This window comes from Erpetoichthys calabaricus, chromosome 17, assembly GCF_900747795.2.
Source record: "Erpetoichthys calabaricus chromosome 17, fErpCal1.3, whole genome shotgun sequence".
NCBI lineage: Eukaryota > Metazoa > Chordata > Cladistia > Polypteriformes > Polypteridae > Erpetoichthys > Erpetoichthys calabaricus.
The window spans coordinates 61,427,903-61,485,632 of record NC_041410.2 but is presented as its reverse complement, the minus strand read 5'-3'; the positions used below and the strand labels follow the sequence as shown (position 1 = coordinate 61,485,632).

Sequence of the window (57,730 nt, the reverse complement as noted above, 5' to 3'; positions counted from 1 at the left end):
TAGCGGAGCTCTGCTTCAGACGTCCATCTCCTATAAACGGACGAAACCAAAATGTATACAACTATTTTAAACACAAGATGAAGCCCAAGTCTAGGGGGAGAGCACTCTTAATGTCTCTTTACCTTTCAATATCAGTATGTGGTCTGACAGCTTAATATTTTAACTGTGGTTATATAGCTATTCTGGAAAAGTTTTTTTTGTGTTTTTCTCTATTTCCTTGATTACCATTTATCTTCACCTTTGTTAAGTAGTTACTAACCATATCCTGAGATTTTCAAACTGTTTACTGCTCAGACAGACAGTAACCTCCTACATGTAAAAGTGACTACTAAGGAGGTACTTAGTGATTTGGAAATTGTAGAGGGAGAAGTGCTGCTTTGATTAAATAGGCTGAAATCTAACAAATCGCCAGCATCAGATAATATTTAATCTAAAGTGCTTAAGGAGGTTAGTGGGTACATATATAAACTCTTGGCACATATTTTTTCAAAAATCTCTGCACACTGTGGCAGCTCCTAAAGACTGGAGACTAACAAATACACATAAAATGGTGATTGCGCTGATCCAAGCCAGTAAGCTAAATGTGCATCACAGGTAAATTAATAAAAAGGATTATTGTAATGGATACGTTGATGTCCACGTCACAGAGGACCTGACCTAGTCCAAACACATCAACACCTTGGTGAACAAAGCACAATGTCTTTACCACCTCCGATGCCTCTGGGAGTTCGGGCTATTCCCTTGATTACTGGAGAACTTTTACACATCCACCATCTAAAGTATTCTGACAAGAAGTATTACTGTCTGGTTTGGGAATAGCACACAGCAGGAACACGAGGCTCTGTAGACCGTAGTGAGGTCAGCTGAGCGCATCACTGGGTGTGCAGTCGAAAACCTCCATAACATCTACACCAGTTGATGTTGGACCAAGGCAATGAGAAATATCAGTGACAACAAACATTCCAACAATGGCCTCTAGGCTGTGGTCAGGAAAGCTACCGCTGCCCGAAGACCAGCTCAGAGAGACTGTGGAGGTGCTTTTTACCCACAGTCTATCTGCATCTTAAATGAGGAAAGTATCTAGAATTATGTGGAGCCCTATTGATAACTCCTTTGCATTAAATTATTTATTTTATTTAGTTATTACATTTTATAATTTACTTACAATGCATACTATTGCACTCATTTGACAATGATTTTTATTTTTTACTAGCTAACATAGCTGAAATACCTGACGTTGCCCCGGAGGAAAATAGTGGGTTTTTTTTTTTTTTTTTTTTTAATTCTTTAAGAAAAATATAATTAAAAAAAAAAAACACAACTTTAAAAATAAATTAACAATGAAGACTCACTAATGTGCTTGTCCTGCAGTCTTGTATGTATGTAATCCAGTTGCTACGTGATACTGGACAACTCTACAGTATTTAATTTCAAAAGCAACAGGGGCGCGGTGGTGCTCAAACATAAAGATTGCTGGCAGTCACCTCCAGTTCGCCCTCTGGTGGTCGTTCCGAGTGTCAACTGGATTATAACATGCATACAAGACTGCAAGATCACCCCCACCCTACCCAGAAGGGTGTGGGTTATGGGTGATTTCACTCTACAGTATTTTTAGTCGACCAATGAGAAACGTGTACCAAGTTTCATGAAAATCACTCCAGCCGTTCAGAAGTGATGCTGGAACATACATACATACACACATACATTGACTTTATATATACAGTATATAGATAAAGTAATCTGTATGTCATTGTTCTTTATGTTATACTTAAATTTGACTTTTTAAGGAAAAGACTGAGCATCACATATCTAGAACAGGAATTTTATGGAATAGTAGGCATTAATTGAAATGTGGAACCTAATCTTTCCACTATTTAAGGAAGCAGGAAATAAGATCAAAGGGGGTACATATGATATCATAAATCTTCTGAAAATCAAGATAATTAATTAGGTACCACATGAAAGGTTTGTGATAAAACTAAAATGTGAGAATTCAGTGAACAGTCTTCAGTTCTGTAAAAATTTGGCACAAACACAGGAAGCAAAGTGTAATGGAGAGGAGAACTTTTCAATATTAGCTGATGTTAAAAGTTGTGATCCTCAGAGGTCAGTGCTGGGGCCTCTGGTCTTTTTAACATACATAAATGATCTGGACAAGAACATAATGAATATGCTGGTTCAATTTGAAGGGTGGGGGGGCAGATAATGTCGAGTCAGCCAAATTGTCAACAGAGGGGTTTGGATAGCATGCAGGCTTGGGCATATTTGTGACAAATGAATTTTAATGTAAGTACTGTAAATGTAAAGTATTACATATAGGATGCAGAAATACTAAATTTGAATACAAAATAGGAGGTTTGAAATTAAACCTTAGAAGAAAGATTGAGGAGTCGTAGTGAACTCATCTCTATCTAAGTCCAGACAATATATAGAAGTGATCAGGAAAGCCAGTATAATGTTAGGTCATACAAGTATATCTGGTGCTGTGGAGTTTAGCAAGGGAGGTTATGCTTAACCTGTGTAACACATTAGTGAGACTTCACCTCGAGTACTGTGTTCGGTTTTGGTCTCCGTATTAGAGAAAGTCTGAAGAGAGCGACTAGGCTGATTCCTGGGCTAGGAAGTAAGATCGAAGGAGCTGAACCGTATCGGTTTAAGAACATACAGATTAAGAGGTCACATTATTGAAATGTTTAAAATTATGAAAAGAATTAGCATAGTGAATCCTTGCTGTTATTTTAAAATAAATTCTGCAACAAGGACAGTTAGAAACTTGTTAAGGGCATATTTTGTACAAATGTTAGAAAGTTTTTCTTTACGCAAAGAGCCATGGACCCATGGAATAAATTATCAGATAGTGTGGCATAGTGTAAGATTTTAGGTACCTTCAAATCTAAAGTTTGTTATTTTGGACAATAAGATGCATGAGATTGTTGGGCTGAATGGCTTGTACTTGTCACAATTTTTCTAATGTTCAAAAATCCTTTTCAACTATATTTCTTTGTAGCTTCCCAAATGTGTATTTGTCAGTTTTGAGATTTTGCATAAAGTCTAAGAAAAGAGCTTGCACTAACTCAGATTGGCCCATTGTGTATTCAGGATGCTAATACCTTCATACTGTACTTCTCCAACCTTCATTTATTGCTTTTGTTTTAAAGTCATGTCTGTCTTTTCCTTCTGGCCAGCTAGTACCTTTATTTTGTGTTTGTAAAAATTACAGGTCTTGAATTTTACATTTTATATAGTATGCAAATTATGGTTAATATTTAAAATATTGTTGAAATTCTGCATACATTTGTTCCATCCATCCGTCATCCACCGCTTATGCAAGGTCGGGTCGCGGGGGCAGCAGCCTAAGCAGGGAAGCCCAGACCTCCCTCTCCTCGGCCGCCTCCTCCAGCTCCTCTGAGAGGACCCCGAGGTGTTCCCAGGCCAGCCGAGAGATATAATCCCTCCAGTGTGTCCTGGGTCTGCCCCGTGGCCTTCTCCCAGTGTGACATGCCTGGAACACCCCCCCAGGGAGGTATCCAGGGGCATCCTGACCACATGCCTGAACCACCTCAACAGACTCGTCTCAATGCGGAGGAGCAGCAACTCTACTCCGAGTCTCTCCCAGATAACTGAACTCCTCACCCATATCTAAGGGTGATCTTGCTCTTTCGGTCACTACCCAAAGCTCGTGGCCATAGGTGAGGGGAGGAACGTAGATCGACTGGTAAATCGACAGCCTCGCTTTTTGTCTCAGCTCTCTCTTCACCACGACGGACCGTTGCAGAGCCTACATTACTGCGGATGCCGCACTAGTCCGTTTGTCGACCTCCCGCTCCATTCTTCCCTCACTTATGAACAAGACCCCGAGATACTTGAACTCCTCCACTTGAGGCAGTAATGTGTTCCCAACCTGGACAGAGCATTCCACCCTTTTCCGGCTGAGAACCATGGCCTCGGATTTAGAGGTGCTGACTCTCATCCCCGCTGCTTCACACTTGGGGGCGAACTGCTCCAGCAAGAGGTCACTGTCCGATGAAGCCAACAGAACCACGTCATTCGCAAATAGCAGAGATGAGATTCTGAGGTCACCGAACCATACCCCCTCCGCTCCTTGGCTGCGCCTAGAAATTCTGTCCATACAACTTATGAACAGAATCAGTGACAAAGGGCAGCCATGGCGGAGTCTGACTTATTACCGGCAATGTGGACGATGCGGGTTCTCTCCATGCTCCCATCGTCCGTCCGGGAGCCCTGAACCCAACACCGTTGGTAATGTCACAGAGATCAGCTGACAAATGAGGACAAATCTCGCATGATACCAGGGGATATATCCAAAAAGTGCATAAGTGCTTTTATTAAAACAACAAACAGTGTCCCAACAAAAGTGCAGTGCCCCAGTTTCTTCAATAAATAAATTCATCAAAACAAGTGTCCAGGGGGATAAAAAATCATCAATAAATAAATCCTTTAAAATCTGTGGTAAAAATGCAGCAGTTACAATGCAATGTTCTTTACTGTCCGGCCCACCTTCATCTCTCTTTCTCCCTGGCTCACCCATTGCTGCATCAGCTGGCGGAGACCCCACAGCCACGCGCTCCTTCTGCCAACCTCCATCTTGGCATCCTTATGGATGTCACTGCCAGATTGTCCGAGGTCGGCTCTCCTCCCTTCATCTTTCACGCTCGCGCAGTCGCTCCTCAGATCCCTCGAACTCCCCCATTCACTTGAACTTTCAGTGGGGCGAACTAGCCCCTGGAGTGCAACAACCTAACGCTCCTTTTTCTTTATCCAGGTGTCGACCCGTGTGTATATATACACCCTCCCACGCATCTCTGTGGATGCAGCACTGCAGGAAGCCAATGAGGCAATCAAGAACAACTGCACCCACACATGCAGGTGTGACTCGCTCCCACTACCCCATTAACTCCCCACGGTCGTGCAATCGTGCCCACGGAGAACAGCACGGCTATACGGATTTAAAACCTGGCATTTTTTATTGGATGCCGCAGACCCGCTATTCCACACAGGGACTGAATGGCTCGTAACAACAAGCCTTGCACCCCATACTCTCAGAGCACACCCCAGAGGATGCTTCGAGGGACACGGTCGAATGCCTTCTCCAAATCCACAAAGCACATGTGGACTGGTTGGGCAAACTCCCATGCCCCCTCCATGATCCTGGCCAGGGTGTAGAGCTGGTCCAATGTTCCACAGCCGGGACAGAATCCGCATTGTTCCTCTTGAATCCGAGATTCGACCATCGATCGAACTCTTTTCTCCCGCACCCCTGAATAGACCTTACCGGAGAGGCTAAGGAGTGTGATCTCCCTATAGTTGGAGCACATCCTCCGGTCACCCTTCTTAAAAAGGGGGACCACCACCCCGGTTTGCCAATCCAGAGGCACTGCCCCCGATGTCCATGTGATGTTGCAGAGACGTGTCAACCAGGACAGCCCCACAACATCCAGAGCCTTGAGAAACCCAGGCTTCCCCAAACTCCTCCCATGCCCGGGTTTTTGCCTCAGCAACAGCCGATGCTGCCACACGCTTGGCCCGCCCGGACCAATCAGCTGCCTCTGGAGTCCCACTGGTCAACCAGACCCGGTAGGACTCTTTCTTCAACTTCACGGCCTCACGAACCTTAGGTGTCCACCACAGGGTTCATAGATTGCCGCCATGAGACGCACCAACAACCTTGCAGCCACAACTCCGTTCTGCTGCTTCGACAATGGAGGCTCGGAACATGGCCCATTCAGACTCAATGTCCTTCGCCTCCCTTGGAATAAGGTTGAAGCTCCTCCGGAGGTGGCAGTTAAAGATCTTTCTAACCGGTTCCTCTGCCAGATGTTCCCAGCAGACCCTCATTATACATTTGGGTCTGCCTGGCCTGTCTGGCAGCCTCTCCTGCCATCTGATCCAACTTACCACCAGGTGGTGATCAGTTGACAGCTCAGCCTCTCTCTTCACCCGAGTGCCCAAGACATAAGGTCGCAGATCCGATGACACGATTATAAAGTCGATCATCGAGCTGCGACCTTGGGTATCCTGGCGCCAAGTGCACTTATGGACACCCTTATGCTCGAACATGATGATCGTTATGGACAGTCCATGGCCAGCACAGAAGTTCAACAACTGAACACCGCTCGAGTTTAGATCAGGGAGGCTGTTCCTCCCATTCACACCTCTCCAGGTTTCACTGTCGTTGCCGACGTGAGCGTTAAAGTCACCCAGCAGGATGATAGAGTCCCCAGGAGCTGTACCTTGCAGTGCTTCTTCCAGAGTACTCTGAACTGTCGTTCGGCGCATAAGCGCAAACAACAGTCAGAGTCCTTCCCTCAACTCGAAGGCACAGGGAAGCAACCCTCTCGTCCAACGGGGAAAACCCCAATGTACAGGCCTTGAGCCGGGGGGCCATAAGCAAGCCCACCCCTGCCCGCCGCCTTTCACCCACAGCAACTCCAGAGTGGAACAAAGTCCAGCCTCTCTCAAGAGGAATGGTTCCAGAGCCCAGACCGTGCGTAAGGGTGAGCCCGACTATATCAAGCCGGCACCTCTCAACCTCACGCACCAGTTTGGGCTCCTTCCCCACCAGAGAGGTAACATTCCATGTCTCAAGAGCTAGTTTTGGCAACCGAGGGTCGGAACGCCAGAGTTCCCGCCTTCGGCCACCACCCATATCGCATTGCACCCGACCCCTATGGCCTCTCTTGCAGGTGGTGGGCCCACACGAGAGAGGAACCACGTTGCTCCTTCGGGCTGAGCCCGGCTGGACCCCATGGTCGAAGGTCCAGCCACTAGGTGCTCACCAACGAGCCCCTCCCCCAGGCCTGGCTCCAGAGTGAGGCCCCGGGAACCCTTTCCAGTGTTCTAAAATGTAATTGGGTCTTCATCAAAGTCATACAAATAGAAAGAGAGACCACAGTGAAATCACACACAGATTACGAAACACAGAATGAGATGTTACTATCCTTGTGCAAGCACGTACAATAGGTTCAGTTACGCTTGTCGGTGAATGGTGAATGGTAGACATGGAGATGTTTGTAGAATATTGGGACGCATCATCAGTAGTGTTCCTCTGGCTCATGGGGTGTTTCGGCCTTTCACACTATACACCCTCACCAGAGGCGGCCAGCTATAGGGTGATCAGCCCTAAGCTTGCGTCCCATGCCCAATTAGTCACGAGAGTCGCTTTGGTGTCAAATGACTGACATTTCATGAACCTGTGTATGGCAGCCTAAGCTTGTTACTTGGGGGCCCAGCAGGGGTAATTCCTCTTCATCCAAAGCCACTGGCTACTTCTCTCTGCTGCCTCTGATGCAGCTTTGATGGCTGCACGCTGGCTCTGGCCCCTAATTCCCAGGTCTCTCAGCAGTTTGATGGTAGATGTTGCCACAAACCCTCTGCATCCAACTTCCACTGGGCGAACTTCCATGGTCCAGCCGCGATGTTGCGCTTTAGCAGCTAACTCAGCATAACGTAGATATTTCCGCTCGTATGCCTCATCCACAGAATCCTCCCAGGGTACGGTGAGCTCGATAATGTAATCCTTCTTTAAGGAAGGGGACCAGAGCACCATGTCAGGTCTCAAGGTAGTAGTGGCAATCTCCGGAGGAAACACCAACTGTTGGCCAATATCTACCAGCAGTTTCCAGTCGTGTGCTAAGCACAGCTGGCCTCTCTCCGATGGTGTGGAGTTGCTCCTGGTAACTGTAGCACCTTCTTGGACAAAGGCTGTCGTCCATGGGTGATTAGGTATTGGTGGTGAAAAGGCATTAATGAGAGATCGTTTTTCCTCCATTGTGGACGCAAGGCTCTTTAGGACCTGGTTGTGGCGCCAAGTCTATCGCCCTTGGGTGAGACTGGTCTTACACCCTGTGAGTATATGCCGGAGGGAGGCTGGCCTGGAGCAAAGGGCACACCCTGGATCTTCACCAATCCACTGATGGAGATTGGTTGGTGTTGGCAGGACGTCATAAGTGGCTCTGATGGTAAAGCTCAAGACTCCTTGCCTCCATGGCCCACACATCGTTCCAGCTAAGCTTCCTCCTTTCGACACTGTCCCACCATGTCCACTGCCACTGTTTGCCAAGGGAGACTGCCTTGGCCCACCTTGCAGCCTCCTCCTGATGACATATTTCCTCCACCACCATCCTCTTCTGTGCTTGAGCAGTGGCATTATTCCAGGCTGTGCAGTTAGTTGTAAGGCCAAGGCCTCCTCTTCCATGCTGAACATTCCCCACGATGTCAGCATATCTGAGAGCTGATATTGCCTCCTTCACCGCTGTTGCTGGTCTCCATTTTCGCCCAGTAGCCAAGGTTGGTGCGTTGCTCCTCAACACTTTGTCCTGAGAATCATTCAATGTCATCTGCAGTCGTGTTTTAGTGCACTTGTACTCCTCTGTGAGGGTGGTGAGGGGCAGCTTGAGGACACCGTCTCCATAGAGGCCTATGGTGATGAGGCTCCGCAGAACTCCGAGCCACTTTTTAATGTAGGCTGTGACTCCTCTTTCCAGCTTCTCTACTATTGAGATGGGGACCTCATAAACTGAAAGGGGCCACAATGCCCGGGGTAGGAGACCAAACTGGAAGCACCAGGTCTTTAATTTCCCGGGTAGCTGGATGTTGTCAATGGACCGTAGGCCAGCATTAATGTCCTTGTGCAGTTGTTTCACCTGCTCTCTGTCTTTCAGGCTTGCATTGTAGCACCTTCTGAGGCTCTTTACAGGCTGTTCCAATACTGTGGGGATTGGCTCATCTCTGATGAAGAACCTCTGGTCAGCAAGCACTCCCTTCACCACTGAGATGCTGCGCGACTTAGATGGCTTTACCTTCATCTGGGCCCAACTGATATTCTCCTCCAGTTTTCTGAGCAATCTCCTGGCACATGGGACGGTGGTAGTTAAGGTGGTAATGTCATCCATGTAGGCTTGAGGGGAGGGAGGCGCAGACAAGAGTTAACTCGTTGCCCCCCCTATGACCCATTTTGGGGCTCGAATGATGATTTCCATTGCCATGGTAAATGCTAAGGGAGAGACTGTGCATCCAGCCATGATGCCTACCTCCAAGCACTGCCATGAAGTTGTAAATTCTGGAGTTGGAAAGCAGAACTGCAAGTCCTGAAAGTAGGCTTTAACCAAAGTTGTGATGGTGTCTGGGATGTTGAAGAAGCTGAACGTAGACCAAAGGAGCTCGTGGGGCACAGAGCCAAAGGCATTAGCGAGGTCCAAAAAGATTACATGTAGGTCCCTTTTCTCCAGCTTTGCCATTTGGATCTGGTGCCAGATCATGCTAGCATGTTCTAGACATCCGGAGAAGCCCGATATCCCCGCCTTCTGTACAGATGTGTCAATGTATTCATTTCTGCACAGATACTCAGCCATCCTCCGTGCAATGACACTGAAGAAGACTTTACCCTCCACATTAAGCAGGGAGATTGGACGGAACTGGCTGATGTTCATTGTGTCCTTTTCCTTTGTAATCAAGACTCCACCTGCCCTATGCCACATTCTGGGTATGGTTCTCTTCTGCCATACTGTTCTCATGAACCTCCAAAGAAACCTACAAACATCTGGTGCATTCTTGTACACTTTGTATGGGACTCCATTTGGCCCAGCGGCTGATGCTGTTCTCGCCCGATGGACTGTCTTCTGCACCTCTTTCCATATTGAAGGGCCAATCTCAAATTGATGTACTCGATCGAGTCGATTGGTGAAATGTCTGAGGGGATGGCCAGGTGTTCATAGCGCCTTGGATCAGAGTGTGTTGTTCTCAAGTGCTCCTCCAGGTTGTTCTTTGTTGTTTTTAGAACTCCACTTTTTTCCTTGGTGAAGACAGTCTTTAGGAATTTGAAGGGATCTTTGTAGAACTGACTTCTTGTTTGTTCTTTCTTCCTTCTTCGTTTCCGTAGATTCTCTGCTCTACGGAGGGATGCCAGACGGATTTTAATGTCAGCTTGGAGAGTGCTTATGCCCTACTTTTCCACTCCAGAGGCCTTCTTCCAAAGTTTCTTAAGTCGTCTCCTTTCTTGAACAAGACGCTTAATTTCCTGTTGCCTCCTGGAAACTGGTGGGGTTGGGGCCTGCTTAGCGCCTTTTGGTTCTTGTATTCTGAAGCATTCTACCCCGTACTGATAAATAATGTCTCCCATTCTCTCCAACTTCTTATCCACTGTGCCTCGAAGTTGCTCGAGGGTCAAGGTTAGGTCAGAATTCACCGTCTGCCACAGCTTTTTCTCCCCAGCACCGGGCCACTTCACATGCAGCCTGTGCCCTGGAAGTTTCCGCTCGACTGCAGGTCTGGCAGTTTGGGTGGAATTCACCGCTGATGTTTGTTCCACCGTTAATTCTGTGCTTGAGTTTACATCCTCCATGACAGCGGTGTTGATGCACTGCAAGCAATGGTTTGCATCCAGCTGCTGCGCTTAAGAATGTTATACAGTGGTGCGAAAAACTATTTGCCCCCTTCCTGATTTCTTATTCTTTTGCATGTTTGTCACACAAAATGTTTCTGATCATCAAACACATTTAACCATTAGTCAAATATAACACAAGTAAACACAAAATGCAGTTTTTAAATGATGGTTTTTATTATTTAGGGAGAAAAAAAATCCAAACCTACATGGCCCTGTGTGAAAAAGTAATTGCCCCCTTGTTAAAAAATAACCTAAACTGTGGTGTATCACACCTGAGTTCAATTTCCGTAGCCACCCCCAGGCCTGATTACTGCCACACCTGTTTCAATCAAGAAATCACTTAAATAGGAGCTGCCTGACACAGAGAAGTAGACCAAAAAGCACCTCAAAAGCTAGACATCATGCAAGATCCAAAGAAATTCAGGAACAAATGAGAACAGAAGTAATTGAGATCTATCAGTCTGGTAAAGGTTATAAAGCCATTTCTAAAGCTTTGGGGCTCCAGCGAACCACAGTGAGAGCCATTATCCACAAATGGCAAAAACATGGAACAGTGGTGAACCTTCCCCGGAGTGGCCGGCCGCCCAAAATTACCCCAAGAGCGCAGAGACGACTCATCCGAGAGGTCACAAAAGACCCCAGGACAACGTCTAAAGAACTGCAGGCCTCACTTGCCTCAATTAAGGTCAGTGTTCACGACTCCACCATAAGAAAGAGACTGGGCAAAAACGGCCTGCATGGCAGATGTCCAAGACGGAAACCACTGTTAAGCAAAAAGAACATTAGGGCTCGTCTCAATTTTGCTAAGAAACATCTCAATGATTGCCAAGACTTTTGGGAAAATACCTTGTGGACTGATGAGACAAAAGTTGAACTTTTTGGAAGGCAAATGTCCCGTTACATCTGGCATAAAAGGAACACAGCATTTCAGAAAAAGAACATCATACCAACAGTAAAATATGGTGGTGGTAGTTTGATGGTCTGGGGTTGTTTTGCTGCTTCAGGACCTGGAAGGCTTGCTGTGATAGATGGAACCATGAATTCTACTGTCTACCAAAAAATCCTGAAGGAGAATGTCCGGCCATCTGTTCGTCAACTCAAGCTGAAGCGATCTTGGGTGCTGCAACAGGACAATGACCCAAAACACACCAGCAAATCCACCTCTGAATGGCTGAAGAAAAACAAAATGAAGACTTTGGAGTGGCCTAGTCAAAGTCCTGACCTGAATCCAATTGAGATGCTATGGCATGACCTTAAAAAGGCGGTTCATGCTAGAAAACCCTCAAATAAAGCTGAATTACACCAATTTTGCAAAGATGAGTGGGCCAAAATTCCTCCAGAGCGCTGTAAAAGACTCATTGCAAGTTATCGCAAATGCTTGATTGCAGTTATTGCTGCTAAGGGTGGCCCAACCAGTTATTAGGTTCAGGGGGCAATTACTTTTTCATACAGGGCCATGTAGGTTTGGATTTTTTTTTCTCCCTGAATAATAAAAACCACCATTTACAAACTGCATTTTGTGTTTACTTGTGTTATCTTTGACTAATGGTTAAATGTGTTTGATGATCAGAAACATTTTTGTGTGACAAACATGCAAAAGAATAAGAAATCAGGAAGGGGGCAAATAGTTTTTCACACCACTGTACGTTTTAATTAACTGATAAAAATGAGCCAGCATTAAATGTCTTTATCGGAAAAACTATAGTAAAGCATTTGACTCCTGTGAGCAGCAGTGATTATTGGTCAGTTCCACACATTGGCTTGGTGGCTATTGTTGCATGAACTCCCCAATTCACGTCCTCACACAAGACTTCTGTTGGATTAAGATGTGGACTCTGACTTGGGCTTTCCAAAATGTGAAGTACCTTTTGCTTTGACTATCCCTTGGGTAGACAGACTTTTGCATTAAGGAACAGTTTCTTTATGTAAGATTCACTTTCCGTTCTGCGCCTGTTAATGGTTGGATACCTTGACATTCTTGTGTAGAACTTGTGCAATCCATGATTCATAACTCCATCAATGATTTGCAATCTGTCCTTGTCATATGGCAGCAGAACAGGCCTAATCCATCATACTGCCACTACTGTCTTTCAAGGTTGGGATGTGTTTCTTAAGATGAAAGGTAGTGTTTGATTTTCACAAAATAAGTTTGATTTTAGCTAGAAAGTTCTATTATCAACTCCTCAGCCCACAGACCATTCTTCCAGTAGTCATCTGGTTCATCTAGGTGGTTGTTAGCAAACTTTAATGAGGCAATAATGATCTTGGAATAGTAGTAGCTTTTTGTGGACTCATGAAAGCTGAAATTACTTGGTGCATGAGAAGCCTAATCCATGAGATGCTTAGTTGTTCTTTGTGGTCTCCAAGACTATTACAGGCCTTACTCTTTGAAGACCACTTTTGGGGAGAGTAATAGTGATGTTGCACTTTGTCCTCCTGTATATTGTCTGCCAGGCAGTGTACTGGTGAGGCCCAAAGTATTAAGAAATTGTTTTGTAAACTTTTGCAGTCGAATGAGCATCAGCTACCCATTTTCTCCTGGGGTTCTCAGAAATCTTCTTTAACTGAGGCAAGGCACACGGTGAAGGTCTGAGTTTGGAAGTGAAGACTATATATACAGTATATATATATTTTTTAATTGGGTACAAATGCCAAGACTTGCCCCACTGGTTGACACTCCTGACTCTGACTGTAGCTATCACCCTACACAACGCTTTTCTCTTTACCACTGACTTTTTTGTTATGTGGATAGAAAATGTATATACATTTCCATTTGTTTTAAATCAGATTGCTGTTTCTGACCCATTTCAAATGTGTCCCGTGTAATTCATCAGCAGCATGTTTACACTCCCATCATCTGATCATGATGCACATCAATGCAGGTGTAAACAGATGTTTTAACTATAAATTTTCTTGTGTCTCCTCTCTTTATTTGCAGAGTTTTTTTTTTTTGACTCAATGCTGATTTCAGTCCAAAGGTTGCTGGTAGCTTCCCTAACATGCTGCAATGTCCAATCAAAGAAAATTGATTGAAACGGAAAACAGTAGAAGAGAGCCGAAAGACAGAATACACGATTGTGATGAGCAGTGGGGCACCTCACCGGTTTGTCTTGTTAGTAAAGTAAATGTGCCAGTCGCTACTGATTTATTGTGGCCTGCATTGAGTATATAAAGTGTTGTTTTGGGGCCTCCCTGCCTTAAAAGGCCTGATATTCCAAGATCGGCACATACTTTTTCAGACAAAGGTATTTAATTCTGGATCAGTGCATAATAAAGTAATATTTTGTGCTTTGTATCTTTTAGTGCATTTTCTTTCTCTATTTTTATGGCTTGGATAAGGATGTTACACACTTTAAGATAAATTTAAGCAGAAATTAAAAAAAATTCTCCCAGTATCACTGTAGACCATTGCCAAAATTTGTGCCAAATAGTTTGCAAATGCACAGACTAGGATTAGTCAACGGTTAATCTGACTTGTTGGTGTGTGAATCTGATCAGCATACTTGCAAAATGATTCACAGAGGTCTTCAAGCATTGAATACATAACTATTTGTGCACACACAAGAGGATACAGAAATGTGGAGTTCCAATCCAGACATTCTCAGATGTAACCAAATCCACAACTGAGATGTGCAAATGTGCGTCATTTCCTATTACTTGTCTATTATCCTTTAACAATATTTGTTATGGACAATCCAAGCTCCCTCATTCATCGGATTATCACGCCATGTTGGTGAAAGCAAACTGACTTTTCATGCATTGAATGGAACCACAAACATATCTATGAAAATTACTGTGCAATCATACTCGCTAATGTTTATAATGAGCATTTCCTTTTTAGTGGCAGATGCTCAATAATAAATCATTTTGTATTTTTAATGTATTAATGGTGTTGACAAGTTGCAATAGCCAGGTATGAGTGGCATTCCATGATGTCAATGAGCAGATTCAGAGCCAGCAGCAGGGAAGCCTATAAAAATATCAAGCCTGTAAAATCATAAACAGAATGCCAACTATAGCAGCAATGACAAGCAGTCTTTTTCAGGCTAGTGAACCACCAAAAAGAGCCATGTAGGAAAGCAAAGGATCCATTTTGGCGCTTGGTGCCAGTTGTACCTTGACATAAACGACATGGATTATAAATGTCATATATTAGTAATTCTTAGCATGTACAGCCTAAACTATACATTAAAATATTTTACAATTTTGTAATGAACATCCATCCATTATCCAACCCACTATATCCTAACCACAGGGTTACGGGGGTCTACAAAAGTAATTTAAACAAGAACCTAGCAACATAAGATAGGCTTAAAAAAATGTCCTCAGAACCTCTCTCTGGGATTTTGTTTCTAATCAATCGTGAATTTCATGCACTCTTAATCCACAACACAACACTAAGCTTCATCTTTAGGCTGGAACCCTGATGCGTTGTCACCACAGTGACCAAGTATGACTTGCCCCAATTTTCTTTGGTGGCACTGAAACCAGCCCTGTAAGCCCAGCTTCTCGATTTAATCAAGGCTTCCTTGGCAAGTGTGCTTTGTGGAACACTCCCCTGGGTGTGGAGTTAGTGTTACAAATGCAGGTCATAATTAGACATGCTGGGATAGGCTCCTGTTTCACCCAGACTCTGCTCTGGATAAGTGGGTGTAGAAAACAGATGGACGGACTAAACCAGTGATTTTCTAGTTTTAAAATTTGTTTCTTTTTTTTTTTTTACAGTCTTTCATCCTATTTTTTTTTATTTTCACAATTTTCTGAATTTAGTTTTTATTTAAATTTAGCTTTTCATCAATTAACTTTGTTTTTTTGCACATTTTATTATTTTTGTACTATTAACCAAAAACATCCACACAATATTCTACAAGTTTAAAAACAAAGATTTTTTATAGTTGACAAACTGTGTATTAGTCAACTTGCATATGGCTCAACATGGCACATGAAATATATGACATGACTGCCTGTGACAGACATCAATGGCCTCCTGATAATGAGACAGTTCAAGGCCTGCAGTGTAATCAAAAAATGCAAGCCTGCAATCCATCATCTGAGAGGCTACTGAATATTATCATTTTAACATTAAACCATGAACACTGGTGTACAGTTTAATGGCTCTATTATTTTTTTATTATTTGTGGCACACAGAATTCCACATCCAAATTATTTCCTTTTTTATTCTTCGCTGAGATAAAAAAAAACTACATAAGATTTCTAATGCTACACACAATGTAAGGCAAAACGTGAACTGAATATTGTATAAAGGATACAGAAAAAGAAATTGCATATCTTTTGACAAATCGATTTAATTCCCATAAACTATTATAATATCTCAATCACAAAACAATTTAAAAAACACAATACAACCTGACTTATAAATACAAAAAATAAAAAGGGTTGAAAAGCAAAAGAAGAATTTGTTCTAAGGACAAAAGCTTCAATTCGAAAAGCTTATTTTCTTCAACTTGTCCTGTTCGGTCTTAACTTGATGAACTAATCTTGAATCTACCAATTTCTCCCTATGTTATCCACAGTTGTTTTAAATGTAAAGCACTAAAGGTTAGGAAGTTATACCATGGTGAATCAAGTAAAGTTCAGTGATGCTAGTGAGATGCACCATCACTAAATCAATAATTATTAAATATTTCTCAGGTTTTTCTTTTCTTCACAGAAGGTCTCTCAAATACATCTCTCACTCCTCCTGCTTTTTGTTTGAAGAATTTACTGTTCTGTGCAGTTTCTTGAGCCCAGGCAGAGTCAAAGGAAGTAGTGTCCTGATCCACCAGATGAGTGTACTTTGTGCGGCCAGATCGCCCAAAGTTCTTGACCTAAAAAAAAAAAAAAAAAATAGAAAAGAAATTAAATTTAGATCTGTTATTCCAAGCAAACTGACTAAATCATAACAGTTCATGTTTATGTTATAGTAAATATATGGCAAGTATTCCACAGATTTAAACATAATGAATGCTCCTGTTTAACACATACAGTAACAAAAATATCTTCAAATTGCCCCAATCAATGTACCACACTTGTATCAAAATAGCTTACCCTTTCATCTTTCTAGTCTCTCTAACTCATGCTCACTTTTCGATTGCATACTCAGTGGGCTAATAGCTTCAAAGAAGTTTTAACCGTCAACTTGGAAATACGTCAAGTACCGAGTCAGTCTCCCGGCAGGTCCTTCTGGCAATTACAGGTATTCCTATATCTCCAGGCCCCAACACCTGTTTTAAGGTACTCTAAGTGTGCTTGGCCTTGTCTTGGTGTTGCTATCTAGCAGGAATTTTCCCAGTCGACATTGCCATGTACTGATCAAAGGTCTTGGAATTCCCTATGTCTGCTGAGTTACCTGTTCACTAGTGTCCTGGGGAAGTACTGCATACTCGCCATGAGGCTACACACTTCTCTTTTACAAGTAGCTTTGCTTTAAACCTGAATTTCATTGAATTTTCTGTATACAGGCAGAAGAAAATTATTGACAATTTTAATCTTATACCTACAAATAAATTTCATCTATAGGTTTGGAATAAGACTTTAATTTTATGCACAAGGACAACATTTTCTGTTATCTATTTTGGCATTACGGAAACCTGACTAAATAAAATACACTTGTTACTTTTTGAACCAGATTTAAATAGCCAGTCTCTATTGTGCTTTAATGTAACCAGTATGCACGTTAGGACAAGGAGCTCAGTGAATTTCCTCGGTTGTAATTTACTGATGGATTCATAACGGTGTGAGCATGAGCAAGTCACATGACCCACCTGTGCTCCAATTGGAAAACCAAAAGAAATGTAACCAGCTGTATCATAAATGTTGTAAGTTGCCTTGGATAAAGGTGTCAGACAAATAAATGTTAATGCATAATTTTTAGTATTTTATTTTAACTGTGATTGCACATGTTTAGAGTGGCGCAGACTTTTAAATGCAAGTGTGCTTTACAAGAATAAACAGAACTTAAAATTTTTAATATGATTACATTTTGCAAATAAAGATTGAATACTGTATGTTAGAGATATAACAAAGTAACAGAAATGGAAACAATACAAAAAAAAACCCTAGACTTTCTTGTATACTCAGATATGGAGATGGATATTTGAGAAGTAAACCGCAAGACAATGATGATATTTTTAAATTATGTACATTAAAAAACCATCAACAACAAATCAAATCAAATTAATATATTGAACAACTATTATAAAAGTAAAGTTGACTAAATCGGACTCTGCAGCTGCATGAATAAAAGGTAAAGTACCACTTCCAGTTAGCGGAAACTGCCCAAAAGTTGATCTACATTTTGTACCTAATACTTGTGTGCAAAATTTGGTTGACCTAAGTGAAAGCGTACTCGTGTTTAAATACACACACAATTCCAAAAATGGTATTTTTGGACTCAAAAAAACGTTGAGATTTATCAAAATCTCAAAATGGAATTTTTGGAGGACTCCAATACTTTCCATATACTTCATATATGTGAAGGTCAGTGAGGTCTCAAAAGTCAAGATTCATCAAAATCTTGACATCGAATTTTTGGACGATTACAATACTTTCTCTATAACTTTTTATATGAGAAAGTAAAAAAAAAAACCTCCTAAGTATTACTAAATAGAAAAAATGTATTTAAGTAAAACTAAGTGAATTAAAACCAACGTGGAAACTATTCAAGTAAAAGTGAAAAAGTATCCTTGGAAAAATACTCAAGTAAAAGTATAACTGAGTTACTTTAGAACAATAAATTAAATTAGTAAATATCTATGCTGTGCATTGGAAAGTATACGCAGAATATACAGACCAAAAAATTGGGGATTAAAAGGAAAGATGATGTTTAATTCCAGCACAACACAGCAGCCACAATGGTTTCAAACTGCAATATCGTATACTTCTAGCACAATGGGCCCTTCATGAACTGCAAAGTGCTTTGTGTTGACTTATGAAAACATTTTTATTAATGGATGTGCACTACGCTAATTACAATTCAAAAATCAATAAAAAGTCTGCCATATTAGACTGTTATTAAAAAGTCTCTCATCCTATCCATATTACTAACCGAGAATGCTAAACCGGATGGACGCAGGGACATCCGGCCATGGGCTGTAGCCGCAAAAAGACGTACTGCTCAGGCGCCCCAAGAAATGAGGGGCCGCGAGAGGCGGACAAGACCACAGAAAAAAAGGAGTGAGCACAGAAAAAAGGAGTCAAAGAAATGAGGCGGCGCGAGCACAGAAAAAAGGAAAAGGCACAGAAAAAAGTAGTCAAACGCAGGTAAAGCACGAAACCCATTGCACACGAAACTAGCACACAAAAAAAAAGAAGACACTCGCGCACAACAGCAAGGCACCCCCCCCCACCCCTACAGGCACCGGATGGGACACACACCAAGAGGGGGATTTAACAAGCCCATGGAACACAAAAAAAAAAGAACACAAAACCACCCCACACACCCTACAAGCAACAGATGGGACACACAAAGAGGGGGATTCAACAAGCCCCTGGAACACAAAAAGAAAGAAGACGCTCGAGCAACAACAATCCTCACCCCCCCCCCCCCCCCCCCCCCACACATCAATAAGAAGTGACACCCAAAGCCACATATCTAAAGGAAACGTCCATATTAAACATACGTCATCTCAACACCTTCACACTAGGCAGCATAGGTGGATCTCCTTACAATAAAGCACTATTAACCGTTCAACTGCAGAAAAGGCTCCATATTAACAGTGAGTGCGATCCTCCTTATTACTTAACCATATTTCGCACGCTGAGGAACAAACAAGTCCTGAATACACGGTCACGGGTACAAAACGATTCGGATCGGATAACGGGACCAAACACACGAACACGAATGAAACAACAAAATACACGGGGGCGCATACAACGTGCTTCGGAAACTCCGGGAGAAAAAATGTCTCGGATCAAAAAACGCAACGCTCAAGTAACCCCGTTACAGAGACGTGCCCAAATGGACAGACACAATGAACGTAGACGCATACAGCGCGCGTCTCAAAGTGCTGCATCAAAACAAGCACGATTTCAAAAGAAAGAGCTCGCGTCTCAGACATACAAAAAAGGGAGCGAATAGACAGAATAAATGAACGAAAACGTGTACAATGCGCATATAACCTGCCAGAAAACAAGCAAGCAAGACTCCAAAAGCAGAAAGCTCAACTGACCGACATACAAAAACGGACAAGGCTCAATACAAACAATGCACGACGTAGACTGAAACGGACTTTTGGCAAAGCGGAGGCGAATCAATTAAAACTACAAAATAGCGCGTCACAAATAATGGACATGCAACAACGCGGCACTCAAACGCCACAAGCAAAACATGCCCGTCGCGGACATCAACGCCAGACAACGCATTCAATAATGAGTCCACTATTGAGGAAAATTCATTGGGATTAATGAATGTCATTTGCAATCATTGTCATTCACTTAACTTCCCAGAAGAAACAACTGGCAATACAAATAATGAATTTACACGTTGTTGTCAAAAGGGGCAGATTAGACTGCCTCCTTTACATTCATATCCTGAATATCTACAGAAGCTTCTAACTAACGATGTGCCTGAAAGTAAAAACTTTATGAACTGCATTAGATCCTACAATAGTTCATTTGCTTTTGCATCTACCGGAGTACATATTAGGCCACCAAAAGGCAATGGCCCATACTGCTTTCGCATATGTGGTTAACAAAACGCACTATATTATGTCCAAAAAATAGGCATCATCCAAACCTGCACACTATTCTATATCTAATTCATACATCTCACTCTTTGTCATGCCCCAACGCCAAGGGTTGGCGAGCGAAGCGAGCAGGGGGCGGAGCCCCCTAGTTACACTAATAATTCATATCACTATAGCAACCTGGATATTTCAAATACTAAACATTGCAAAAAAATTACACTATGACAACAAATGTGGGATAAGCAAGTAATCATCTCAAATATCAACTGACAGCATATTCTGTAGTTATCATTAAAAATTGAGACAGCAAAGACTTCAGTAGACAGAAAAGCTTACAGTTTTGCAAATAAAGTACATTAGCATTACATGTTAACTATAGGCATAGAACTAGCATATAGAAGCTAATTTAGAAAAAAAGTGAGAATTGAAAACAATTAGCCATGTCAGACCTGTCGGTTGCAACTAATGATCATAGATGGATGGATAGATAGATACTTTGTTGATCCCAAGAGAAATTTAAGAAACAGCAGCCAAGAATTATACCAAGTTAAATACATACATTTAATTACACACAGTACAAATAACAAATACTATACAAATAATGCAGTCACAAGCTGGTGCAAACAATATTCCCAAAGCAACGGGAATTGTGCAAATAATACTATGCTACCAAAGTGACAGGTGGTGCATAATATTAATGTGACAGATACTAAAGTGACAGTAAAGTAAAATAAAATAAAACAAAGTGACATGGTTTAAGCTGACAGGGTAACATGTTTAAAGTGACATTGCTCTGCAAAGCTTTACACAGTAGTGACCAAAAAGTGAGATGTCAGATGTACATACATAGCTAAAACGGCTAATATAGTTATAAGCAGAGAAGCAGCATCATGCCCAGAACTCAACCACCCCCTGCACCTGTTGGGAAGGGTTAGGCTACATTTATACTTCATATGATGACCTGCGGACGCTACTGCTATGCAAGAAGTGTACCGTTTATACTTGCGTGCATACTTTATGTAAATCTGGAGGATTCCACCAGGTGGCTTCACTGTGTTGCAAATTGCCCGAAACATCCAATAAATTCCCAGGACACGTGAGGCAGAAACAATCCCTGGACAGAGCATCAGCTCAATGCAAGGTGAATATAAGCACACACATAAACTAGTGTCATTTTAGCATCACCAAATCCCTGCATGTCCTTGGAAGGAAACTGGAGCACAATGTGGAAACCCACCAGGAATGTGGGTTGCCATCTCAGCAGCACATGCCCTTGGAAGTCTTCTGCACACCTTACGTGGGCTAGCTGCCTTCCTAGGACAAAGCACCCTCAGTTCTCCTCGAACAATGTCAGCAGTGGCGGTGTGAGAAACGGGGCAGAGAGGCAGGGGAGCTGTTAGCACTTTAACATGCTGCTATGTTGGTGAGGTGGATGAGCAGCTATAATGGCGGGGGTGATGGCCAGTGAGTTAGCAGCAGTTAAGGCAGAAGCAGGGCAGTCAAACCAGTTGTAAAAGAGATTCAACTCATTTTCTCTTTCCACCTGGTCCTTTGCTTGTAGCCTGTGATGGTCTTCATACCATCCCACACCTCCCTGATGTTATTTTGCTGCAGCTTGTACTCTACCTTCTTCCTGTAGGACTCCTTAGCCTCTCTTATTCAAACCTTAAGCTTCTTCTGTATACTCCTCACCTGTGCCTGTTCCTTGTTTTTGAAAGCTCTCTTCTTCTTGTTGTTAAAAAGGCCTTGAACATCACTGGTAATTCAGGGCTTATTATTAGCAAAGCAGCACACAGTTATAACAGGAACAACAGTGTCTGTACAGAAGTTTATAATCCCCTCAATATCCTCTCCATGTGGTTCCTGCAGAACACTCCAGTCACTTGACTCAAAACTGTCCATAAGAGCATTTTCAGCTTCAGAAGACCATTTCCTGAACGGACACGTAGTTATGGGTTATCGTTGGTAAACAAGATTATAGCCAGATTTACCCAGTTGGGGGAGGGGAGTTTCTTGGTAAGCATCCATCACATTTGCATACAGAAGGTCAATCCTTCCTGGTAGGACAATCAACATACCGAATGAAGGAAGTCAGAGTCGAGTCCAGTGTAATGTGATTGAAGTCGGCAGAAATGGGAATGAAAGCCTCTGGGTGTTGCATCTGGAGCCTCGAGATGGTTGCGACTATGATGTCACATACTATCCTTGCAATCCTTGCATGGTTGGTTACCCATGGAGGAAAGTAAACAACAACTACAAAATTCCATGCAGGTAGTATGGACAGACACCCACCACCCAGTTCAATGTCTTGACAGCAGATTGTTTCCTTAAATGTTACATGCTCCGGGTTACGCCATCTGATGTTAATAAACAGTACAAGTCCTGCACCTTTGCTTTTTCCACAGCATTTAGCATCCCTTTTGACTCTTACGATTGTGAACCCCAGAATGTCCAGGCTAGCATCGGGAAAGTTATTGGTTAGCCACATCTCAGTCAGACACAACAAACTGCACTCCTGATAGACCTGATGGGTTTTAACAAGTGCTTCAAGCTCATCTGTCTTGTTGACCAGTGAGTTTACATTCCCCATTACCATCGATGGAATAGATGGTTTATATTTCCTGCGTTTGATCTCAAATTTTGCCTACATTAGCACCAGCCCGATATCTGTGCCTCAGTTCTTCCAGAATGAGATGCAACCAGCACAACTTCGGAGTGCGAGTAGCTCTTCTTTCATGTAAACAAAGTTCCTGCCTCTCACTTGCATTGTAAAAAAAGATATATCCTTATTTTATTTCACTTGTGTCCATCTGTGCTCGATATAAACAACGGCTGCCACAACTACTATATCCCTCCACAACAGCAGCAAGGAATCAGTGCTCCTGCCAGAGTTTTGGTCTTAGGCTTATCTTCAAGTCTTCAATTTTTCAATGTGACCAATTATCAACTGTGGTATTTGACTGTTTATTCGGTGTATACTTTGCTACTGACAGAAACTGCATTATGACAATACCATTTTACACTTCCTTTTTCATTCACTTCAACGTAAGCCTCCCAGTAAAATGAAAAGGCCCATACAGCCTAGCTGCGACCGACAGAAATGTTCTCTCTGGCCTACATATTCAGACTGACGCACAGAAGCAGAAACATCTACACCACGCCAGACCAACCAGCACAGGCAAGATGCCTTAGAACAACAAAGACAACATATGACAAACCACTGAGCAACATTATCCGATGATGATCAGCAGCAAGTCTTGCACCTAGACAGTGAACGAAAAACAAAATATACACACAACCTTTCTGAAGAGCAGCGGCAAACTGCCAGACAACAAAAAACATTACAACAGAAAAACTACAGGGATTCCATAACACTGATGACTCAAAACAAGATATCCCCTTTATATTATGGCATTGGCAATTATCTGTTCATTTAGCATATTGTATGACTATCACCAAGTCACAAGAATAAACGTTTCATAACATTGGAGTTTACTTGCCAGGCACCGTTTTTACCCATGGCCAGAGATACATCAAAACTCGGGTTAAACATACAGGTATTTGAGGGTTACACACAGGGGAATATTTTCGCTGACAATAACATTTATGCAACAAATTGCATTTTCCGATAATTATTATAGGCGTCGGTATACTACATTACCTGAAGGTCACACTTCATACATACTTACATGTGCCCTGAATTTCCCGTCTTATCCAATATGTTCTGTTAACCTGTTCATGTTACACTTTGTAGTGTAAATATTCATGCTGTTGTGACTATAATAACATCCCATACTAATATGTGACTATTGTAATACTGAGTCTTCTCACAAGTCTCTACTTATTAAAATAATCTCCTTTCTTACTATAACGTGATGTTCTTCTCTTCCTCATCATCATTTCATTAACGCTTTTATTCTCGTGAAATTTTCACAAGCACAATTTGCTAAAATCCATAGTAAACTTAAACAAAAGCACTCCACACGTAGTAGACAAATGGTCAAGTAGAAACTATATGCTATAAGAAAAGAAAGAAAAACGTTCGTAATGTAGACAGAACTAGTGGGTAGGCTGCCCCTCGCGTAAGCGCATAAAAGTTGAGGGACAGTAGTCATTTATAGCTCATGTTAGCAAAGCGTTGAGGACATCAAAGATGTGCTTGATACAAACTATAGCAGAGGAATTCTTCTTACATAAAACATTAAATGAGTGATTTTCCTATTGAACAAAACATAAAAGTGTTCAAAGAGAAACATTCCCTAATAAATGTCAACTAATTTCTGAGTAATACTATTTAAATTTCTATATTAATTTTGGTGCTTAAGAATATAATGTTGAATTAAGTTCCTTCTGCTATAAATGACATAATGCTTAACAGGTGGCAGGTACTATCATGGTTATTCAACCTACCTGCATAACTTTAGGTAGGATTGTCTTGTTGAAATGGTCTTCCAATGTTGGTGCACTGAAGTCTCTTTTGTAGACATCTTGCTCTTCATCCTAAAATTAAAATTATACAGAATTCATTGAACTGTTGCATTAATAAAAATGCAAAAGTCAAACATATTTCTTACTCTGTTTCACTCTGACAAGAAATACTAAATGTTATTCTTTAAATTTTAGGGCATGAGGAATACACAATCATACTTAAATACCTATTTGTAAACCTGAGCTCAAACAATTACTACTTCAGAACTTTTTTCGTTTAAAGTATTATATTAATTAGGGCCCATAACTGCAAATACTATTAGTTTGCATAAAGACCTCTCTGAAAGTGGATTTGTACAATGTGCTGTGCTATTTTATGTTAATTCTTTTCCATTTTTCATATCATGATCTCAAGTAATGAGCAGTTGCAACATTGTACATTTCAAAATTGAGTTGCATGTCTTTATAGCTTATTCTTGAGAAAGGTCCAAACAATGCAAGGCATTTTTCATTCAGAAAGCAAACTGCACTCTGCAGAGAAGGCAAGAATGCCAAAAGCAGTATTGCATTTTGCACAACTCAAAGTTGAAAGTGACCAGGAGTGACTAACAGATTCCTACCAGGAGGGCATCTTACTGGTCATGTGACAAAGGACGGAGATATCAGCAAGCCTGATACCTAAAAATCTGGCTACATCCATGTTTATTAAAACATATTTTAAACAGGATCACACACTTTTGTTTTGTATTAGGACAACATTCAAGAAGAAGTGTACAAGTATCAATGAAACAGTAATTAAAACCTTTCTTTGATCTGAATATAGTAATACTACTACTGAAAAAATGCTTCGAACCTGTAACTTCTTGTGGGGCTTTATGGTTATTACTATCGTTTGTACAGATTACAGATACATTAACTTTGTGATAGGAGTAACTGGCTATTAAGAAGTCTAGCTTATATGTTTAAAAAAAGGATAATAATGTTTGACTGATTTTGAAAAAAACAGAAGAGATAAAATATTTATTTCTTAATAAAATTACACCATTGTTAGTTCTTCTTACTCAGATTCATATAAATGAAAATTCTGTTGGATGCTTTAATTGCTTACCATGAAGAATGCCCCTCTGTGGTAGTACTTCTGTAGAAATTTATATTTCCCCTTTGTAGCTTTGTTGCTGATGACTTTACCATTGGATCTTAGCTCAGCTCTGCGTTCTTCCTCAGTTAGATTATGGAACCTTTCAATCTCTGCCTTCTCACGCTCCATCCTATAGGTAATTGGTAAGAACAATATTAACAAAACAAGCATCACAACTGTGGCCGTAAAATTCAGCAGTAACTGCGACAATGTATCTGACAAAACTTACATTTCTCGAGTTTCACGATCCCTTTTAATACGTTTCAGCTCACGAACCTTCCAAGCTTCATACTCCTCTTCTTCATTTTCTCCATCAGTGTCAAGCGCTTCAAGTGCAGCTAATGTACGGCGGTTCTCCTCAAACTCCTTTTTGGCTTCTTCCTCAACTATTTTCAATGTATACCGTCTACGTTCCTCTGCCTGCTTCTTTGCTTCTGCCTCCAGCTCCTTCTTCCGTTGTTCTTGTGCTTCCCGCTCTGCAACAGTTACACGATCCTTCCTGCAAGATGAATGCGAGCTTGAATTAACGGCAGGTCTGAATAGCCTACCCAAGGCCTAACTCATGTCCAACAATACTAAGTAAATCTAGCATTGCATAAATAATCTATTGCCAGTAGAGGTACCTGGATTTTTTCTCAGACTGTGCTGAGCAGAACCTGGACTACTATATGGAAATACAGAACTTTTACAATAAAGGTATAGAAAAAATATTTTTTGTCAAGTATTCCTTATCAATTACTTAACCTTGTGCAGGATTTTAATCTTTTCAACCGATGGTCACTATTCAACATGTGTTTCTATTCAATAATTTCATGGCGAACTGAGATAAAAAAAAAAAAAACCCTGGTACAATGAGCATGAACAGGAACCAACACAAAACAGCAGTCATCATTATCAACACCTGCATAAAAATATATTCACAGATTAATCTCTTTAAGTCTTCCTCTGCCTATGCCATTATCACAAGAACATCAGCCATAACTATTCTCAGAATTCACCCCTCAGGTAGTGTCACTAAAAACATCTACCAACAGGACAAAGAAGAAAGGGTTAACAAGCCAACCCTTTATGTAAATCTACTGAGACACACAAATGTTTAAATATTGTAGTTTGCACTCTTTACAGATTATACATCATTTCTACCAATCATAACAACTTTTCTTGACCTTTCCACTTCCTTAGACACCAGGGGCCTCATGTATAAAATGGTGCGTACGCACAAAAATGTTGTGTACGAACGTTTCCACGCTCAAATCGCGATGTATAAAACCAAAACATGGCGTAAAGCCACGCACATTTTCACGGTAGCTCCAACCCTGGAGTACGCAAGTTTTCTGCTCGATTTTGCAAACTGGTGGCACCCAGCATCAAAGCAATGTTACTGTTCCAGTGTGGTTATCCTTTCTTAGATCCACATCCCTGATGCGGCTTTATCATATACACTGAAACTAAATGCATATTGTTTATTAGTTTAAGGCATCTGATTGTAATTAACCTGTAACAATATAATGGTCCAGGGAATAGCCAAAGTATTCCAAATAACATAGCTGCTTTAGCATTGTTACTCTCACTGCACCTTTTGTTTCTTCTTTCAGCTGCTCATGTTAGGGGTTGCCACAGCGGATCATCTTTTTCCATATTACTCTCACTGCACCACTTGGAGTATTTATATCACTATATCTGGGTGGGGAATCACAGATCTACAGCAGCTGATCAGAAAGAGAATTATCGGTATACAGCATCAAGCACACGTTGCCTCAGCCATGCGGTCTATTGAACAGCTCTCACACGGCAAACACTTCAAAGCCTTTCCTGTATGGACCTCGCGGTTCAGAAACAGTTTCATCCCAAGAACTATAAACGCACTCGATCAGTCCATCAAGTGCTCCTTGTAGAACTGTTTGTACTTATAAGCACATATATATGTTTATTATATTATACAGATAAAACTAACTTCATTTACATAATCTATATTGTTAATAATTAAACGTGAGGACACGGTGCCGTAGTGATAGCGAGGAGCTGGCGCTCCGTTCACGGATTGTTTCTGCCTCGCGCTGTATTCTTGCTGGTGCTGCTGCGACACTGGAAGGATAGATGGATAGAATAATTAAACATGTACTACAAAGATATTTCAATGTTCCTTAAAAGTTTTGAAGAATCGGCATTCTAAGCTTACAGATGGCTTAACGTCTATTACAGAGCTGATTGTGTGGCGATTGGGTATTTGGAGAAAGAAAAGGAACGACAGGAATTGGGGGTTAGTACGTTTGGAAGAGACAGTACGTTTTTCCTTGCCTCCACTTGGTATTTGCTGAAATTCTTCTATTTTCCCTCGTGCTTTTGCCATTGTCTTTTTACAGAAGGCTGAGCTTAATAATAATAATAATTCATTACATTTATATAGCACTTTTCTCAGCACTCAAAGCACTATAAGGGCTATTTATATTGATTTGCATATTCAAAGAGGCATAATTCTGGGAGGAGTTGGGGCGGGACAGCAGGTGTGTGCACATGCGTTACTTTTCACACTGACCGGGATATACAGTATGTAGTGAAAGAATGTGGATGTGTCCAGATTTATGCATCTGGATTTTTTTGTGCGTACGAACATTTCCGCTTTTGTGCTTACGCCATGTTATAGTGCGAGTTCTACAAACGGCGTTATACATGAGGCCCCAGAACCCTACTTTCTTTGGGACTCTATTGCAGGCCTTCTACAGACCTGTAAATACATGATACTGGTTTTCATTTCCTCTAACTTTTTTATCTGTATTAATGGAAGGCTATTCTGTCTTGCTGCTCCTTAATAAGTTGAAAACATTTAGCTCATTCTTTCCACAGAGCTCAACCCCTGTTGTACTGTAATATACCTAGCATCTCCCCTCATAATCTTTAACTAGCAATTATGTGTAATTTTTATATCCTGGAAACCAATAACTGCACACTATACAGTTTAGGCATTAAAATGTTTTGTGGACTGCTATCAAGAATATTAACTTTTTCTAATTTTCATCTTGAGCTCCTTTTACTGGACTGTCCGACCCGATTTTGAGTTTAGTTAATCTTCCTCATCTATAAATAACCTATTCTCTAGTTGTCTGGGATCTCATTCCCTACTGCTCTCATCCACTCTACCACCCAGAACTCCAACTCTTTGCCAGTGCTTTCAGCAAATTTCAACTTGTACCCACTCATGTGCTTTTCCTGCCTTACCTAATGCCTTCTTAATTTTCAACACAAAGTATTTTTAAGTTGACCTCTATTATACTCCATATTCTCTACTGATCATGGTGCACCCTACAAACATCTATTCTTAATCTCTCTTCTGTTGTACAATACTTACATTTTCATTCTTTAATTATAGAAATCCACTCCAGGTCTTTCTTGTTGTTTTTTTTTATCAATAAAGGATGCCTTGGCTAAAATTCTTCATAATTATCAAAGAAAACTTTTCTCCATAAATAATAAACATTCAAACTATGTTTTCAATCATCATCATTTTCACTCCACTCATCCTGATAAATGTCAAAGAGGCAAAATGTCAAGGGTAACTGGCAGTGTCATCATACCTTCAGCCCCTCCTGGGGAATTCCATTGTGCTCTCAGGCCAGCTGAAAGATGATCCATTCAATGCATCTTGGGCCTGACCACAGTTTTCTATCAGTGCATTTCATACAGTGTAGTAGCACAACTAGCCAGAAGCAAAATATATTAAAAACTATAAACTGTTAGAATAGGAGCGGAACACTGTGAGAAAGGAATTCAGAAATCAAGAAGAAATAAGTACTTCTTGAAAGACGCAGTGTGCATGTAGAATTTCTGGCCAAGCAGGATTACATATGAAAGTGAACTGTATTACGCTCAGCAGGCCAGTAATAGTGCCTGACATGGAAGAGGACGAATAGGAATTGAGAAATGCCGTGTCGGCTGCGTGTGGGAGGGCCTACTGGAAGCAGGACGAACCAGAAGAGAAATATATATCCATCCATCCATCCATTTTCCAACCCGCTGAATCCGAACACCCCCTCCACTTAACTCTGAGCAAGGCTGCAGACAGCTGATGCCTATACCACCAAGCATAGGGCACAAGGCAGGAACAACCCCTTGATAAGGCACCAGTCCATTGCTAGATACACACACACTAGGGCCAATTTAGAACCAGCAGTCAACCTCATTTGCTTGTCTTTGGACTGTGGGAGGAAACTGAAGCACATGGAGGAAACTCATGTGCACACAGGAAGAATGTGTAATCTTTACACAGAGAGCACCTAGGGCTTAAAACAAACAATTATTATCATTCAAAACAGGGAATAGATTTATGTGGTATATCACCGCTAGGGATAATACCAAGTAAAACAAAACTAAAAAAGCTTATTTTAAAACACTTACATTATTTTTATTTTAAATGGATGAAAGAATAAATCTAGATGAAGATTTCAGCGAACAGTCCAGTTTGAAATGTTTGACTCAACTGACTGATAATGTGCGGAAAATCTACAGCTTGTCTCATCCATGATAGTATCTGATATTCTAAGAAGTGTCAGTGGTCCAATAAACACATCCTTTACACTAACAATTGTTGGCCATTTATCGAACTACTTTAAAATAAGTATGATGAGAAAGAATCCTTCCTCGCCAAGGAACATTAACCTTAATGCAAAATCTTCTTTGCACCTCTGCTACAGATGTAGATTCAATGTACGCCATAACTCCAAACAATGAGGCCCCAAGTTCATGATCACTGAAGCTGCATTTAGTGTACAACATTGCCATCACACTATACATACTCCCACCCAATTTACTTGTCTTTCATAACACCCTGAAAATTGTCACCTTCTTGTTCTACATCTGTCATTGTCACTACTACATTTGAATCTAGTGGTTTTATCTGTTCACCTCGCAATCTCCTCTGACATTTCCTTCTCTCTCTTCCTCCTTCTTATACATGCCTTTGCGGTCAGTCTTCTTATGCTGACTGTTTAAAAGGTTGTGAAATGGAAGGTGGGGTAACACATTATATTTTGGTGCTACAAAAACAAAATCTGCCAATGAGGTGTCAACGCTGTTGTTTCACATACTAATACAATAAATGGTACGTGTGTGGCCTATCATTTGACTCAGAATTTATAGTTGGACAAACTTGGAAATTTTATTCTCAATCATGAGGTGACCCACCACACACATGTCACATAGTTTAAGAAACAATGATTTAGACCACAATTATCTAATGGTTTGGGAGCAGAAAATTAAATTAAAACCACTCTGGACTAGCCCAAAATGTACTGTTTGTACCAAAACTGGAGGATTTAGAGGTGCTTAATTCTGGGTGGAAAGGTCCTAGAATTTGAGAGTTTTGAATGTGGGAACAATAAACTATTAATTTAATATTTGGATGTTCTTCCTTTTAAGCCTGCATATGCTGCGTTCACATCCAAGTATCTATTGATCAGACACAAAATAACTCTAAAGTGCCTAAGATTTAATCCATCAAGGGACACTCCGGAGAATTGTGGCTATCAAATGAAAACACCATCAACAGACACTTGGACATGAACCCAGTATATGCAGACTTCAAAGGAAGAACATTCACATATCAAATAAGATTTTATGACCAACACCCTCCTAGCCCCACCTTATCATTCCAGCCCTGTCTTTTCCTCTGATGATGACTCCTGGTAGGGGTTGAAAGTTTAGAAATAAAAAACTTTTAAGATATGTGACTCAGGGCGGCACGGTGGCACAGTGGTAGCGCTACTGCCTCACAGTTAGGAGATCTGGGTTTGCATGTTCTACCCGTGTCTGCGTGGGTTTCCTCCCACAGTCCAAAGCAATTCTGAATTGTCCCTAGTGTGTGTGTGTGTGTGCCTTGCGCCCTGTGTTGGCTGGGATTGGCTCCAGCAGACCCCCGTGACCCTGTAATTAGGATATAGCGGGTTGGATGGATGGATATGTGACTCGTCTTCTCACTTTGTGGATTTCTAGCTAAAAATATCCAAACTTTATCACAGATCTTCATTTCCACTTTATGTTTTATAAATTTTCAGGGAACTACAGTGATTTCACAGCCATGTTACTGACTCCTAGAAAACAAGCTACAGCATATTATGCAACGTGTACTTCATTAAAGTTTTTTTATAGTTTATAAGTTATAGAAACATTTTGACAATAAGGTTTAATAATAATTGCTTAAATTGCTTGGTGCATCCAATTCTTTAACAGTTGGAACAGTTTAAGTCAGGCATGTTTAAAATTTGCCAAAAATTCTATCACTAAACCATAAGCAACACAGGACAATGAACTTACAGTTCCATATTTAATACTAATCTTAGAAATAAACTCCTCTCTAACTTTATCTGTAGTAATGGAAGGCTCTTCTGTCACGCTGCCCCCTAATATTTGTTTGAATAAGCTGAAAACATTTAGCTCATTCTTTCCACAGTGCTCAACCCCTATAGTACAGGAATATACCTAGGATTTCCCCTCATAAATCTTTAACTAGTAATGATATGTAATTTTTATATCATGGAAACCAATAACTGCACACTATACAATTTAAGCATTAAAATGTTTTGTAGACTATCTAGAGCGTATCTATAATCCTACTGGCCCTTTAACTGTTTTTGCACACTATCTGTGGTCTGTGACAAATCCATTACCAATTCTAAGCCTTTCTGTTGTAGTTTACTTTTCAGCTCCAAATCTTACTTTGTGTCTTTGGCATTTGACAATAAAGACATTTTGTCATTGATAAGAACCTTCAAACCTGATTTGCTTGTAATGGACTTCAATAACTTTAACGAAAAAGAGGTAAATTTGATTAAGCAAGCATGACTGGACAGCACCAACATGCAAGTCAAATCCCATTATAACGAATATTGAAGTAACAAAATTTTCAGAGTAACGAATACTTTTTGTGGGCCTGACAAATGTTCATACAACATTATGTTTAAAAGATTTTTTATTTTGTATGTAAATTTCAGTATAACTAATGTTTTTTGAGAGGAAAATGACCACCAGAAACAATAATGCAATGCAAAAAAAAAACTTAGTGCTGTGCATACTCTTTTCACCAAGTCGCAGGAACCCTGCAACAGGCTGTCGGTTTCTTGTTAGACTAAGAGAAAGAGAAATAAGTGCAATACCATATAGCCGAATTCTGAGTCAGTGCTCCACAGAGCCTCTGCATGGGTAGTTGTGTCATGTGCAGATAATGTACTGTTCTGAATTTATACCTGTATTTCTATAAAAAAAAAGTTACACCTAACGTCTCAAAGTCAAATTAAATATTTTTTGCAGTTTAAGAGGTGTTTTTTTTTTTTTTTTTATATAAAAACACAGGTATTGTCAAGCTTGGGTCACAGAGCTACATGAAACACAAGAAGGTAAATACAGGTTTCCAAGGAAAATACAGGGACTTTATTAATGTATAAAGAAGGCAGGTACAGTCCCAAAACTTCATTCAAAATAGGATCTATTAATTCAGCACTCAAGATAGGAGCCACAACATGTGCAATCTTCTTACTTTAGCTCCCATCTTCAGATGAGAACACCACCAGCAGCTCAGAATCACCGCTATGGCAGATCAGAAGTATGTGACTAACAGCAGGTCAAAGCCTGGTGTAAAACGTTCTAAACATCATGCAACAAGCATGTTACATGGTAAGCCTGATCCTGCTGAGGAAAACCAGTTACTTTTCCCTTGGTTTAGTTTACCAGACACAGACCAGCTATGGAGCAATTCTTGCGCCACTACCATTGATGGTGATGGCAAATTGCCGGCAACCAAAGTCACAATAGTATACATATTTTCCCCATATTTGTTAAAACAAAATTTCTGTTAAAATGAAATATTTTTATGGTCCCATGAGTTTCATTATAATGAGATTCCACCTGTATATAGAATAGTACTCCTTTGGTAAGGCTGCTCTTGATGTCGCTTTGTACAAGCAAGAAAATTATAAACTACTTGTAGAATAGAATATTGTTAACCTAGGGGGCTTCGCCCCCTGCGCACTTCGCTCACCAACCCCTTTCCCCACCTGCCGCCTCTCCGAAACCCCTCTTAAACAGAGATAGATTGGGAAACAGCTGCTAGTGTGCTACTGCTGTCCTCACACATTTTCTGCAATTCATGTGTAGGCACCGTTGCGAAGAGGGGGGCTGAGCGGCCCATGGAGACACGACCGCTCCTCCGAAACCACTCTTAAAATGGTGATACACTAGGAAACAAGTAACAGGTGTTTTTTTCAACTCCTCTTTGCTCGAGAAGCTGTTGGCTTGCTGCTGCTGCGTGCCATGTGATCTGTATTTCGTGCGGAGTTGCAAACCTTTCAAAGCCTGTACAGCACCTGAATATTCAATCTTTTTTAGCCGTTCCGTTATTCCACCCCCCCAGTAATATTTTCAGTTTGTTGATGCAGCCGCTCCTCCGAAACCCTTCTTAAACGGTGATACATTGGGAAACAAGTAACTGGTGTTTTTTTTCAAATCCTCTTTGCTCGAGAAGCTGTTGGCTGGCTTGCTGCTGCTGCATGCCTTGTGATTTGCACTTCGTTTGGAGCTTCAAACATTTAAAAGCCTGTTCATCACCTGAATATTCGATCTCTTTTTTGCTGTCCCCCAACCCGAGTAATATTTTCAGACTGTTTGCGCTAATGCAATCTTTACTCTCATTCTTGGAGACTTTAGATTTTTCCTACTTCCATTATCTCTAACCTGCTCTGCATGTGTATCATGGGACTAGTATCTGAAGATTGTAAGTATGGCATGACTTGTCTGTCTCGCGGGAAGTGAAACTGTTTCTGTCTCTCTTCAAAAGATAACGTCTCGTCCCCAGGAAAAGTCTTGTTTCGTCGCAAGTTTTTTTTTTTTTTTTTTTTTTAATAATAGAGAGATAATGACAGGCAAGAAATTCAGAATATATTTTGGATGACTAAACACTGGGCAAACATACATAAAGCTTAATATTCTGTTAGTAGTAGTTTACTTAGAATAAAACAGAGTTTTTGCTGGTAATTTATTTATAATTATGTTCAGGTCTGATCATACACACTAAAAGATTATCCATCAATCCATCCATTTTCCAACCCGCTGAATCCGAACACAGGGTCACGGGGGTCTGCTGGAGCCAATCCCAGCCAACACAGGGCACAAGGCAGGAAACAATCCTGGGCAGGGTGCCAACCCACCGCAGGACACACACAAACACACCCACACACCAACCACACACTAGGGCCAATTCAGAATCGCCAATCCACCTAACCTGCATGTCTTTGGAATGTGGGAGGAAACCGGAGCGCCCGGAGGAAACCCACGCATACACGGGGAGAACATGCAAACTCCACGCAGGGAGGACCCGGGAATCGAACCCAGGTCTCCAGATCTCCCAACTGCGAGGCAGCAGCGCTACCCACTGCGCCACCGTGCCGCCCACACTAAAAGATTACTTTAATATAAATGGAACCAACTGCTCATGTGTTTTATAATTGTTGTAAATCAATGAGAATGTGTTACAAAGCAAATCTTTCTGCTATGGCATGTTTTATGACAAGTGTAATAAAATATCTTCAGTTTACCAGAAATGGCTCACAAACACATATTTAGTGGCTAGAAGGATGGCAAGTTATTTAGTAGGTTTAAGGCTTTTCTTTTAAATTTCTCTGTGCCTTGCTGACCACAATTTTTTATATACATATATATATTTAGAAAATCTCTTTTTAATAAATCTGCAACAATTTCAAAAATTCTTTTTTTTTGTCTGTCAATATGGGGTGCTGTGTGTACATTAATGAGGAAAAAAATTAATTAAAATGATTTTAGCAAATGGCTGCAATATAACAAAGAGTGAAAAATTGAAGGGGGTCTTAATACTTTCCGTACCCACTGTATATTTGTGTTTTTGTGAAACGTGACTAACAACTAACATCCCAGATGCTAACGTGGAGCTATCCGGGTTTAGCACAGTTATAGCGGACAGAGACGCAAATATCTGCGGGAAGCAGAAAGGAGGAGGACTCGCTCTTTATGTGAATGCAAGGTGGTGCAACTCTGGACACTCTGGACATGTAAACGTCAAAATCTCCACTTGCTGCTGGGACACTGAACTGTTGGCCGTAACTCTGCGTCCCTATTACTTGCCCAGAGAGTTTGGACACGTCATTGTTGTTACTGTTTACTTCCCTCCTCGGGCAGGCGTGGAGATAGCGGGTGACACCATCCATTCTCCTGTTGCTAAACTGCAAACAAAGCACCCCAAAGCACTTGTGCTAATGGCTGAAGACTTCAACCATGTGACCCTGGACAAAACATTAATCATATAAACATATGGTTTCTACTTCGCGGATTTTCACCTATCGCAGGGGGCTCTGGAACACAACCCCCGCGATCGAGGAGGGATTACTGTACTGCACCCTCCACCCATCCTTCTGCTGATACCAGCATAGCAGAGAGTTTCCCTCCACCCACAATTTCAGCAGCCCAGGTAAGCAGAGAGCTGAGGTGACTTCGCGCCAGCAAAGCGGTGGGTCCAGATGGAGTATCGCCATGACTGTTGAAGGCCTGTGCATTGGAGCTGGGAAGTCCTCTACAGCGCATATTCAACCTGAGCCTGGAACAGAGGAGTGTCCCGAGGCTATGGAAAACATCTTGCATCACCCCAGTCCAAAAGGTATCACGTCCTAGTGAGCCGAATGACTTCTGGCCTGTCACTCTGACATTACACCTGATGAAGACCATGCAGCTCCTGCTGCTTCACCACCTGAGGCCACAGGTCCGCCACGCCCTTGACCCTCTGCAGTTCACATACTAGAAGAAGGTGGGAGCGGAGGATGCCATCATCTATATGCTACACCAATCCCTCTCCCACTTGGACAGAGGCAGTGGTGCTGTAACAATTGTTTCTGGACTTCTCTAGCGCCTTCAACACCATCCAACCTCTGCTCCTTAGGGACAAGCTGACAAAGATGGGAGTAGATTCATACCTGGCGGCATGGATCATGGACTATCTTACAGACGGACCTCAGTATGTGCGTCTCGGGAACTGCAGGTCTGACATTGTGGTCAGCAACACAGGAGCGCTGCAGGGGTCTGTACTTTCTCCAGTCCTGTTCAGCCTATATACATCGGACTTCCAATACAAATCTGAGTCCTGCCACGTGCAAAGGTTCATCGACAACACTGCTATCGTGGGCTGCATCAGGAGTGTGCAGGAGGAGGAGTATGGGAACCTAATCAAGGACTTTTTTTAAATGGTAGGACTCAAACCACCTACAACTGAACACCAGCAAAACCAAGGAGCTGGTGGTGGATTTTAGAAGGACCAGGCCCCTCATGGACCCCGTGATCATCAGAGGTGACTGTGTGCAGAGGGTACAGACCTATAAATACCTGGGAGTGCAGCTGGATGATAAATTGGACTGGACTGCCAATACTGATTCTCTGTGCAAGAGAGGACAGAGCCGGCTGTACTTCCTTAGAAGACTGGCGTCCTTCAACATCTGCAATAAGATGCTGCAGATGTTCTATCAGATGGTTGTGGCGAGTGCCCTCTTCTACGCGGTGGTGTGCTGGGGAGGCAGCATAAAGAAGAGGGACGTCTCACACCTGGACAAACTGGTAAGGAAGGCAGGCTCTATTGTAGGCACAGAGCTGGACAGTTTGACATCTGTCGCAGAGCGACGGGAGCTGAGCAGGCTCCTGTCAATCATGGAGAATCCACTGCATCTACTAAACAGTATCATCTCCAGACAAAAGAGCAGCTTCAGCAACAGACTGCTGTCACTGTCCTGCTCCACTGACAGACTGAGAAGATCGTTCCTCCCCCATACTATGCGACTCTTCAATTCCACTTGGGAGGTAAACGTTAACATTATACAAAGTTATTGTCTGTTATACTTGCATTTTTATCACTCTTTAATTTGATATTTTTTTTTATCAATATGCTGCTGCTGGTGTATGTGAATTTCCCTTTGGGATTAATAAAGGATCTATTTTTTTTTTTTAAATAATCACACACACATATATGTATACCTCCTTACTTAACAATACACATTTTGGTAATACGTTAATACATACGTGGTTTTCCATGTCTGTGGAAAACAAAAAAACATATGTATACTAAACATCATCCTAATATCTAAGCTTCATCCAACTTAAAAAAAAAAAAAAAAAAAAAAAGACAATAACACTAGAAATTTACTCCATTCTAATAAATGAGTGGTACCTTAACAGTGACAATTCCAGCTGTCTCCTGCGGTTATATTAAGCCTAAAACAACTTTTATGATGGAGACCTTGTGGAAAATTTCACTTAAATCTGCAATCCTCTTTTAGATGTGAAGAAAGAACTCTAAAAGTTAATCATTGCTTGTGAGTGCCTCACCCCTATTTTTTTTATTTTTTTTTAACTTTTCATTTTATACAGAGGTGGTTTAGGCAATTCAACTTAAATCTATAGTATCTGTGTATACTTAACATTCATTCCAAGTTAAATGAAAAAGAACCACTTGCTTACTTTCTGATAAACACTGGCTTTAGACGGGGCTCAGTTTCATCCTCACTATCTGTGTACTCCTCATACTCCGACTCTGATTCAGATTCATCTCCAGACTTGCCCTCCTCCTCTACTTCCATTATTTCCAGTTCTTCATTCTTTCTTTCCTGTGCACGCTGGCGCATCATTGCACGTCGCCGTTCAATTTCCTTTGGATGAGGGCAAACGTGTATATTTTAATAAAGAATTAGTGAGCCTAAACTAGCAAGTATTCAAATATATTTATCTCACTTGAATTTTCTGCAGCAGCAACAACTAGGTAAGCAACACTCTATCATCCACAAGTACAAACTACATATAATGCAATACTGAAGTGTCAAGTAATGAGTTCACAAAAATACAATTTTTCCAAAATGAAAGACAGACAAAAACAAGGTTGTTTTAAAATAAAAAAATACTGTTCAGAAATATGAAAAGTTTTATCAAGTAAAATGGTAAACTTTCAAAGTTCCAGCAAAAATACATGCAACGAAAAACAAAAACACAATATTGTATTTTAGCATTCTATACTTGAGTCATTTTCTGTACCACTATTGTGTTTACATTATTTAAATTATAACAGTTTTATATATCCACTTCTCACCTCATCATCCACCTCCTCTTCTTCCTCTTCCTCACTACTATCTTCTTGGTCTGGATGCCAACCTCCTTCTTCTGACTCAGAGCCACTCTCCACAACCACCTCTGGTTCTGCAATTTGTCTGTGTCTTGCTAACCTTCAGAGGTACATAAATTATAATATACATTACACCAATGTTTATGTATGTATTCATCATTTTTATATCATAGCCTTTCAGAGCAGATATATAATATATACAGCATATCTGGAGATAGCTATCAGCAAGTCTGGCTTAAATGAGGGTGGCGACAACTAGACAGATTACTGTGTGTGACATTTCTTAATTAATCCAATACCTCATTAAGGCAGTACTCAGAATATGGGCAAGGATTAAATAGCAAAGAACAATGGAGAACTTGACAACATGGTCTAAACAGCAGCAAGCCTGTGGTTATGATGAATAAAACTTCTATGGCTGAAAAATACCAAAAAAAACACCTGTGAAACATAAATGCGTGTCACGTGTACGGAGACACAATACACCTGTAAACAAATAACCTATTGTAAGGAAAAATCATTTTGAAAAACTAGATTATACTTTGGCATTTGTAGACATCACTGGGCTAGTGGTAAATATGAACTGTGCATTGTCATGGGCTGTATGTTGCTCTATGTGGCTCACAATTACAATGATATAGTTGGAGTCAATGTTAAGTTGAACAAATTGGAAGTTACTTTTGCAGAAAGATGAACTATAAAATATGAATGAGAACTAAATGCTGTGGGCATAGTTTTTTCAGCAGCAGATTTTGTTACTGTTCACTACAACATTTGTAGCGAGTTGTCCCCACATATGCATTCTCAGCTCGAGAAAATGTCTAAGTTTCCCAAATTAATTTGGTTAAAGAGTGCCAAATGTGATTTCTTCCTCATACCTTTCCTCCACATCTTCATTAACACGGTTAAGTAGACGCTTAAGACGAGGATCTGAGACCTCTTCCTCCTCCACTTCAGCCTCAGGTTCAGCCTCTTTCCCTTTCTTCATAAACTGGAAGTCATCTTCCTCTTCATCTGATGACTCCATCGGAGCATAATCAGGGCGCTTTCCAGACACATAGCGCTTCACTTTAACCTTCTCCATCGAAATCTCACCTACAAGTGAATGCAGAAATATGTTTAGCTGAGGACTCTCCTTAGAGATTCATGATTTATTGAAACCAGTGTAAAGAGCTGCCCTTCCGGCAACAGCACCACAAGAATAAAACAGGGCAGATTTAAGCCTCACATCAGACCTCCAGAAAAGTCAGTGAGCCACAATTGGAGCAGGAAAAGGTTTTTCATTTTCCAAGAGGATCTCTTCCTATTACATTACTGATTATATCTTGCCTGAAGAAGGGGTCTGAGTTGCCTCGAAAGCTTGCATATTGTAATCTTTTTAGTTAGCCAATAAAAGGTGTCATTTTGCTTGGCTTTTCTCTACATTCGTATTACACCAAAATTTACAGAACTTTATCTTCAAAGAGATGGAAAAAATGTGTGTCTATATCAGCACTGAAGTAAAAAAATCACCCAATACTAAAGCAAATTAAAATATTTTTGTGTAGTTTATTCAAGCACATTTTTACAATGCTTTTCCAGGAGTACTACATGTGCTTTATGCATGCATTTGGCATCATCCAGTGTAGCATGTGCACCTAACCTTTGGCATTTTCACAAGCCAAAAATGTACTATGAATAAAGGAAATCTGGAGAATGACATTAGGACCCTAAATGTTTTAAGCCAAACCTGGTGGCGCAGTGGTAGTGCTGCTGCTTTGCAGTAAGGAGATTGTGGGTTCGCTTCCCGGGTCCTCCCTGTGTGGAGAGCGCTTTGAATAGTGAGAAAAGCGCTATATAAATGTAAAGAATTATTATCATTATTAAATTGGAAAGTCTCGGTTTGTGGAGATCATTTGGTCATCACTTATTTGGTCTTGAGTCCTCTGGCCCCAATGTGATGAATCAGTGGCCAAAAAGGCAGAATCACCAACTCAGAATGAATATTTAATAGTCATATAGACATCTTAAGACATCAAAAGGTACCTGGCATCCACCTCAACAATCTGCTCAGCAGAAAATGTTAAACAGGCACAAGACAAGGTTTTATTTTATCGAATGTGTGATACAAAAAACTGCTAATATAAAATATGGCCCTGTATCATGTATTGTATGACGTTAAATGTCACATGACGGAAATGAAAAACATCTTTTGTCAAAACAGGGAATTTAAAAATCTGACTGAAAAATAAAAACTAGGATATACATTACAGACTAAGTGCACCTGGAAGAATTGTTAGCTCATAACATAAACATCACTGTACATAAAGGTAGGCACGGAATGAAGAATGTGTTTCACACTTAATTTAACAAGTGGCATCCTTAGAAGAGCATGTCGAATGGCAACATTGTTTCATGACAGCAACAATGCATTGACAGGTTTATTTTCAGTTCAAGCTCTATTGGAATCAGCGCAGCACAAAATTTACAATCATATTGTATTAGTTCTAATGATATACATGGTATATTCATATGCTACTGAGTAGTGCTGGAAGGTATACCGGTTCATACCAAAAACCGTTTTTCATTTTTGTTATGATATGGATTTTTCTTATAACGGAACACCTGTTTAAATAGCCTAAACAACATTCGGAACGTGGCGCAGCAGGAAACTGTTTAAGGGGGGAACTTTTTCACTGGTGCACCGCAAAATATGCATCCAACAGAGTACAGTACATGTGTTAGTGGAGGTATTGAGCGGTGAAAATGGACATAGAACATTCTGAAAATGAAGCTGTAGCAGACGATAAAGTTGAACATGATGACACAGAAGAACTTTTGACGAAAAAAGGTGCCGTGTCTGTTGTCTGGAGATACTTAGGTTTTAACAGGTCAGATGTGGACGATTACGTTCAAATGTGTGAATATCTATACTACTGGATAATACTGCAAGCTAAGTTGTACTTGTTTTAGTTTGTTTTGTTTTTTTTCCAATACTGTGTAATGTACCTGGTTACTGTGTAATACTATGATGGTGCCGGTTTCCTACAGACTCCCTCTTCCCACACGGGAGTCTGTTGAACCAACATCGTCGATAGTTATGACTGAGATGAGCTGAGACATCTCATAAAAGCAAGGGGATGGTGGAAAGTGCTCAAGTGCTTTTGTTAAAAACAAAGTAAAACCAAAAGTGTCCATTGTGCAGTGTTCAGAAAAATACAGTACCCAAATAAATAGCAAATCCATAAAGCCAGTGAAACGTGGGGATAAAGTCCATAATAAATAAATCCGTTAAAATCCAGTCTCTCTCCTCGCCCGATTGCAGCACACCACCTTCTGTTCCCACGGCTCACCCGTTGCTGGCGAAGCCTTTGTAGCACGAACTGCTTTCTGCCAACCCCTGTCTTGGTTGCTGCCACACTGCGCAGCCAGACCATCCGAGGTCGGCACACCTCCTGTCTTCCTTCGCGCTCACTCAGTCGCTCCTCAGATCCATTTCGCTCGCCCCACTCTACACGCTTAGTGGGGTGAACCAGCCCCTAGATCGCCCCAGCTCGTGCTGCCTTCACATTCCTGGTGTCTGGATCGTCTCCCATGACTGCCTTTTCCCTTCTTTAACGTCCTTGTGTTCCATCTTTTCTTTTTTCCTTCCCCCTATCCTGCCGGCCCATAAATATACACCTCCGTGGACGCAGCGCCTTATTCACACGCTGCAGTAAGCTGACGAAGCAATTGAGAATGATCAGGTGCGACTCGCCTGAATCACCTCATGAACTCCCCGCAGTCGTGCAATCGCGCCCACAGCGAACTGGATTTATAAACTGGCCATATTTTTTTTTTTGAAGCCACAGACCCACTAAACCAGGGGTAGGCAACGTCGGTCCTGGAGTGCCACAGTATGTGCAGGTTTTTGTTCCAACCCAGTTCCTTAACGAGAACTCAATTATTGCTGATGAAGCACATATTGCTTAAGTGACATTTTAATGCTTCATTTTAGTGGTCTCGCTTGTTAATGTTCTCCAACCTTAATTGCTTATTTCAATCTTAAACTGCTGCATTCAGTGTTTTAATTGCTCCTTATTAGCAATAAGATGTAAAACAGGGGTAGGCAATGTCGGTCCTGGTGAGCCGCAGTGGCTACAGGTTTTCATTCCAACCCAATTGCTTAATTAGAAACCAATCATTGCCAATCTCAGACCTTATTTAATTTTATGCCTTGTTAGTCTGTGCAATGTAAGGCTTTTATATCGTAGATTTTTTTCCTTTCCAAGGATATCATCCAAATGATTTGAAGCCTAAAACAGATCATTTTCAGTCTGTCACATTTTTCTATTAAGTGTTTTATTAAATCAAACCGTGCATGATGAACACACACAGATGTAATTGGAAAAAAGCTAGCTGGAGAACTGCTGGCTGCTTTGTCTTTTACATCTTATTGCTAATAAGGAGCAATTAAAACACTGAATGCAGCAGTTTAAGCTTCAGCTTCAGTGCAATACCACTTTTGACAAGCATATTTTACTAAGTCTAAATGCCTCTTTGGACGGTTGACAATTTGTTGTCAAAATTTTAGTTTAAGCTGTTTGCAAAATTTGTTCAATAAAAAGGTTCTATATTTTGACAGCAACTGTCATGCAATGTGATTCCTTCTCTTCATTATTGCCCACCCTCCTTGAAAACTATCACTTTATGGGGCCATGCAAACCTGTATTAATACTTGTGTGCACATTAAAATATTTTTTTGTACAATGTACAATTCTCATGACAGTGGAATAGGTTACTCTTAGCCAGTCTACTGTAGTAATTGCAGTGGAAAATGTGGTTAACTCATGCACGGGAAAAAAATACCGTCGAATACTGTGAAACCGGTACAATTTTGAAAAATACCGTGATATAGAATGTTGGTCATACCGTTCAATATAAAAGCACCACAAATGCATCTGTATGTCAGCATTTTGCTTCACCACATCGAAACATTCATCAAAAATCGAAGCGCGCACATCCATCCCATAGGATCCACAAAGCATCTTTCTGTCACATGTAGATAGTAAATAGAGGCTGACGTCACGTTCCAACTTTTATCACACTGCACCCCCCGACTTTTTGCTGGTACTGCAACTCGCGCACGCGTCGTGTCAATTTCTGAGGACCTGCTCAGAGGATGTGTCAAATGAATGCTGGGAACATGTGGCAGCCATGATGCGTGCGCATCCGCATTCTAAGCGTGAAGTATAAACGAGCCCATAGTACTCGAGACACTGATACACCTTTCATTGGACAAGAGTACATTATAACAATGAAGAATTATACAACATTGAATACTGGACTGCTGTCAGTCCTCTAGCATAGTGAAGACAGAAAGCAGTCCCTACCACATCTGTACTGAGCAAGCGTTTCAATTGCGGGTCACACTGTCACAGTGGAGAGGTCTCAGCTTCAAAGATATGTAGACCGTTTATGTTCTCATTTTTCTTAAAAGGAAATATAACAAGTTCTTCATACATCCAGTCAGGATTCACAGTTAATGGGCTAGTAGGGCAGTCAAACAGGATAAAAGAGTAGCTATTGTTGGAATAATGTTTGATGTTAACTGAGAAAACAAAAAGGTTAAGTTTAAATTTGGATGGTTTTGACATTCAGTAACTTCAGATTATAGTTATATAGGGTGAAATTCTTACTTGGATGCAGAAATTAACTTGCAACACATTATTTTATTGCAATGCAAATATTTTATGTTAATATTAAAGCAGTTAGCAGATTAACTGAACATAGGTGGAGTCAAATGCATGATTAATGAAGGAGCTGAATACATGATTGACAGAGGACTGTCACACAGTAAACTCAACACATTCCCTAAACCCCAGACTTATTCATAACACATCTTAAAAGCCCAGGAAGTTCCAAGAATGCAAGCAGAGACTCTTGGAGTAAGGTTAAAATAAAAGCCCCAACAAAAGATAAGTGGTTTTTAATGAATTGCAGGGAAAGACCGAAAACTGAAAGCAGAAGACGATGGGGGACAAGAATAGCCATGGCTAGCTATCATTTGGTGTCTGCTACTTTGTGTCCTTTCCTATGGTGATAACAGTGGGAAGGTGTTAATTCTCAGAGTACAATGTATCATTGTTAAAAAAAATGCACCTGTTCTTGGGCTTAATTGTCACTTGGCGTGTGCCTTTCCATCTCAGTCAGTCAGTCAGTCATTTTTCATTAAAATATTTAAGATTATTTTAATACAAAATATTGATAAATTTTGAGGACTCAGACAGCATCTCCATAATATATAAAAACATTTTAAAGTCCTTCCCTTTCAAAGATCCCAGAGTACAGTGGGAAAAGGATCTCCAACTCAACATCTCAGAAAAGGAGTGGAAGGTAGCAATGCACAGAATTAATTCGAGCTCCATATGCGCAAAGCATACAATTATTCAACTTAAAATTATATATTGAGCACATCTGTCTCGTTTAAAATTGTCCAAAATGTTTCCAGTGCAAAATCCAACCTGTGAACATTGCAATCAAGTTCTAGCCTCATTGGGCCATATGTTTTAGGTGTGCACCAAACTGACATAATTTTGGACCAAAATCATTAAATGCCTTTCATATGGCATTGGTGTCACAATCCCTTCTAATCCATTAACAGATGTGTTTAGTGTACTCCCAGATGAGCTTAAAGTGGAGGAGGACAAACAAACTGTAATTGCCTTTACTACACTACTGGCACTATTTTATCACTGTTCCATCAAGAGTGTGCGGTACGGTAGCTGCACTTCATCAGAAAGGAAAGCGCTCCACAGGGTTATCAGGACAGCAGAGAGAACAACTGGCTGTACCTTCCCCACTTTGGAACAAATCTACACCACCCGATGCCACAAAAAAGCAATAGGCATTTCACAGGATGCATCAAATCCCGGCCACTGCCTCTTCCAGCTTTTGCCATCAGGCAAGAGACACACAGCAATGAAAACCAGGACAAACCGCCTTAAAAACAGTTTTTATCCAAAAGCAATCATGGCCCTGAACTCAAATTAAACTGCTCCATATAATTCTCTCAATGTGCAATATAGACCTTAAGTCAGTCAGTGCAATGGGTACATTTAACCAGTGCAATATGTATATATTTGTAATGCACTCATTACTATCCTTTTCTTATTTTTTAATTCTTATGCCTCACACCGAGTCGACAGCACCTTCAAATTCGTTGTTCCTTTGTACAAGTGACAATAACAATAAAGATTTATCTATCTATCTATCTATCTATCTATCTACTATTGGAGATTCTCTCCCCTCTTTTTTATTCTATTTATTTTTATTCATTTATTAATTTATCTATTTACTTATTTTTACTAGATTAAAGTCTTAACTCTGTTGGCCTAGCTCTCTTTCTCATGGGTAGGGGTTGATTTGTTTCGAACATAGTTTTGTTAAACTTGACTTGCTTGCATAAAATGTTATTTGATTTTAATAAAATCCATAAAATGCATAAAAAATACAAAAAAACATGCTTAAAAATATATGTTAAAACTTAAAGGACAAGTTCTGTATTTTTCAGGTTGAAGTTATTTCTTTACAAACATGGTATATATGCAAATTGTGTTCTAAATGTAAGCACTTTCCATAAATTTAAAGATAATATCTTGCCCTTATTGGGACTTTAAAATGAAGGGTATGGGGCAGAGAAGAAAAGCTGAAGAACTTACCAAATATATTGGCTTGAAAAATGAATGTATTTGTTGATTATTAATCCAAGCTTTCCATGTTTCTGATGCAGGTTTATGACAATAAAAGGAATATGGAAATAATCATTTTATTGCATTTTCCTGGTACTATTTTTCTCATGGTAAGGATACGTTTTCCATTCACTTGTGCAAATTCTCACACAAATATGGACCAAAACAAAAACCAACTACATGGCATGAAAAGTTTACTCTGATGTGGTCTTTCGGGAGGAAACCACCCCCCAGGGGTTATTGTACAGGAAGACTAAGTGCTATGCTATCATGCACAGATGAACTGATCACCAAAAGGCATGATGTTTAAGATGACACCTTTAATATTTTAAGAAAGATGACATTTTTACTTCCATCATTAACAGGTACAGATTTTCAATGATGTTCATGTGGGGAACTGTGAGGGCCATGACAAAACAGTCAGCTTATGACTCCCGAGGTATAATATTGTAGATTTTGAAGTGTTTCGGATCACTGTATTGTTGTAGGACCCATCCTCTTTTTAATATCAAGTTTTTTTTACAGATGGTGTGATGTTTGCTTCCACAATTTGCTGGTATTTATTTGAATCAATTCTTCCCTCTACCCATGATATGTTCCCTGTGTCACTGACTGCAACCCAAGCCCAAAGCATTATCGATCCACCCCCATGCTTAATAGTTGGAGAAGTGTTCTTTTCCTGGAATGTGGCACCCTTTTTACTCAAAACACACCTTTGCCCACCGTGGCCAAAAGGTTCCATTTTGACTTCATTGGTTCACAGGTCTGGTTTCCAAAATGCACCAGGCTTGTTTAGATGTTCATTTACAAACTTCAGGTGCTGAATTTTGTGGTTAGTATGCAGGAAAAGTTTTCTTCTGCCGACTCTACCATGAAGTTCATATTTATTCAGGAGTTGCTGCACAATAGAAAAGTGCCCCACCACTTCAGAGTCTGCTAAATCTCCCTGAAGGTCTTTTGCATTCAGACAGAGGTTTTTATTTGCCTTTCTAGCAATCAAACAAGCAATTCTTTCAGAAAGTTTTCTTGGTCTTCCAGACCTCAATTTGACCTCCACTGTTCCTGTTCTTTTGCCATTTCTTAATAACAGTACAAACTGAGAAAACAGTTACCTGAAAAAGCTTTGCTCTCTTCTTGTTGCCTTCTCCTACTGTATGAGCATCATTTAATTTATTTTTCAGAGGCCAGACAGCTACTAATTCCACCTGCATTTTTATTACTCTTTAATTTAATTTTTTTTTTTTGTATCAGTATGCTGCTGCTGAAGTATGTTTGGGATTAATAAAGTATCTATCTATCTATCTATCTAATTGTTGGGACAAGGTTTGAGAATTCACAGAATTTGTACAGCTTTACATTTTGTATCACCTGCGGTTTACTAACAATGACTGAGAACAAGCCATAGCCCTAACAAGCTAATTAAAGTCTGAGACCTTGGTAAAAATTATCTGAAATCTTACATATCTTGGGTTGCCCAAACTTTTGCATGGTGCTCCTTTCCTTTCTTCACTGTACAATTGCACAAAACAAAAACAATACACTAATCTTGCATAAAATGCTGAAAAGAAACGTGTCATTTTTATGCCTTTTGGTGATCAGTTCATCTCTGTTCCCCTAACTATTCACAGTAACAAGACATTTTAAGCAAGGATACCCAAACTTTTGCATGCCACACTGTATGTATATTTTTATATTGTTCTTTCATGGTTGAAAGTAGTATCTCAAGTTCTTTAGTGTCATTATGCATTTGATACAGTGTCTAGTAATATGATGAAGCTGAAAATTCAAGCAGAACGAGTAGTGTAATCACATATTTAGTGTAAGTGCCTTTCAAAAACAGTACAGTGTGGTGGGGTACACTATCTGTTTAAAACGAGCTGAATTTTTATTTTAATACATTTATACAACGACTTTTTAAGAAGTTTTCTATGACAATAATTACACTTAATGTATCAAATTTGGTAAAGCTTTTTACTGGATTTGGTGATAGCACCCTATTTTCTAGTTTGCCAAAGGAAGAACTCGCGAATTCCATAAAATCAGCGAACAGGCGCGGGATTCCAACTAAGGACGCCTGATGACTTTGATGGTAGTGCTACCCACTGTCATATTGCTGTCCTCGTTGGATCAACTGCAGTCGTCAATAAAATACTCGTTCCGTATAGTTAAAAAATATAAAACTTTAACAGCAGAAGGCGTAATATTACATGATATTCTAAATTCACTCATGAAGTTAAAGGTGACGGTACCATCACTGGGTTCAGCAGGGCACTCCTTCACAATGTGACAATTTAGGATTACTAAGTAATGTTACTGAGCAAATTGCGAGGAAAATCCTACAACACTGGATGCATGAGGCACCGGTGTTACTCACTAAGCATCTCAAGCACAGTGCTAAGAATCCTGTTCTTTGGAACCAAACACCACAGCGTGTGTGTGCCTGCAAAAACTAGCCCACAAACAAAGTTTGTACCAAATATATGCATCGTTAGCATTCTGCGCTCATTTACGTGACGTACGGACTAACATCCAGACAGCAATCCAACTACTCTACCACCTCCAAAATTGACGATACGGCCTCCATAACCACACAAAAGTTTCATTACCTTTTTCATTGCGAACAGGTACTGCTCCCGCCGTCGATTGGATCGGTGGCTGCTTAATATTTAGCGAATTGGTCACCGACATGATTGTCTTGAATAAAACACCAGACAATACCCGAAAAACTACAAATATGTATAAAGGTATACAGCAAATTCCACTAACACCAAACCACAACTTCGATTGGGAAATACGTCAACACCGGAAGTGCGCTTTTCCACGTGATCGTAATAACGCTGACGCATTTTCCCCGAGTAAGTGTTACTACTGCCATCTAATGTTTGGAGGGAGTATTGTTCTTCAAGAGCAAATTTAATTTTTATTTCATTTTTGAAGAAAATGCCTCCCATAGATTTAAGTGAATTAAAAGGATTTCAAAATGTATGAATTGATGGATGAAGAGTTGAGATAATACGCAAGAAAAACAGGCTGCTTTTAAACAGCCATTTGCGTAAATTGGTTGCAGATTAAAGTAACAAATTACATCAGAGCACTTAGATAGATAGATAGATAGATAGATAGATAGATAGATAGATAGATAGATAGATAGATAGATAGATAGATAGATAGATAGATAGATAGATAGATAGATACTTTATTAATCCCAAGGGGAAATTCACATACTCTAGCAGCAGTATACTGATACAAAAACAATATTAAATTAAAGAGTAATAAAAATGCAGGTAAAAACAGACAATAACTTGAATAATGTTAATGTTTATCCCCCCGGGTGGAATTGAAGAGTCGCATAGTTTGGGGGAGGAACGATCTCCTCAGTCTGTCAGTGGAGCAGGACAGTGACATCAGTCTGTCGCTGAAGCTGCTCCTCTGTCTGGAGATGATACTGTTTATAGGATGCAGTGGATTCTCCATGATTGACAGGAGCCTGCTGAGCGCCCGTTGCTCTGCCACGGATGTCAAACTGTCCAGCTCCATGCGTACAATAGAGCCTGCCTTCCTCACCAGTTTGTCCAGGCGTGAGGTGTCCTTCTTCTTACTGCTGCCTCCCCAGCACACCACCGCGTAGAAGAGGGTACTCGCCACAACCATCTGATAGAACATCTGCAGCATCTTATTGCAAATGTTGAAGGACGCCAGTCTTCTAAGGAAGTACAACCGGCTCTGTCCTCTCTTGCACAGAGAATCAGTATTGGCAGTCCAGTCCAATTTATCATCCAGCTGCACTCCCAGGTATTTATAGGTCTGTACCCTCTGCACACAGTCTCCTCTGATAATCACGGGGTCCAGGAGGGGCCTGGGTCTCCTAAAATCCACCACCAGTTCCTTGGTTTTGCTGGTATTCAGGTGAAAGTGGTTTGAGTCGCATCATTTAACAAAGTCCTTGATGAGGTTTCTATACTCCTCCTACTGCCCACTCCTGATGCAGCCCACGATAGCAGTGTCGTCAGCGAACTTTTGCATGTGGCAGGACTCCGAGTTGTATTGGAAGTCCGATGTATATAGACTGAACAGGACCGGAGAAAGTACAGTCCCCTGCGGCGCTCCTGTGTTGCTGACCACAATGTCAGATCTGCAATTCCCGAGACGCACATACTGAGGTCTGTTTGTAAGATAGTCCTCGATCCATGCCACCAGGTATGAATCTACTCCCATCTCTGTCAGCTTGTCCCTAAGGAGCAGAGGTTGAATGGTGTTGAAGGCGCTAGAGAAGTCCAGAAACATAATTCTTACAGCACCAATGTCTCTGTCCAAATGGGAGAGGGATCGGTGTAGCATATAGACGATGGCATCCTCCGCTCCCACCTTCTCCTGGTAAGCGAACTGCAGAGGGTCGAGGGCATGTTGGACCTGTGGCCTCAGGTGGTGAAGCAGCAGCCACTCTATGGTCTTCATCACATGTGACATCAGAGCGACAGGCCAGAAGTCATTCAGCTCACTAGGACGTGACACCTTTGGGACTGGGGTGATACAAGATGTTTTCCAAAGCCACAGGACTCTCCCCTGTTCCAGGCTCAGGCTGAAGATGCGCTGTAGAGGATTCCCCAGCTCCAGCACACAGACCTTCAGCAGTCGTGGCGATACTCCATCTGGACTTGCTGCTTTGCTGGCACGAAGTTTCCTCAGTTCTCTGCTCACTTGTGCTGCTGTAATTGTAGGTGGGGATGTCTCTCCTATGCTGGTATCAGCAGAAGGATGGGTAGAGGGTGCAGTACTCTGAGGTGAGAGTGAGAGTACATTAGGGTGGTCAAACCTGTTAAAGAAGTTGTTCATTTAGTTTGCTCCCTTCACATCTCTCTCGATGGTGGCACCCCGCTTTGAGCTGCAGCAAGTGATGATGTTCATCCCATCCCACACTTCCTTCATGCTGTTATTCTGCAACTTCTCCTGTACTGCCCCTTCGCCACCCTGAGCTGGACTCGGAGTTCCTTCTGCACACGCTTGAGCTCATGCTGATCACCGCCTTTAAAAGACCTTTTCTTCTGGTTCAAAAGGCCCTTGATGTCACTTGTAATCCATGGATTGTTGTTAGCATAGCAGCGTACAGTTCTTACTGGAACTACAATGTCCATACAGAAATTGATGTAGCCAGTAGTGCAGTCAACAACCTCCTCAATGTTCTTACTATGTGATCCCTGCAGGATATCCCAGTCCGTAGTTCCAAAGCAGTCTCTCAGAGCCTGCTCTTCCTCAGCTTCTGTTGATTCTTGTATTTTTTTATTATATAGGAATTATATATTTTGAATTATATTGGAAGACTTGAACTGTCACATTATCATGAGAAAATTGAGTTCTGTCACAGACAGCAATAAAGCAACAGTAAAGATTAAAACAAATAGTAAGTAAACTATCTATCTATCTATCTATCTATCTATCTATCTATCTATCTATCTATCTATCTATCTATCTATCTATCTATCTATCTATCTATCTATCTATCTATCTTTGACAGACAACAAATCCTTCTCAAAAATACACCAGACTAAAAAGAAAGAAAACTAAAAAGAAAGAAAAGAAAAACTTTTGACTTGGCTGTTACAGTCACATTGAGGAATTATACAGGCACTAGCTGTGCTAAGTAATCAATTAAGACCTCAGCATTAACATTTGCATTGCACTATGTATTGGAATGTATTTTGTAAAACATGTAGTAATAAAATGCATCACTACAAATCTTTGTGATGTGCCATCTGCTGGAATGACAAATGCAATGCAGGTGTCTCTGTTATATGCCATTTGGTATGGGATTCGTAAAAGCAGTGTTAATGTATGTGGTAGACCATCTGTTGGAAAGGCAGAGACATAGAAACCAGATGGACACACAGAAACCTATCCTTTTATTAAGGTGGATATTGTCATGGTATAAAAGAGACCCAATATTATTTCTTGACACAATTATGCTGAAAAATCAATTGGCTTAAAGTACTCAGTGTTAGTTTGTCTGAGAAAGTATGTGCAGCTTCATTCATAATTATCATCAGCTTTGTCTTCATTTTTTCCTCCTCTACTACTTCCTGCTATTATCACCAGCACGTCCAGAGTATGTTCCATAACTGAGCCTGTCTTTTAAATTAGATTGATGAATTTGTGGGCCTCTCTTGAAGTGATGTTGCTGGCCTAGCATACTACAGCATAGAAATCACACAGACCATCACAGAGTTGTAGAATATGTAAAAAATATCACTACTCACATTAAAGGAATGTAGTCTCCTAAAAAAAAAAAGAGTTTCGTCTGCCCTTTCCTATATAGTTCCACTGTGTTATGAGACCATTCCTGCCTGTCATTTATGTGGACTCCCAAGAACCTGTAGCAGTGCACCACATCCACTCCCTGAATAGTGACCGGTCATAGAAGCTCTTGGTTTTGCTGAAGTTAAGTTGCAGATAATTCTCTATGCACAAAGAAACAATGGTCTCCACCTGACTCCTATACTCTTTCTTCATCACATTTATCAATACACCCCATAAGTGCAGAATCATCAGAATGTTTTGCCATGACATGACCTGCTGTTATATTTATAGTTTGAGGTGTACGGGGTGAAGAAAAAAGATGACAGGGCTGTTCCTTGTGATACTCCAGTGTTTCTCACATCCATCTCAGAGACACAGTCCTTAAACCTCATAAACTGTGGTCTGCCCAAAAGACAGTGCATTGTCCAGGACAATAAAACCTCATTCATCTGTATATCATTGAGCTTACTTCTTAACAAGGATGGTTGGATGGTATTGATTGCACTGGAGAAATCAAAAAACATAATATTCACAATTGTATCTGCAACTCCAATTTTTTCCTGATATGCCAACTGCTGTGGGCCCAGGTGGCGTACCACAAGAGTACTCACATACACTAGGATTTGTCTGTGGAAGGTTTACACTCCCATGTTCTTTGACCTGCCTTTCAAGGTCAAGTGGGGCAAAAAATGTGTCATGTACTCTTTGTATTATTTGGCAGGTACTACAGTATATATCATATATATGTAAGTTTTAGTAATTATGGTATTGTTAAAACAATGTTATGCAAATTAATTTTGCATCGCAAAGAGAGGACTGTAGATTCAATAGGTTTTGAAATAATATTTGTTTAATGTCAGCAGACGCATATAGGTATGTCTTGTTAAAAGATGCTTATATTTTGTGATCGTTTGTATGGAACAAACTGAATTTTTGCATGCAAATTTTGAAAACAAATTTAAATGGTATACGTAAATCAAACAACAATCTTTCTCCATTGTACAATTTACTTTACTAAGTCACATCACAACATTGATAGTGTTAGTGTGTGTTAGTGCGTTAGTGTTAGTGTGATTGTTAGTGTGATTCAGCTATATGTCTTTCTGTATATTTTCAAGAAAACTCTGTGCTCCAGAGAACTGGTCATTCTGGTTTGCAATCCAGATGACAACTGTACACAAGCTGAGCATGTGCCTTCAACAAAAGCTTGTGTGGCAGGGTCTCACACACAAGATCCAAACTCACAGGAGTAGGTTTAGGATGCACGGCAACTCTTCCTCCAGATACTTCTTAATTTCAAGTTGAGCACTTTCAGGTGGTAATTTTTTATAGCTAAGAACTTGTACTTCTCAAGGACTGTGGTGTTTACTGAAACTGTGTACCCTCATCTTGTTGTGCTGCAATGGTGTGATTGTGTTCCACTGCCTCAGTCAATACAAATAACTCTGCTATTATATTTTCTTATCCAGTGCACAGAGGCAAGCTTAGAGTTAATGGATCAGTAAATTCTTATTTCATTTTAGAAGATAAATATCAAATTATCAGAAACACATAGGCTCCACATTCCCATTGTCAGTTTTCTAATGAAAAATATTTGTTCAGGTATGTGCAAAATTCTTCCTTTTATGTTTAATCTCAGGATTTAAACCATTTCCCAAAGTGACAGATCAGCTCAAGTCAAGTGTCTTTATTGGCACACCATCCATAACTAGTATTGCTTCATTCAGTAGCACAAAATAATGCTCTCCAGGACCATGGTACAAAATATATACAAACACAGGACAAGTGCAAGACAGAGAATGAACTTTACTATACTATAATACAGTGGTGTCCCAACTTAGTCATAGGGATCCCCCGTGGCTGCAGGTTATTTTTTCCAACCATATTCACAATAAGTGATAATAATTGATAGTAACTGATCTCATTTAGTTAGCTGGTCTTTTTTTTCTCTTCTCTCTTTCTGAATTTAGAAAAGCACAGAAGTATGATTTTTTACATTATGAGACATTTAGAAATATTTCTTTTTTTGTTACATTGCTTAACTCTTTTTTGTTGTTTTCCTATTCTTTTTCCCTTATTATATGTAGTCTGCCCCCTTCATTGTATCTTAATAGTGACAATTAAAAACAAGCAAGGCAGACACCCCAGGCAAACAGCATTAAGTGATGAAGGGCTGCAACAGCTTTAGCATCAGACCCATTAATTAGTCAGTATTGGAAAGGCAGAATGAAATCATGATGAATACAAACAAAAAGAAAAAAATACCTTATTCACATATAGCAGCTTAATTTTTATTAAAACTAGGGGTCTTCGCTTGACAATCCCCAACCCGGTCCGTTCTACGCACCAGACACTTCTCGTCTCTGCTGCTTGTTTATGTGTATTTCACTTTCACCAAACAACAAATTGTTTAATTCTTGCGGATATGCCTCTTCATTGGGAAGAAACACTACTTCTCCCTGATGGCAACACAAATTAGACAATCTACAAGTCCATCCATTTTCCAACCCGCTGAATCCGAACACAGGGTCACGGGGGTCTGCTGGAGCCAATCCCAGACAACACAGGGCACAAGGCAGGAAACAATCCTGGGCAGGGTGCCAACCCACCGCAGGACACACACAAACACACCCACACACCAAGCACACACTAGGGCCAATTTAGAAACGCCAATCCACCTAACCTGCATGTCTTTGGACTGTGGGAGGAAACCGGAGCCACCGGAGGAAACCCACGCACACACGGGGAGAACATGCAAACTCCACGCAGGGAGGACCCGGGAAGCGAACCCTGGTCCCCAGATCTCCCAACTGCGAGGCAGCAGCGCTACCCACTGCACCACCGTGCCGCCCAATCTACAAGTCTCCAACTTAAAGTTTTAATGCAAACAATATATTCGATCTCTTTTCGCTGTTCCGTTACTTCACTGTGTAATAATTTCCGTTTGTTTGCGCTAATGCAATCTTTACTATCATTTTTTGAGACTTTTGAATTTTAGCACTTTTGTTATCTCTAACCTGCTCTGCATGTGTATTGCGCCAGTATTTTTTAATTCTTTACGACGGTCTACTTTATCATCTACTCTTTGTCTTTTATTTCCGGCCCCGGGCATGGTTAAATCTCTTGGCACAAAGTCTCGTCTCACGGGACGTGAAAGTATTTCTTTGAAAAAGTCACATCTCGTCCCAGGATTTTTTTATTATAATAGAGAGATACTTTACCACACTTACTTTTGTAATTTCTTCATTGACCCAAATACAGAAAGTAGGAAGTAATGGCTCACTTAATTAGGCTAGGTGTCCTTTTAAAAGCCAGGGGGTAGCAGCTATTGATAGTATCTGGTAGAACTGCTACTGATGCTACAGTACCTTCTGCCAGATGGAAGTAGGACAAACAGACCATGGGAGGAGTGGGAGCAGTCCTTCACAATTCTGTAAGCTTTACAAAGATGACTTCAATGGAGGCATTGTAAGACCTTATAGTCAGAGACACTGCAGTTCCCAAACCAGACAGTGTAGGTGCTGGTTCAAACGGTCTTATTGGTGCCCCTGTAGAATGTTGTGAGAATGGGGTGAGGTAATCTTGCCGTCTACAGCCACTGAAGGAGGTGGAAACACTGTTGCATCTTCTTGGCTACAGAGGGTAGCTACCTAGTACACACCAAGGAATTTGGTGCTCTTGATCAGTTCCACCACAGAGCCCGCAACGTTCAGTGGGGTGTGCACAGCTTGGGACTTCTTGAAATCAACAACTATCTTTTGTCTTCTCCACAGTAAGATACAGATTGTGTGCACTTGCACCACTCCGACAATCATTGTATTTCCGTTCTGTAAGCTGACCCACCTTCATTACTGATGAGACCTACCAATTAATGATGGCGTTAGAGCTGTGTGCATATATTCTAATATGTTTGAGGCTAACTAGTAATTTTTGCAAAACACATTTTTCTGCCTCTTCTTTCATAAAGTCCCTAAAAGTATTTTGGAATGACATATATTTCCACCTTATGCATTAAAGTTTTCAACAGTGTTTAAAATATTAAATTAACATGCCAATGTATTGTGAATAAAAATAAAATCGTCCATGATCAATGCAGTTATGCAAAATTAGCATTCTATTCTTATTCTGTATAAATAAACACCAATGTAAATTTTGCTTGGAATGTTAGGATTGGCTGCAGTGGGTTGGCACCCTGCCCAGGATTGGTTCCTGCCTTGTGCCCTGTGTTGGCTGGGATTGGCTCCTGCAAACCCCTGTGACCCTGTGTTTGGATTCAGCAGGTTGGAAAATGGATGGATGAATGGATGTTGGGATTGGCTCTTCCATACATAGAAGTTGTTATGTTTCACATTAAAAATAGACACATTTGTCATGACATAAAGAAAGGATGGAGGAAAAAAATCAATGTAACATGCAGTATATATCTTGTATACTTGTATACTGTATTGTCAGTTATAATGGTCGCGTCACTTCTGCACTTTCCACAATATGATCCACAGCTTTTGATACGTTTACTCCATGTGGTTGTCACTATTAAGATCTTATCTTCTGGTATCATCTGGTTCATCTGGTATCACTTGGTATCATCTGGTTCATCCAGAATATGGTCAAGGGCATTTGTCAAAGCTTCTCCCAGGCATAGATGATATACACCACGTAAACTTAACAAAGCATGGTGTATTTGATTTGTTAGTGAATGGTGAAACCATACAGAGATTCTCAAAAATGAAGCTGTCAGATTCTTTTTACTCCATTTGTCTACAAAAAGGGCTACTTTGTTGCTGTATCAGTTTTATGTGAGATGACCACATTTATTTATGCAACACATAGCATGCTAAATTTGGGGTCAAGAGAAGAAACACATTTTCTGAATGATGGCATTTCACATAACCTTGTAGGCATGCTAGC

General features: G+C 40.7%; 1 protein-coding gene across 1 annotated transcript; it reads right to left on the bottom strand.

The window, feature by feature from the left end:
- Positions 1–15,591: 15,591 nt before the first annotated feature.
- Positions 15,592–49,338, bottom strand: mfap1 (microfibril associated protein 1). Its single transcript, XM_028822882.2, has 8 exons — positions 49,138–49,338; positions 39,701–39,917; positions 38,790–38,922; positions 38,168–38,355; positions 25,884–26,153; positions 25,625–25,784; positions 24,499–24,588; positions 15,592–16,230 (listed from the first exon to the last, which is right to left on the bottom strand). Exons 1-8 carry the CDS (start codon positions 49,217–49,219, stop codon positions 16,051–16,053), a joined length of 1,320 nt encoding a protein of 439 aa, XP_028678715.1. The 5' UTR covers positions 49,220–49,338; the 3' UTR covers positions 15,592–16,050.
- Between the last annotated feature and the right edge of the window lie 8,392 nt (positions 49,339–57,730).

Excerpts from the sequence above, each read along its gene's own strand:
- mfap1 (XM_028822882.2), bottom strand. The coding sequence starts at position 49,219 with ATGTCGGTGACCAATTCGCTAAATATTAAGCAGCCACCGATCCAATCG. Across the intron at positions 25,785-25,883 it reads GATCGTGAAACTCGAGAAAT|GATGGAGCGTGAGAAGGCAG; the intron begins GTAAGTTTTGTC and ends AATTACCTATAG. Across the intron at positions 24,589-25,624 it reads ACAGAGGGGCATTCTTCATG|GATGAAGAGCAAGATGTCTA; the intron begins GTAAGCAATTAA and ends TTTTAATTTTAG.